Source organism: Vipera berus (assembly GCF_964194415.1).
Source record: "Vipera berus genome assembly, chromosome: W".
NCBI classification, from domain to species: domain Eukaryota; kingdom Metazoa; phylum Chordata; class Lepidosauria; order Squamata; family Viperidae; genus Vipera; species Vipera berus.
This window is the reverse complement of record NC_138210.1, coordinates 74873242-74942744: the sequence shown is the minus strand read 5'-3', so window position 1 is coordinate 74942744 and position 69503 is coordinate 74873242. Positions and strand designations below refer to the sequence as shown.

The window sequence follows — 69503 nt, the reverse complement described above, 5'->3', positions numbered from 1 at the left end:
GGCTCTTGCAAAGCCCCAGGAGGCAAAACCTGGGGTGGTGGTGCAAAAGAGGCTCCGAGAATGGGGAAAAAGGAAGGAGTGGCACTCTGCACACGCACAGGGGCTACCCTTCCGGCACAACTCGCCCACTCCCGACCTGGCCGCGCCCAGGAGCTTGGGAACTACATTTCCCAGAATCCTCCAGCTGGCAGCGGCCACCGTGACCCCGCCCCAAGCAAGAAGTGCAGAAATGAGGGAAAGCCCTCTGTACGTGCTCAGAGGCCCTCTCGCCACGATGTCAGGGGCTCTGACCTGGGGGACGGGCCCGCCTGGCCAGAGGGGCTGGCCCCCTGCTGGTGCAACAAGGAACTGAGGACGATGAAGCGGTACTTCTTCCAGTTGCAAGCTTTGGGGTCCGGAATTGGGGTGCAGCTGCTCGACTCGGCGGGCGAGGCTGGGTGGCCCACCGGGAAGAGATCCCCGGCGCCCGGCGACCCGACGGGACTCGATTCCTCCTCGGCAGGGCGGAAGGATGCAGGCAGCGGGGCCCCTTCGGTGGTGGCTCCTCGGGAAAAGTGGGGTGCGATGGAGCCCCGTTGCGGTGCGGGGTCGTCTTCCAGTGGCCGGCACATTTGGCGGAGCGCCTGGGGGTCCAGAGTGGGGAGGAGGAAGGTCACCCGGTCATAACTGCGGGGATCACACAGATAAGAGTTGGGGGGGGCTCAGAGATCCTCTCCATCCCCCCCCAAAAAAGCTACAGGTAATCCTCGCCTTACGACCACAATTCAGCCCCAAATTTCCATTGTTAAGCGAGACATTTATGAGAAAGTGAATTCTGCCCCGTTTTACGGCCTTCCTTGCCACCATTGTTAAGTGAAACACTGCAGCCGATAAGGACATTAAGTCAACCCGGCTCCCTTTGCGCACTGGAAGGGGATCACGGGACCGTCATAAATGCGAGCCGCTTGCCCAGCGTCCGAAGTTTGATCGGAGAGGCTGCAACGGCTGTGAAGGGTGGAAAAACAGTCGTCATTCGTTTTTCCCCAGTGCCGTTGAAACCTTGGCCGCTAAACGAGCGGGTCGTAAGTCGGGGACCGCCTGGATTCCGAGCACAACCGGAGCAAAGCCGTGAGTCGGAGAGGAAAGTTATGCTCAGAGACTCTCTTGCCAGAAACCCCGGATTGAGGCCCACTTCCGAGAAGGAATGGGGAAGGGTCCTGGGACCCCCAATCTTCCCCTTGTTCTCAATTCGAATTCTCCCTTTACACCTTCTTTGGTCCCTTTCTTCGCCGTTTCAAAGTGGGAAGCAGAGATGACGATCTAACCCACTTTCCCTCAATCTCGGCTACTTTAAAGTGGCCGAGATTGAGAGAAACTGCTTAAAATCTCTCGCCGGGAATCCCAGGCTGGCTGGGAACTCTGGGAATTGTAGTCCCCACGCATCCCGAGGGCTCCAGATTGGGGACAACTGCATCCCTCAAAGCCGGCGAAGGCGAGGCAATTCTCCGGAGGGGGGGGGAGAAAGCTTTTTTGCTTTGTTTTAGCAAAGAATTCAATCATTTTGTTCCATTTTTAAAAGAAAAACAATGCTGGACCTGCTTCCACCCTGCGACGAGATCTGTAACACCATCCATCATCCACGTCTGCCTATCCCAGGTCCTTGGTAAGGACTCGAGAGGTAGACACAAATGCCAAGTCCAGTCTGAACATTTGGCTGACTGTGCGATGATCAATAATAATAATAATAAAGTTGGAAGGGACCTTGGAGGTCATCTAGTCCAACCCCCTGCTCAGGCAGGAAACTCTAGTCTACACCATTTCGGACAAAGGGCTGTCCAGTCTCTTCTTGAAAACGTCCAGTGTTCAATTCCTGATTTTCCTCCCCTTCCCCAGTGTTAAGAGGAGCCCCACCCCTCCCTCTAAATCCCCCCCCCCTCCCCGTACCTGGCTTGGAGGAAGCGGTGACAGCTCTGGACTACATGTTCCATCTGCAAGTAGGAGGCGGCTACCAGCACCGCGGGCGCCGTGCCTGGGCTGAGCAGGAGGCGGGAGGTGTACATAAAATCCAGGAGGGCTTGGAAGCCCACCGGCTCAATGGAGCTGGGCAGGGTCAGGACGCTGACTTCGTGGCCTCCGTGGCCCAAGAAGACGGAATAAAAAAAGCCACTGTCGAAAACAGAGGAACAGCGAAGGACTCAGGATAGGGACCGTCCAGAGCGGACTACGAATCCCAGAGGCCTCACCCTTGCTTGGGGTGGGACCTTTCCTCTTGCTAGAGTTGCCTACTACACAACCTCAGTCCCCTGCCGTGTTTCTCAACCTTGAGTGCTTTAAGGCTGGTGGACCTCAACTCCCAGAATTCCCCAGCCAGTTTAAAATTTGTGGACTTCAACTCCCAGAATTCCCCAGCCAGTTTAAGACTGGTGGACTTTAATCCCAAGAATTCCTCACCCACTTTAATACTTCAACTCTCAGAATCCCTTAGTCACTTTAAAACTGGTGGACTTTAATTCCCAGAATTCCTCAGCCACTTTAAGGCTTGTGGATTTCAACTCCCAGAATTCCCCAACCACTAATACTGGTGGACTTCAACTCCCAGAATTCCCTAGCCACTTTAAAACTGATAATAATAATGATAATAATAATGATGATTAAGATGATAATGATCATCATAATGATAATATAATAATGATGATAATGATAATGATGATGTTGACGACGACAACAACAAGAACAACAGAGTTGGAAGGGACCTTGGAGGTCATCTAGTCCAACCCCTGATCAGGCGGGAAACCCTACAGCATTTCAGACTAAATAATAATAATAATAATAATAATAATAATAATAATAATAATAATAATAATAATAATAATAATAATAATAATAATAATAATTTATTTTATTTATTTATTTTATCAAATTTGTATACCGCCCTTCTCCCGAAGGACTCAGGGCGGTGAACATTATAATAATAATAATAATAATAATAATAATAATAATAATAATAATAATAATAATAATAATAATAATAGAGTTGGAAGGTACCTCGGAGGTCATCTAGTCCAACCCCTGCTCAGGCGGGAAACCCTACACCATTTCAGACTAATAATAATAATAATAATAATAATAATAATAATAATAATAATAATAATAATAATAATAATAGAGTTGGAAGGGACCTCGGAGGTCATCTAGTCCAACCCCTGCTCAGGCGGGAAACCCTACACCATTTCAGACTAATAATAATAATAATAATAATAATAATAATAATAATAATAATAATAATAATAATAATAATAATAAAAGTTGGAAGGGACCTCGGAGGTCATCTAGTCGAACCCCCTGCTCAGGCAAACCCTACCCCGTTTCAGACCAAGGGCTGTCCAGTCTCTTCTTAAAAACCTCACCTGAGACCCTACCACACCTTCTCCGGACACACAGGCCAACCTCCCTTGCGCCCACCTGTCGGGGGACTCTCACCTGCAAGCGGTCAGCACAGCCTTATGGGCTTGCAAGGGGCAGCCGCCCACCCTTAAGGTGACGTCTGTCAGGATCTGCCGCTTGCGCAGCTCGTTCAGGTTGCTCAGGACATCGCTGGAGTGGCGGGTGAATTCGCGCACGTAGCTGGCGGGGCTGGGCCCAGCCATGGTCCCTGTGGGGCGGGAAGAGAGAAATGGTTACGACACTCAGACTGTGGTTTGCAACCTTGTTCACCGGAAGATGGATGGACTTCAATTCCCAGAATTCCCCTCTCTCTCTTTTTTCCCCCCACTTTGCTGAAAACCCCAAAAAATGAGATAAATGTCGTATTCATGCCGAATTCCGGTAAATCTTTGCCGGCTGGGGAATTCTGGGAAGCGTGGCCCGCCCATCTTCAAGTGGCTAAGACAGAGAACTGCCGTCAGTCAATCAATCAAGTCAACCAATCCGAATAGAGCTGGAAGGGTCCTTGGAGGTCTTCTAGTCCAACCCCCTGGTTGAGCAAGAGACCTACCAGTAGCTGACTTACTACCTTGGTAACCTACAAACTTAGGTTAACCTGGCCATCCCCCCGATCTAATGCCCTCCAGATGGGCTAGGTAGGACTACAACTCCCATGGGCCACGCTGGCTAGGGAATTCTGGGAGTTGAAGTCCACCCATTTTCAAGCACAGTAGGTTGAAAAAAAAATACGGCTTTAAAGATGGGGAATGTTACTCCGGGGTACTGCAGAACAGTTGCACGTTGACAAAGAAATCTGGCACAAGGCCAGATCTTTACTTGCCAGGTCCCCCAACCCCCCCCCGTTTTACTGGAACACCCCCCCAAAAAAAAGAAATTCCTTCTTCCTTCATCCTAAATCCATTTCGCTTTCCAATCCTTTGGAAAGTCAACGTTGCAGACGGGAAAGGATCTGCACACCAAATGTTTAGGGGTCTTTTCGAAGCCCCCCTCAGCTACAGGAACGGGGTGCCGGCAGACAACCTAGCCAGGTTGGACCTTGAAGTCTGCAGGGACCCCCAGATCAAGCCGGGATATTTTTTTTTCTCTCCCCCCAGCCTTGATGAAGGACGGGCGCGAGAAACTTGGTTGGAGGCAGGATAACAGAGTCGGAAGGGGCCTCGGAGGTCATCTAGTCCAACCCCCTGCTCAAGCAGGAGACCCCAAGCCATTTCAGACAAGGGGCTTTTCCAGTCTCTTCTTAAAAACCTCAAGATTAGAGAGATATGGATGGATGGATAGATAGATAGATAGATAGATAGATAGATAGATAGATAGATAGATAGATAGATAGATAGATAGATAGATAAGAGAGAATAGATAGATATAGATAGATACAGATAGATAGATAGAGGTAAATAGAAGCAATAGAGATAGAGAGAAATAGAGAGAGAGAGAGATGGAGAAAGAGATAATAGAGATAGACAGACAGACAGACAGATAGATAAGATAGATTGATCAGAGAGATAGACATAGGGAGAGATAGATAGATAGATAGATAGATAGATAGATAGATAGATAGATAGATAGATAGATAGATAGATAGATAGATAGACAGACAGATAATGTAGATAGAGATAGGGAAATAGAGATAGACAGACAGACATATAGAGCGAGCTAGCTGGCCAGACAGAGAAAGAAAGAAAGAAAGAAAGAAAGAAAGAAAGAAAGAAAGAAAGAAAGAAAGAAAGAAAGAAAGAAAGAAAGAAAGAAATATGTATGTCTGTGTGTTTGTGTGTGTGTGTGTGAGAGAGAGAAAGAGAGAGAGAGAGAGAGAGAGAGAGAGAGAGAATATATCAGAGGGCTGGAAGGGAACTCTAGAGGTCCTCTAGTCTAGTCCAGCCCGCTGCTCAAGGAGGAGACCCTGGCCTATCCCATTCCAGACAAATGCTTGTCCAGCCTCTTCTTAAAAACCTCCAGTGATGGAGCACCCGCAGCCTCTGGTGGCCAGCTGTTCCCCTGGCTAATTGTTTCTCTCTGGTCAAGAAATTTCTCCTTAGTCCTACCTCGGATCGCTCTTTGATGACCCCCGCTCTCTGGGTCCCCCCTTGAGCTGCGCCCACACGGCTCTTCAGCCGCCGTAGCTTTCTCCCAGCCAGTGGAACAAACCAACCCCACCCCGCCGGTAGACCATGGCTTAAGCTGCCAAACCAGGTTGGCTACCAAGCCGCCAGGCAACTGAGCCACTGCAGCTGCTTCCCCAGCCCCCGATACTCACCCCTGTCCTGCAGGGATGACGGGCGTCTGTCCCTGCCAGCGGGTATGGGAGGGGGGGGCTGTGAGCTGCGGGGGGGGCAGAAATCCAGCTGGACCCCCCCCAGTCCCTACTTGAGCCGCAGCCTTCTGAGAACCAGCCTCAAAGCCCGCTGGCTCCAGCGGGGTCTTTTATAACATTGGTGGAGGGGGGGGGGATGAAATAGGAAGGAAACTGACCGGGTGATGGTCAGCCTCAAGAAGAACAGGGTGGGGGGAGAGGGTTACAAAGAGGAGGGGGTTTATTTATAGACCTTTCAGGAAGAGGAACCTGGAAGTTGCTCAGAGAGCAGGAAACGTTGGCTGTGCACCATGGGTGGGGGTCTGTGCCCCCCCTCCCCAAGATTAGAGCTTGCCTCGTCCCCACCCCATCCCCACCCCACCCCTCAATTCTTCTCTTGCCATTTGCTGGGATATTGTTCTATTCCTGGCTTCCCTTGCACTGTGGGGCCTGGGGGAAGCAGGCGGGTGGGTGGGGTGCAAGGCTGCGATTGTGTGTCTGTGTGTTTGTGTGCACGCGTGTGAGATGTGTAGGGGAGGAAGCACCTGCAGGCATGAGAGCATTTCCTAGCGGGCAGCTTCCTGGTTGTTTGGCCGGGAGTTTTGGGGGCAGGGAAGGTGGCGGCTGCCACCGGATCCCCCGTTATCCGTTACTAATTTGGACCTGGAATCGATGAGGTCATTGGGAAAATGGGGGGGAGGGGTCCCCCCTCTGGACATTGTCCACCTTTTCTCTCGTTTTTGCTCAACATCGCCCAGTTTCGAGATGGGTGGGCCTCAATTCCCAACATTCCCCAGCCAGCCTGCTTTAAGATGGACTACAACTCCCAGAATTCCCCCAAGACAGCCATACTTTAAGAAGAGTGCTTGAAAACGGGTGGGCTTCAATTCCCAGAATTCCCCAACCATCCCGCTTTAAGGATTACAACTCCCAGAATCCCCCCAGACAGCCATACTTTAAGATGGACTACAACTCCCAAAATCCCCTAGGCAACCATACTTTAAGATGGACAACTCCCAGAATCCCCTAGGCAACCATGCTTTAAGATGGACTACAACTCCCAGAATCCCCTAGGCAACCATACTTTAAGAAGACAACTTCAACTCCCAGAATTCCCCAGCCAGCAATATTTCAAGATGGGTGGACTTCAATTCCCAGAATCCCCTAGGCAGCCATACTTTAAGATGGACTTCGAGGCCCAGAATTCCTCGGGCAGCCTGCTTTAATAGGTGGGTTCCAGCTGCCAGGATTGCCCAGGCAAGATGATTTAAGACGGGTGGACTCCAACTCCCAGAATCCCCTAGATTAGAAGCATCCAGCGGCCACGGATCATTTAAAGGAACAGGGCTTTGGTGAGGGAGGGAACCCCCATTTTTAAAAGCTGATCAGGTTTCTGCACCCCACGCAAAGCGGGGACCCCCTCCACGCCTTCCCTGAGCTTGGTGCCCCATTCGATCAGTGTGGAATCCAAATCATAGAAGGTTAAGAAAATTAAGAATTAAAAATGAAAAGTAAGAATTAAAAAATAATTTTTAAAAAATTAGGATTTAAGTCTTAAAAGGGGGTCCCTCTTTCTTGTCAGTTCTTACCAACTTATTTCTGATTTTCGCCGAAACGGTGAGTTCTAGTATAGAATCGAGAATAGAATAGAAGCTGGAAGGGACCTTGGAGGTCCTCTAGTCCAGCCCCCCTGCTCAAGCAGGAGAACCTATATACCATCTCAGACAAGGGACTGTCCAGTCTTTTCTTAAAAACCTCCAGGGGTTGCTTGGGGCTTTGTGTGTGCACCCAGCCTGTATTAAGCGCAAATGACAGTTTAATGCACTGTGTGAAGCCAACCAATGGTGGCTTGTTCCATAAACTCCAGTTAAGCGATCCTGGCTTATCCTCCCAGGGAAACACTGTTACCTTGTGAGTTTGCTGTCAACTGGCACACACCCAGTGGGATTTTCACACGGTTGGGACTAAAACATCTAAGAGCAGAGCCTCACCCTGCAGGCGTTGGTGAATTCTGCCGGGAATAAGCTAGATTTTCCGGGAAGAAACAAACAAGTATCGACAAGCCAGGTGTAGATTCAGCTGTCAACATCGGCGAAAGAGGACAGCAGGAAAGAAAACACTCGAAAAGAGAAGAGCAAAGGCTCAAACTCTCCTTAAACTTATTCTTATTTTCTTAAAATAAGACAAATCCAGGCTCTGCCCAGCAATTTTAACCAACAATGGTGGTTAGTGGTTGCAGTTTTGTTTTGTTTTTTATGTCCGTGCCAGGGAGGGGGCCCTGAGGTTCCAAAAAGCTGCACACCCAGCAAAAAAGGACAGCAGGAAACTCAACCGGTTGGAATGCCGCCCGCCAGCGGTTTTAAGGAAGGCGAGTGGCTTTGAAGGCGTCCCAGAGCCGGGAGGGAATGTCGGCAGACGGCGCCCTGATTTTAACTACGGTTTGAGTATTTTTTTTTCCTCCAACGGCAGAAGAAAACAACCCCGGTGCGATGAGTTGGCAATTGTGGGGTTGTGGGCCCAAACCGGAGAGCCGATTACAGAATGCCAGAATCGGAAGGGAGCTTGGAGATCTTCTAGTCCAACCCTCTGCTCAAGCAGGAAACCATTTACAAGGAGTGTCCAACCTCGACCACTTTAAGACTTGTGGACCTCAACTCCCAGAATTCCCCCTGTGGACTTCAACTCCCAGGATTCTCCCAGTGGACTTCAACTCCCAGGATTCCCCCCGTGGACTTCAACTCCCAGGATTCTCCCAGAGGACTTCAACTCCCAGGATTCCCCCAGTGGACTTCAACTCCCAGGATTCCCCCCGTGGACTTCAACTCCCAGGATTCCCCCCGTGGACTTCAACTCCCAGGATTCCCCCAGTGGACTTCAACTCCCAGGATTCCCCCAGTGGACTTCAACTCCCAGGATTCCCCCCAGTGGACTTCAACTCCCAGGATTCCCCCCCGTGGACTTCAACTCCCAGGATTCCCCCAGTGGACTTCAACTCCCAGGATTCCCCCAGTGGACTTCAACTCCCAGGATTCCCCCAGTGGACTTCAACTTCCAGAATTCCCCCGTGGACTTCAACTCCCAGGATTCCCCCAGTGGACTTCAACTTCCAGAATTCCCCCGTGGACTTCAACTCCCAGGATTCCCCCCGTGGACTTCAACTCCCAGGATTCCCCCAGTGGACTTCAACTCCCAGGATTCCCCCCAGTGGACTTCAACTCCCAGGATTCCCCCCTGTGGACTTCAACTCCCAGGATTCCCCCCCCCAGTGGACTTCAACTCCCAGGATTCCCCCCGTGGACTTCAACTCCCAGGATTCCCCCAGTGGACTTCAACTCCCAGGATTCCCCCAGTGGACTTCAACTCCCAGGATTCCCCCAGTGGACTTCAACTCCCAGGATACCCCCAGTGGACTTCAACTCCCAGAATTCCCCCAGTGGACTTCAACTCCCAGGATACCCCCAGTGGACTTCAACTCCCAGAATTCCCCCAGTGGACTTCAACTCCCAGAATTCCCCAATGGGCTTCAACTGCCAGGATTCCCCCAGTGGACTTCAACTCCCAGAATAGCTGGCTGGGGAATTCTGGGAGTTGAAGTCCACAAGTCTTAAAGTGACCTGAGGTTGATATTTACAAGTAGTGTCTGACTTGTAACTATTCATTTAGCGACCGTTCAAAGTCCCTGAAAAAAGTGACCTGTGACGCTTTTGGCATGGCTCCCTGGTCACCTGATGAAAATTCAGACACTTGGCCACTGACTCATACTTACGACAGCGGCAGAGTCCTGGGGCGGGGGTGTCCCACGTACCTGCCTGAGGCATTCTGGGAGTTGAAGTCCACCAGTCACCAAAGGGTCAAGTTTGGGGACACCCCCCCCTGCTCTAACCACTGCACCCCGCTGCCAACCTCACGAACGGGCGAGGGTCTGCGAAAAAAGCTGAGCTGCTGCCAGGAGCGATAAAACAGCCGCCGAAGCGATAAGGCTGGCAATGCGCCATGCGCAGCCCTCCATGTGCCCCGATGGAGGAGGAGCAGAGCGTACGCAGTAGTCCGGGGGGGGGCCCTTTAAATCTCCCGGTGGTCTTCTGGAACTCTGCACATGCCCCGATTCCAAGCCAAAGGCCCGAATCTTAGAATGAGAGAACTGGAAAGGGCCTGGGAGGTCTTCTAGTCCAACCCAGGGGACCCCATGTACAGGTAGTGCTCGAGTCGCAACGGCTCACTCAGCGACCGTTCAGAGTTACGACGTGACTTACGGGCCGTTTTCCAGCCTTGCGACCTTTCCTGCATCCTCCTGGTCAGGGGATCAAAATTCAGACGCTTGGCAACGGACTCGTACTTGTGGCGGTCGCCGTGTCCTGAGGGGGGGGCGGGGAGTCACGCAATCCCCCTCTGCGACCTTCGGAGGAGCAAAGTCAACGGGGAAGCCAGATCCGCTTCACGACCGTGTCGCTTAGGGCAGCGTTTCCCAACCTTAGGAACTTGAAGATGCGTGGACTTCAACTCCCAGAATTCCCCAGCTGGCTGGGGAATTCTGGGAGTTGAAGTCCACGCATCTTCAAGTTCCTAAGGTTGGGAAACGCTGGCTTAGGGTATAACTGCCACGATTCACTTAACCAGCTCGTAACAGAACGCCCCCTCCCGCTTGCAAAATTGCCGGGGGGGGGGGGGATTTGGAGGAGCCAAACTTCCAGACACACAAATGACACACAGACACACTCACACCTCCGGCAAGCAGCAGCCTGCCGGGGGATGAACCAGGCGGCTGGCACACCCTGTCCTGTCTCAGCCGGGCAAGTCTGCCCGGTGCCCCCTCTCCCAGGCCCTCCCTCGGCCCCCCCTTCTCAGCCCCCCCCAGATGGGCGGGACTACATTTCCCAGGATGCTGAGCCAGCCCAGGCAAAGGGTGCGGCCCTTGCAAAAATCCAAGGGGGTCCTGAGAAGCTACTTCTTCCCCTCCCCCTGGCATCTCTGCCCATGGAGGCTGGGGAGCATGGGCACCGGAGTCTCAGCTGGTGCCTTCCCTGCAGGAGATTGCAGCGCCTCCCCCCGCCACTCTGCTCATAGAGGCTGGGGAGCATGGGCACTGGAGTCTCAGCTGGTGCCTTCCCTGCAGGAGATTGCAGCGCCTCCCCCCCGCCAATCTGCCCATGGAGGCTGGGGAGCATGGGCACTGGAGTCCCAGCTGGTGCCTTCCCTGCAGGAGATTGTAGCTCCCCCCTCGCCACTCTGCCCATGGAGGCTGGGGAGCATGGGCACTGGAGTCTCAGCTGGTGCCTTCCCTGCAGGAGATTGCAGCACCTCCCCCCCCGCCACTCTGCCCATGGAGGCTGGGGAGCATGGGCACCGGAGTCTCAGCTGGTGCCTTCCCTGCAGGAGATTCCAGTGCCTCCCCCCCCGCCACTCTGCCCATGGAGGCTGGGGAGCATGGGCACCGGAGTCTCAGCTGGTGCCTTCCCTGCAGGAGATTGCAGCACCTCCCCCCCCCGCCACTCTGCCCATGGAGGCTGGGGAGCATGGGCACTGGAGTCTCAGCTGGTGCCTTCCCTGCAGGAGATTGCAGCACCTCCCCCCCGCCACTCTGCCCATGGAGGCTGGGGAGCATGGGCACCGGAGTCTCAGCTGGTGCCTTCCCTGCAGGAGATTCCAGTGCCTCCCCCCCCACCACTCTGCCCATGGAGGCTGCGGAGCATGGGCACCGGAGTCCCAGCTGGTGCCTTCCCTGCAGGAGATTGTAGCCCGTCTTTACCCATGCAGGTTGGGAAGCATGGGCACTGAAGTGCCACCTGGTGCCTTCCCTGCAGATTGTAGCCGCCCCCCCTCCATCTCTGATCATGCAGGCTGGCGAGCATGGGCATTGGAGTCCCACCGCCGCTCTGGACAGGATGGACAGATGGGACTCCGATGGGACTCTCCCTTCTCTGCCCTTGCAAGAAGCCCCAAAAATCCAAGGGGGGGTCCCCGAAAAAGCTGCTTCTTCCCCCAACCTTTTGCAGGAGATTGCAAAAAAAACCAAAACCAACAACCCCCCCCCCCACATTGTCTCTACCCGGGCAGGCTGCGGAGCATGGGCACTGGAGTCCCACCTGCGCGGGCCGGCAGGTGGGAGGAGGCTGAGCTCTTTCCCCCCCCCACACACACACATACCCCCCCATTCATGCCCGCCTCCCACCGGAAGTGGCAGGAATTCCCAGGCTCCACGTGACGCTGTGGAATGCGGTGACGTCACCCGGGGGGGGCTTCCACGAAAAAAAGAAAAAGGAAAAGGAAAAAAAAAAGAAAAGGGGGAAAAAAAAAGAAGAAAAAGTTTCCTTGCCGCGTCCGGAGCGGAGAAAGTTGCGGAGAAAGTTTTCTCGGCGCGGGCGGGGGAGACGCCGGGATCAGGTGAGGAGGGGGCAAAGAGGGGGGGGGCATTCAGGGGAGGGTCTGAGCGGGAGGGGGGGTTTAGGCTAAATTGGGGAGGGGGGGCTGCTCCTCTTGGGGTCTCCGCCTTACTCTAGCTGAGCCCCCCCCATCCGTCTTAAGCCCCCCCCATCCTGTCCTGAGGGCCCCCCGCCACTCCCCTGGCAGCGGGGGAGCACCGACCACCCCCGAGCACGTGCAGAGTGCTCGACCTCCTCCTCTTCCCCCCCTCCCCCCCCCGTTCCCCACTCCCGGGAGGGCTGCAGCTTGACCCAGCTATGTCGTACTCCGGAGCCCATGCGGCGCTGCCTGGCAGCCCAGCACGCTGTGCGAGGCATCTGGGCGGGCGACAGGTTGGGGAAGGAGCGGAGGCAGTCTGGAGCGGGGAGGGAGGAGGGGGGAGGGAGGCCGAGTGACGTCACGCGCAGACCGCCAAGCCCTGGTTAATTGCAACGTGGTTTGCTGCGGGTTTGGCCGCTTTAAGCAACTTTGAAGCCAGGTGGACTTCAACTCCCAGAATTCCCCCAGCCAGCACAGCTGGCTGGGGGAATTCTGGGAGTTGAAGTCCACCCAAAGTTCCAACTCGGATTTACCAAATTAATTCCTTTGCCAGGACCAAACACTTCCTCCACGGAGTTACAAGGTGGTTTGTCTATAATGTGGAGGGAACCGCCGAGCTTCTATTGACTAAGCCACAATTGCTGGCTTCTTGAGAGTACTTAAAAAGCCAGGAACGGTACTTTGTCAAATCACAATTTCAGGAAACCGGAGGAGGCTACAACGTGTGAATCAGTTTTGTGGACTATTTTAATTTTGGGGTGGTTTTTTTTCCCCCAGATGGCACTGGGGGTGCAGGAAAGGGGAGGGGGACAACCCCCAGGTTTTCCAAGCCTTTGCCTGAACGGGCGGGATGAGGGTTAACGGTGCCTGCAGCTTACTCCCCTGTAACGGATTCCCACGTGGCCTCGTGGCTTCCTGAATCTCTAGGGCAGTGTGTGATACTGAAATGGGAGGAATTGGGGAGTCAACAGGATTGGAATTGTGGTTTGTTTCGTCACTGCAAAAGCTTGGCATGTTAGTCCTGCAAGATCCTTGCCACTGTGCTTTTAGAAAGGTCCTAATCATGGTTTGAAAATGGCTTGCCAAGAGGTAAAACATGAGCATATGGTTTGTTTAGAGTTTTGTGGCTTACTGTTTATACCTTTCTTCCTTCCTTTCCATTCATCTATCATCTCTCTCTTTTATCTTTTTATTTATATTTATATCTATCTGTACCTCTTGCCTCTCTCTCTCCCCCCAGCTATCTATCCATCCATCCCTCTATCATCTCTCTATTTCTGTCTGTCTATCATCTATTTATATTTATATCTATCTGTATTTCTCTCTCTTGCCTCTCTCTCTCTCTCTCTCTCTCTCTCTCTCTCTCTCTCTCTCTCTCTCTCTCTCTCTCTCTCTCTCTCTCATCTGTCTCACCAGGTATATCCACCTGTCCATCTCTCTGTCTACCATCTCTATTCCTTTACGTCTGTCTCTATCTATCTTATTTCTATCTCTATTTCTATCTATATCTATATCTATCTATTTCTGTTTGTCTATCAATATCTCTATATATATTTGTATATCTATCTATCTATCTATCTATCTATCTATCTATCTATCTATCTATCTATCTATCTATCTATCTATATCTATATCCATTTCTATCTATTTCTATCCATCCATCCATCCATCCATCCATCCATCCATCCATCCATCCATCCATCTATCTATCTATCTATCTATCTATCTATCTATCTATCTATCTATCTATCTATCTATCTATCTATCTATCTATCTATCTATCTATCTTATATCTATATCCATTTCTATCTATTTCTATCTATCTATCCATCTATCTATGCATCTATCTATTTCTATTTCTATTTGTCTGTCTGTCTGTCTGTCTATCTATCTATATCTATTTCTATCTATCTATCTATCTATCTATCTATCTATCTATCTATCTATCTATCTATCTATCTATCTCCATCTATGTATTTCTATTTCTATTTCTATTTCTATTTGTCTGTCTATCTATTTCTATTTCTATTTATCTATCTATATCTATCTATCCATCTATCTATGCATCTATCTGTCTACCTACCTATCTATCCATTCATCTGTCCATTTATCATCTCTTTATATTTATATGAATCTATCTGTCTACCTCTTTCTCACCTCTCTCTCTCTCTCTCTCTCTCTCTTTTTCAATTCAGGTTCAGCTGAAACTTTTAATTAATTCGAAATAAAAGGGGAAAAAAAATTTTTAAGGCTCGGCCAGGAAAGACAAGGTTGTTCTATTCAATTCCAGTTTTGACTCCCAATGTTTTTGCTCTGCCCTCCCCGCCCCCCCATCCCCCAAGCCAGCTTCCCTCGCCATGTCCGGCCCCACCTGGCTGCCCCCGAAGCAAGTGGGGGTCCTGGCCCAGCCGGATGTCACCGTATCCGCGCCGGCCGTCTGCAGAGTCCAGAAGAGCTTTGCCTCCGTCCCGGCAACTCCCAAACCCGCCCACCGGACTCCGGAGACCAACGGGGCAATGGGCTCAGCGGGGGGCCTTTCCCGGGACCTGCCCCCTCCACCAGGTAATCGTGGGACCCATGACTCTTTGGGGAAGGGTCTTCTGCACAAACAAGGGGACCCTCTATGCACAGCTTGGGCCCCTTGAAGTCGGAGGGACTACAACGCCCAGAGTTCCCAGAGTTGAAGCCCCACCCCTTCTCAAGTTGAGGAGGTTGAGAGACGCTGCCGACGGGGGGGCGGGGGGGTAAATTCTGGGAGTTGAAGTCCATCCCGCTTCGATTGGCCTCGGTTGGGCTAATTTGCCGCTTGTGCTCCCTCTCCGCTGGCTTGCGTTCCAAAATGCTCCTCACACCCCTGTGAGGTAGGCCCTTGATGCTCCTTTCTCAGGGAGAGGCTGGGTTGGAAGCAACAGACCCCGCCCCCCCCACAAATAGCCGAGAATGGATCTTCTCCCCCCCCCCCCACACTGAACTGCCAGCTGGTAGCTGTGGGAAGTGCCCGTCAAAGGAGGCAAAACCTTTCAGTCATCCCAGGCAGGAATTGGATAGATGGATGGATGGGCCTAAAGGAGTTCTCTCCGTTATAGGGATCATGTCTGTCAAGCAACCGGTCGTAAGTGGAGGACAAGATGGCAAAAGGTCCTTTGACTACCTTTCCCAGCAGACTTTGCTCCTGGGTGGGCAGGCAGGCCAGCAGGCCTGGGAGTTATAGTTGAAGACACCTAGAGGAGCCAGCTTCCTCTCCTCTGCCCGGTCCTGAGTTTGAATCTCTGTCCTGCTTCTTCCTCTACTCCAGGTCCCGCCTCCCTTCCCCAGGACTCTTCTGCGGACTCCCCCTACTCCTCCGTAAGCGAGAGAGGGTCCCGGGGATCCTGGGAGAGCGCTACACCTCCCAGCTACACCCTGCAGGTAAGAAGAGACCGGGGTTGACCCCGCCTGCCCAGGGGAGGAGGTACGGGCGACGGAGGCCGAGGGGCTGTTTGTTCCCCACCCGCTGCCCTCTGGAGAACGCAGCTCCCAGGAGCCTTTGCCGGCGCCTAGTGGAATCCTGGGAGTTGTAGTTCAACTAGCTGGAACTACGACTCCCAGGGTTGTAGTAGGCGCTGGGAAGGATCCCGGAAGCCGCGTTTAATCCAGAAGGCCCCCTACTGGCACTTTCTCTTTCCGTTAAGCACTGGCTCCCTTCTGCAAAAAGCCTGGCAGGCCGAGGTTCAACAGGCGCAGTCTTTGGGGTGGGGGTGGCGCAGAGTGTGGCAAAGGTGGGGAGTCACCCCATTACAGAAGCCCAGATCGGTTGGGCACGGCTCGGATGGCTTCCTCAGTCAGGGAGACACCCCTCCCCAAAGATTCTCTTTTCCCCCAGCAGGGAGAATCCCCGGAGCAGGTGCGGGGTCTTCACCCCACCAACATCGATGTCCAGATAGATTCGCTCACCAGCATGTTGGCCGACATGGAGAGCACCCAGCAGCGCCGGGGCGAACGGGCGGTGAGGAAGCTGGGAGGGGGGGTGGCAACTGGAGGACAAGACGGGGTGCTTCTGTGTGTGTGTGTGTGTGTGTGTGTGCCCCAAATTCTCTACCTGGACCCTGACGGTGTTACCCCTTTATTGTAGAACGCGGAATCTGTGCCGTATCCAGCTCTGCAGCCTGGCGCCCCCAAGCTCAGCCCGGCTTCGGCTACCTACAAGCCCACCCTCGCGGGGGGCTTCACAGCCCCTAAGCCTGATGCCAAGGCCCTGCCCTATGGAGGCCCACCAGCCTCGGGATCCCCTTACCCAGCCTTCCCGGTGCTGCCCTGCCAGTACAGCTCGCCCGGCTTGGGGGATGCCTATGGATACCACCATGCCCCTTCGGTGCCCAAGCCGTACCCCCAGCTGATGCCCGCCTCGTACGCCACGGCATCCTCCTCAGCCGGGCCCCCCTTCAGCATCCAGGTGAAGGTGGCCAAGCCGGTGGTGGGTTACAACCAGCCCAGGCGCAGGGCTGAGCCGGCCTACGGACCCCCGTCCCCCCAGCTGGGATACGGGGTGAAGCCTCCTCCGCAGTATGCCTCGGAGCCGGGATCCCGGGCCCGTCCCCACGAGGCTGAGCCTTGGTATCCGGAGCCTCCCTCCTATGGCCAGCGGCCGGGCGAGGGGGAATTCTATGCCAGCCCTGCGGGGCAGGCCAGGTTGGAGGCGCCAGTGGGACAGTTCCAGTCTGGATTGGCGAAAGCCGGGAAGGAAGAGTTGACAGCATCCCAAGTTCCTGCCGGCAGTGGGGGGCTGAGGATTCCCCATCAGGTAACTCGAGGCGCTGGGGATGATGGGGAAGGAGAAGGCAGGGTAGGGGTCTTTCTGGGGAAGGGGCTTCCATCCTGTAACGGAATGCAATCCGGATTCCCAGGAGGGATGGGGTTCAATTCTAGAGTTCAGCGAGTTTGTGTGTGAGAATGAGGGTGAAGACAGCCCCTCCTCAACAGTTCCCGGAGTCTGGGTTTTTTTGCGGCAAGTACAAAACGATCAAAACGGAGCACCAAATTTCTGATTCCAAGTGAGACAGTCGTTAAATGAGTTTTGCCCCTTTTTGCAACCTTTCTTGCCACCGTTCTTAAATGAATCCCTGCAGTTGTTAAGTGAGCAACACAGTTGCTAAGCGAAACTGGCTTCTCCCACTGACTTTGCTCATCAGAAAGTCGCAAAAGGGGAAATGTCGCGATCCCGGAACGCTGCAACCGTCATAAATAAGAGTCGGTTGCCCAGTGTCTGAATTTTGATCACGTGACCCTAGGGATGTTGCAACGCTTGTAAGTGTGAAAAACAGTCCTAAGTTGCTTTTTTCCAGTGCTGTTGTAACCTTGAACGGTCACTAAACGAATTGTTGTAAGTTGAGGACTCGCTATCCATGAGGCATTGTTGCTTCAATTCTCGAGGAATTTAGAATAGAATAGAATAGAATAGAATAGAATAGAATAGAATAGAATAATAAAATACAGAACAGAATAGAATATAAAATACAGAACAGAGTAGAATAATAAAATACAGAATAGAATAGAATAGAATAATAGAATAGAATAGAATAGAATAGAATAGAATAGAAGAATAGAATAGAATAGAATAATAGAATAGAATAGAATAGAATAGAATAATAGAATCAAATAGAATAGAATAGAATAGAATAGAATAGAAGAATAGAATAGAATAGAATAGAATAGAATAATAAAATACAGAATAGAATAGAATAGAATAGAAGAATAGAATAGAATAGAATAGAATCAAATAGAATCAAATAGAATAGAATAGAATAGAATAGAATAGAATAGAATAGAATAGAATAGAATAGAATAGAATAGAATAGAATAGAATAGAATAGAATAATAGAATAGAATAGAATAGAAGAATAGAATAGAATAGAATAGAATCAAATAGAATCAAATAGAATAGAATAGAATAGAATAGAATAGAATAGAATAGAATAGAATAGAATAGAATAGAATAGAATAGAATAGAATAATAGAATAGAATAGAATAGAATAGAATAGAAGAATAGAATAGCATAGAATAATAGAATAGAATAGAATAGAATAGAATAGAATAGAATAATAGAATAGAATAGAATAGAATAGAATAGAATAGAATTAGAATAGAATAGAATAGAAGAATAGAATAGCATAGAATAATAGAATAGAATAGAATAGAATAGAATAGAATAGAATAGAATAGAATAGAATAGAATAGAATAGAAGAATAGAATAGAATAGAATAACAGAATCAAATAGAATAGAATAGAATAGAATAGAATAGAATAGAATAGAATAGAATAGAATAGAATAGAATAGAATAGAATAGAATAGAATAATAGAATAGAATAGAATAGAATAGAATAGAATAATAGAATAGAATAGAATAATAGAATCAAATAGAATAGAATAGAATAGAATAGAATAGAATAGAATAATAGAATAGAATAGAATAGAATAGAATAGAATAGAATAATAGAATAGAATAGAATAGAATAGAATAGAATAGAATAGAATAGAATAGAATAGAATAGAAGAATAGAATAGCATAGAAGAATAGAATAGAATAGAATAGAATAGAATAGAATAGAATAATAGAATAGAATAATAGAATAGAATAGAAGAATAGAATCAAATAGAATAGAATAGAAGAATAGAATAGCATAGAAGAATAGAATAGAATAGAATAGAATAGAATAGAATAGAATAGAATAGAATAGAATAGAATAGAATAGAATAGAATAGAATAATAGAATAGAATAATAGAATAGAATAGAATAGAATAGAATAGAATAGAATAGAATAGAATAGAATAATAGAATAGAATAATAGAATAGAATAGAATAGAATAGAATAGAATAGAATAGAATAGAATAGAATAGAATAGAATAATAGAATAGAATAGAATAGAAGAATAGAATAGAAGAGAATAGAATCAAATAGAATAATAGAATAGAATAGAATAGAATAGAATAGAATAGAATAGAATAGAATAGAATAGAATAGAATAGAATAGAATAATAGAATAGAATAGAATAGAATAGAATAGAAGAATAGAATAGCATAGAATAATAGAATAGAATAGAATAGAATAGAATAGAATAGAATAATAGAATAGAATAGAATAGAATAGAATAGAATAGAATTAGAATAGAATAGAATAGAATAGAAGAATAGAATAGCATAGAATAATAGAATAGAATAGAATAGAATAGAATAGAATAGAATAGAATAGAATAGAAGAATAGAATAGAATAGAATAACAGAATCAAATAGAATAGAATAGAATAGAATAGAATAGAATAGAATAGAATAGAATAGAATAGAATAGAATAGAAGAATAGAATAGAATAGAATAGAATAGAATAGAATAGAATAATAGAATAGAATAGAATAATAGAATCAAATAGAATAGAATAGAATAGAATAGAATAGAATAGAATAATAGAATAGAATAGAATAGAATAGAATAGAATAGAATAGAATAATAGAATAGAATAGAATAGAATAGAATAGAATAGAATAGAATAGAATAGAATAGAAGAATAGAATAGCATAGAAGAATAGAATAGAATAGAATAGAATAGAATAGAATAGAATAGAATAATAGAATAGAATAATAGAATAGAATAGAAGAATAGAATCAAATAGAATAGAATAGAAGAATAGAATAGCATAGAAGAATAATAGCGTAGCGTAATAGAATAGTAGCGTAATAGAATAATAGAATAGAATAATAGAATAGAATAGAATAGAATAGAATAGAATAGAATAATAGAATAGAATAATAGAATAGAATAGAATAGAATAATAGAATCAAATAGAATAGAATAGAATAGAATAGAATAGAATAGAATAGAATAGAATAGAATAGAATAGAATAGAATAGAAGAATAGAATAGAATAGAATAGAATAGAATAGAATAATAGAATAGAATAGAATAATAGAATCAAATAGAATAGAATAGAATAGAATAGAATAGAATAGAATAGAATAGAATAGAATAGAATAGAATAATAGAATAGAATAGAATAGAATAGAATAGAATAGAATAGAATAGAATAGAATAGAATAGAATAGAATAATAGAATAGAATAGAATAATAGAATAGAATAGAATAGAATAGAATAGAATAGAAGAATAGAATAGCATAGAAGAATAGAATAGAATAGAATAGAATAGAATAGAATAGAATAGAATAGAATAGAATAGAATAGAATAATAGAATAGAATAATAGAATAGAATAGAATAGAATAGAATAGAATAGAATAGAATAGAATAGAATAGAATAATAGAATAGAATAGAATAGAATAATAGAATCAAATAGAATAGAATAGAATAGAATAGAATAGAATAGAATAGAATAATAGAATCAAATAGAATAGAATAGAATAGAATAGAATAGAATAGAAGAATAGAATAGAATAGAATAGAATAGAATAGAATAGAATAGAATAGAATAATAGAATCAAATAGAATAGAATAGAATAGAATAGAATAGAATAGAATAGAATAGAATAGAATAGAATAATAGAATAGAATAGAATAGAATAGAATAGAATAATAGAATAGAATAGAATAGAATAGAATAGAATAGAAGAATAGAATAGAATAGAATAGAATAGAATAGAATAGAATAGAATAGAATAGAATAATAGAATAGAATAGAATAATAGAATCAAATAGAATAGAATAGAATAGAATAGAATAGAATAGAATAATAGAATAGAATAGAATAGAATAGAATAATAGAATAGAATAGAATAGAATAGAATAATAGAATAGAATAGAATAGAATAGAATAGAATAGAATAGAAGAATAGAATAGCATAGAATAATAGAATAGAATAGAATAGAATAGAATAGAATAATAGAATAGAATAGAATAGAATAATAGAATAGAATAGAATAGAATAGAATAGAATAGAATAGAATAGAAGAATAGAATAGAATAGAATAATAGAATCAAATAGAATAGAATAGAATAGAATAGAATAGAATAGAATAGAATAGAAGAATAGAATAGAATAGAATAGAATAGAATAGAATAGAATAGAATAATAGAATAGAATAGAATAATAGAATCAAATAGAATAGAATAGAATAGAATAGAATAGAATAGAATAGAATAGAATAGAATAATAGAATAGAATAGAATAGAATAGAATAGAATAGAATAGAATAGAATAATAGAATAGAATAGAATAGAAGAATAGAATAGAATAGAATAGAATAGAATAGAATAGAATAGAATAGAATAGAATAGAATAGAATAGAATAGAATAGAATAGAAGAATAGAATAGCATAGAAGAATAGAATAGAATAGAATAGAATAGAATAGAATAATAGAATAGAATAATAGAATAGAATAGAAGAATAGAATCAAATAGAATAGAATAGAAGAATAGAATAGCATAGAAGAATAGAATAGAATAGAATAGAATAGAATAGAATAGAATAGAATAGAATAGAATAGAATAATAGAATAGAATAATAGAATAGAATAGAATAGAATAGAATAGAATAGAATAGAATAGAATAATAGAATAGAATAGAATAGAATAATAGAATCAAATAGAATAGAATAGAATAGAATAGAATAGAATAGAATAGAATAGAATAGAATAGAATAGTAGAATCAAATAGAATAGAATAGAATAGAATAGAATAGAATAGAAGAATAGAATAGAATAGAATAGAATAGAATAGAATAGAATAGAATAGAATAGAATAATAGAATAGAATAGAATAATAGAATCAAATAGAATAGAATAGAATAGAATAGAATAGAATAGAATAGAATAGAATAATAGAATAGAATAGAATAGAATAGAATAATAGAATAGAATAGAATAGAATAGAATAGAATAGAATAGAAGAATAGAATAGCATAGAAGAATAGAATAGAATAGAATAGAATAGAATAGAATAGAATAGAATAGAATAGAATAGAATAGAATAGAATAGAATAATAGAATAGAATAATAGAATAGAATAGAATAGAATAGAATAGAATAGAATAGAATAGAATAATAGAATAGAATAGAATAGAATAATAGAATCAAATAGAATAGAATAGAATAGAATAGAATAGAATAGAATAGAATAGAATAGAATAATAGAATCAAATAGAATAGAACAGAATAGAATAGAATAGAATAGAATAGAAGAATAGAATAGAATAGAATAGAATAGAATAGAATAGAATAGAATAATAGAATCAAATAGAATAGAATAGAATAGAATAGAATAGAATAGAATAGAATAGAATAGAATAGAATAATAGAATAGAATAGAATAGAATAGAATAGAATAGAATAGAATAGAATAGAATAATAGAATAGAATAGAATAGAATAGAATAGAATAGAAGAATAGAATAGAATAGAATAGAATAGAATAGAATAGAATAATAGAATAGAATAGAATAATAGAATCAAATAGAATAGAATAGAATAGAATAGAATAGAATAGAATAGAATAGAATAATAGAATAGAATAGAATAGAATAGAATAGAATAATAGAATAGAATAGAATAGAATAGAATAATAGAATAGAATAGAATAGAATAGAATAGAATAGAATAGAATAGAATAGAATAGAAGAATAGAATAGCATAGAATAATAGAATAGAATAGAATAGAATAGAATAGAATAGAATAGAATAGAATAATAGAATAGAATAGAATAGAATAATAGAATAGAATAGAATAGAATAGAATAGAATAGAATAGAATAGAATAGAATAGAATAGAATAATAGAATAGAATAGAATAATAGAATAGAATAGAATAGAATAATAGAATAGAATAGAATAGAATAGAATAGAATAGAATAGAATAGAATAGAATAGAATAGAATAGAATAGAATAGAATAATAGAATAGAATAGAATAGAATAGAATAGAATAGAATAATAGAATAGAATAGAATAGAATAGAATAATAGAATAGAATAGAATAGAATAGAATAGAATAGAATAGAAGAATAGAATAGCATAGAATAATAGAATAGAATAGAATAGAATAGAATAGAATAGAATAGAATAGAATAGAATAGAATAGAATAGAATAATAGAATAGAAGAATAGAATAGAATAGAATAGAATAGAATAGAATAATAGAATAGAATAGAATAGAATAATAGAATCAAATAGAATAGAATAGAATAGAATAGAATAGAATAGAATAGAATAGAATAGAATAGAATAGAATAGAATAGAATAGAAACCAGACTAGACTAGACTAGACTAGACTAGACTATTGGAGTTGGAAGGGACCTTGAAGGTCTTCTAGTCCAACCCCCTGCTCAGGCTGGAAACACTCTATACCATTTGTAGGCAGAGAACTGGATTGCCTTCTTCTGATACTCAGGAACCTTCCCTGCACCCCCATTTTTTTTTCACGTTCAACTCCAGGGCGTGTGTGTGTGTGTGTGTGTGTGTGTTTGTGTGTTTGTGTGTGTTTAGGGACCTCCCTTCTCCAGTCTCCCCTTTCTTTCTGCGCAGCCCCCCTCCTGCCGCCCGGAAGAGGAGCTGGATCGGCTGACCAAGAAACTGATTTACGACTTGAAGCATCCTCCCACGGCCGAGTACTTCGGTGGGTTTTTTTCCCCTCTGAGTTTTGTTTTGTTTTTGTACTGGAGCCTCCCCACGCAAGAGCAGTCTATCTTGGAAAGCTGCTGCTGGGCAGAATAGCAACGCAGAAACTCCCCTGGGCTGGTTTTAAGATTAAACTGGGTCTTTTGTTCTCAGAATTGGGGATGGGGAGGGGGGGAGCACTGGGTCTTGCTGTGCCTGGAATTTCTGGGACTTTTTGTTTTTGTTGTCTTCTTTCGATGGTTTTTTTTTTAAAAAAAAATCGAGCAATCGGTTGTTTTCGAACCCTGGACCCTTGCAGGCCGCTGCGCCCAGTGCGGGGAGAACGTGGTGGGAGACGGGACGGGCTGCGTGGCCATGGACCAGGTCTTCCACGTCGAGTGCTTCATCTGTGCTACTTGCCACTGCCGCCTGCGGGGGCAGCCGTTCTACGCCATCGACCGCCGGTCGTACTGTGAATCCTGCTATATTGTGAGTGAGGGGTTCGAAAGAGTCTCCGGGCCCCACATTTGGGTTCTCCCACTCTGCTTTTCCAACGTCCCGCCTTGATGAGTGTGGACTTCAACTCCCAGAATTCCCCAGCCAGCCCGGGGGGGGGGATTCTGGGAGTGGAAGTCCACCGGTCTGCAAGGCCCTAAGTTTGAAAAACATGGCTCTCTGAAGTTCGCCTCTGGGAGTTGGGCGCCCTCTGGTGTCATAATGGGAGAATGCAGCGTCACATTGCCAGGGTGGTCAAACCATTTTGTGCCCCAACAGGGCAAGAGAATTTAGAGGACTCAAGCAAGCGAGCCAAGCTGCGGGTGCCAAAAGGACTGCAGAATTCTGCAATCTGGGCTAGGTTTCAGAAGGATGGCTCTAACCTTTAGGACGTGGGCGCCCTCTGGTGTCCTAATCTGAAAAGGCAGCTTCATGTTGCTGGGATGGCCATATGACCTCGTGTCCCCCAAAAGGGAGGGGAATATAGATGACTCAAGCAAGCGAGCCCAGTCATGGGGGCCTACAATCTGCCAATCAAGTCTCGAAGAGTTGAACCAGTGATTAAAAAAATTGGCAAGAGAGAGGAGATGGTTCTTTTTAATATATTTATACATACATACATACATACATTCATACATACATACATACATACATACGTGTATGTATGTATGTAAGAGAGAGAGATAAACACTGACGCCCGCCCTCTGGCCAGGTGACTCTGGAGAAATGTTCCATGTGTTCCAAGCCCATCATGGACCGGATCCTGCGGGCTATGGGTAAAGCTTATCACCCTCAGTGCTTCACCTGTGTGGTTTGCCACCGCTGCCTGGACGGGATCCCTTTCACCGTGGACGCCACCAGCCAGATCCACTGCATTGAAGATTTCCATCGGTGAGATTGCGGGGGAGGGAGGTCATCTAGTCCAACCCCCTGCTCAGGCAGGACACCCCTAGACCATTTCAACTCCCATCCTCCCTACTACGGATAGTCCTCGACTTAACGATCGTGGTTGAGCCCAAAATTTCTGTGGCTAAGTGTAAAATTTGTTGAGTTTCGTCCCAATTGTGGACCTTTTTTTTTGCCGCCGTTGTTAAGTAAATCACTGCAGTTAGTAACACAAGTCATTAAATGAATCCCGACTTCTTTCGTTGGCTTCGCTGGTCGGAAAAATCGCAAAAGGGGATCACGTGACCCTTGGACTCTGCGACCGTCGTAAATAGGAGTTGGTGGCCCAGCATCTGAATTTTGATCACGTGAACACGGGGGAGGGGGGGAACACTGTGATGGTCGTTAAGTGTGAAAAATGGTCATCGGTCCCTTTTTGTGGTCCATAAATGAACCATTGTGAGTCGAGGACTACCTACACAGAGGCCATACTACAAGTCCTATCCTCCCCAGCTGGCAAGGCAGGAGAGGCGGGGATCCCGAGGCCCCAAAATCTGGGCAAGATGGCAGGGCCAATGTCATTCTGATTCCTGCCCCCCCCAGGAAATATGCTCCCCCAACGTTTTGTGTGTGCTGTACTGCAAGTCCCATCCTCCCCAGCCAGCAAGGCAGGACAAGTGGGGATCCTGGGCCCCCCAAAATCTGGGCAAGAGGGCAGGGCCAACGTCATCCTGATTCCTGCCCCCTCCCCCAAAGAAATTTACTCCCCCAACATTTTGTGTGTGCTGTACTACAAGTCCCATCTGGGCCAGCTTCATGTCTCCTCCTATTTCCCCCCCCCCAGGAAATTTGCCCCCCGCTGTTCCGTTTGCGGAGAGGCCATCATGCCCGAACCGGGCCAGGAGGAGACGGTGCGGATCGTGGCCCTGGACCGCAGCTTCCACATCGGCTGCTACAAGTGCGAGGTGAGCAATGGCGGAGGGGGCCGGGGGGAGCCAGACTGGAGGGGGTCGCAGCGCTGGAGGCGATAGAGAAAAGATTGGTAGAAGGTCTCCCGTCTAAGCAGAGGGTTGGACTAGATGACCTCTGAGGTTCTTTGAAGCCCTAGGATTCTATGATCAATCTATATCTATCTGTTTATCTATCTATCTATCTATCTATCTATCTATCTATCTATCTATCTATCTATCTATCATCTATCTTTATCATCTATCTCATCTATTATCTTTATCATGTATCTATAATCAATCATCTATTTATATCTATTATCTCTCTTTATCATGTATCTCTCTATCTATATCTTATCATGTCTATCATCTATCAATCATCTCTCTCTATTATCTCTATCATGTATCTTGTCTGTCTGTCTCTATTATCTATCTATCTATCTATCTTTATCATCTATCTCATCTATTATCCCTATCATGTATATTATCAATCATCTATTTATATCTATTATCTCTCTTTGTCTGTCTGTCTGTCTATTATCCTTATCATGTGTCTATCATCTATCAATCATCTATCTCTATTATCTCTATCATGTATCTTGTCTGTCTGTCTCTATTATCTATCTATCTATCTATCTATCTATCTATCTATCTATCTATCTTTATCATTTATCTCATCTATTATCCCTATCATGTATATTATCAATCATCTATATCTATTATCTCTCTTTATCTGTCTGTCTGTCTGTCTGTCTGTCTGTCTGTCTGTCTGTCTGTCTGTCTGTCTATCTATCTATCTATCTATCTATCTATCTATCTATCTATCTAACTATCCATCCATCCATCAATTCTGTCTATCTATCATCTATCTATCTATCTATCTATCTATCTATCTATCTATCTATCTATCTATCTATCTATCTATCTATCTATCTATCCATCCATCCATCCATCTATCTATCTATATCATCTATATCATCTATTATCCCTATCATGTATATTATCAATCATCTATATCTATTATCTCTCTTTGTCTGTCTGTCTGTCTGTCTGTCTGTCTGTCTGTCTGTCTGTCTATCTATCTATCTATCTATCTATCTATCTATCTATCTATCTATCTATCTATCTATTATCCTTATCATGTGTCTATCATCTATCAATCATCTCTCTCTATTCTGTCACTCTGGGAGGGAAGGCAGGACCACCGCTGGCATCCTGGAGAAGCACCCTTAATGGTTGCATCCGGTTTTCCTTTCCCTCTTCCCCCCCCCACCAGGATTGTGGTCTGCTCCTCTCTTCCGAAGGGGAGGGGCGTGGCTGCTACCCCCTGGACAGCCATATTCTCTGCAAGAACTGCAGCACGCGGCGGATCCAAGACCTCTCCTCCGACGTCACCACCGACTGCTGACGGGGGCGGTGATCCCCAACCTCTTTCCCCCGGGTGGGTGGGGGGCTTCGTGGGCTGCTGGACTTTGCACCCCCTTTCTGGGTGCAAAGAGCTCGCTGCTCTTTCGCAGCGTTTGTCAGCTTGGGCGCCTTGAAGATCGGCGGACTTCAACTCCCAGAATTCCCCAGCCAGCTTAGCTGGCTGGGGAATTCTGGGAGTTGAAGTCCGCCGATCTTCAAAGCGCCGTACTTGACAAGCGCTCATCTGCATTGCCTTTTTCTTGTCATTTTAGCAGCTTCTCAAATTGGGGAGGGGGTTTAGAAAGTTACCGTAGCCCCTCGGCTCAGCAAGGACCCCCAAAATAGATTTCCGTCCATCCTCCAGACTACAACGCCCATCATCCTGACCAGGCTGAGTTTCAAGGGTGGAACCTCCTCTGTTCCCAAACGTACTTGAACGGACTCCTGCACCCATAAGGCTTGAAGACTCCCCCACCCATAAGCTGGTCTTATCTGAATAAATTGGGGCTGGGGGCTATTTCCTCTCTCTTTCCTTCCCCCCCCACTCCTCCTATGAGCACAAATCTTCCCCTGTTGAACTTTTGCCTGTCCCCTGTTACGAAGCAAAAGATTTTTTTAAAATGATCCTTTTTAGTTTTTCAAAATAGATGTCTCGAGTTTCTTCCTGTCCAGCCCGCCTTATTATTTTTATTTTTAATCAATAATAATATTGGGCCGCGGGTGTATTTTGAACATTGAATTAAAGAGATGCCCCTTTTCATTCTTCGTTTGCTGTCTCATTCACGGGGCGCGGAGTTATATTTGGGGGGGATTGGATCTGCTTCGGTTTCTCTATGGCACTTTTAAGACATCTGGACTTCAACTCCCAGAATTCCCCAGCCAACATGGCTGACTGAGGAATTCTGGGAGACGAAGTCCAGACGTCTGATAGATAACTAAGGTTGAAAAAACACTGGGGACTCTATAAGGAGACGCCCCCAAAATTACCATCTGACCTTAATCAAATCACCTTTGGTTAATTTTGGATTAGAACTCCCGTTGTCTCTAACCACGATGCTAACAAAACATTGTGGACTAGTAACTTGGTAGGGAGGAGGAGGTGGAGTCTTAATTTTTATTTTTTAAGTTGTAAAATAAAATCCGGAGTCTCCTACCACTTCTTCGGACTCAAGAGATTTTATTAAAAAGCAGAAACTAAATGTGACCTTCTTGTTTTAAATTAGATATGCTAATTTTTGGGGTGGGGGAGGAGGAATCACTAGTCATTTATTTTAGGTAAATACAGCATTAAATGCTGGGTTTTTGGGAAAAGAGGTGTGCTTTGTCATGGTTACCTGGGGAATTCTGGGAGTCGAAGTCCAGGTGTGACAGCTGAAGAATTCTGGGGGTGGAAGTCCAGGCGTGATGCCTGAGGAATTCTGGGAATCGAAGTCCAGGCGTGACGGCTGAGGAATGCTGGGAGTTGAAGTCCAGGCATGATGCCTGAGAAATTCTGGGAATCAAAGTCCAGGCGTGACAGCTGAGGAATTCTGGGAGTTGAAGTCCAGGCATGCTGCCTGGGGACTTTGGAAATTAAAGTCCACAAATGTTAGCTGGGAATTCTGGGACATGAAGTCCAATTCTGCTGACTGAGGAATTCTGGGAGTCCGAAGCCTGTGAATCCTGGCTGGGAATTGAAGTCCAGAGATCTTAAAAGTTGCTAAGGCTGAGAAATCCTGGTTTTCTGATCTTGGCATAGGTGCCATTCTTCCTCCTCCTCCTCCTCCTCCTCCTCCTCCTGAATCGGCCTGGGGCGCGCTCACGATCCCTGCCCGCCCTGGACGAGCCTTTGCAAGGCCTCTTGGCTAAACTCCATGCAGTGCCAGTCGAAGGATTCGGTGGTGTCCTCGGCTCCGAGGCGCAGGTACAAATTCTTTGCCCGCTGGTTCCCCTCCATGGTGCTAAATTTCATCCCGGTGCAGCCAGCGGCAAGAGCCACCTGCCGGACCGGAAAAAAAAAGGCATGATGAAGTTACAAGCGATCAGATCCGTATCCGGCACTGGCTAAACCAACGCCCTGTTTCCCATGGTGCATCCGTGCAATAAGGAAATTGGCCTCTCCCACCCTCTTCTCCGGCTGGTAGACTGCCCCTGAAGCTGCAGGCTCTGCGAGCCTTATTCTGACCCGACGGGACAGGTAGTCCTCGACTTACGACGAATCACTCAGTGACCAAAGTCCTGCAGGTAGTCCTCGCTTAGAGCCACAGCGGAGCCCAAAAGTTCTGTTGCTAAGCGGGCCGGTTGTGAAGCGAGATTTTGCCCTGTTTTACGACCTTCCCCGCCACCGTTGTTAAGTGAATCGCAGCAGTCGTTAAGTGTGTCACCACGGCTGTGAAGTGAACTCCCGTTGACTTTGCTTGTCCGAGGCTCGCAAAAGGGGATCAGGTGACACGGCGACCGTCATAAATGCGAGCCACTGGCCAAGCGTCTGAATTTTGATCCTGGGGAGGCTGCAACGGTCGTTAAGTGTGGAAAAACGGTCCTGAGTCAACTTTTTCCAGTGGTGGTGTAACTTTGAACGGTCACTACATGAACCGTCGTAAGTCGAGGACTGCCTGTAGCCGCCTTTCCAGAGAAAGGGATGACAATTCCTCATTTGGGGAAGTCCGGAAAAGACACAGACCGGCCACAATGCCAACATTCGGAACTTACTTCCGCAACTTTGATCAGCAACTGCTTTCCGATTCCTTTGTCTGGGGAGAAGAAACCGGAGGGGAGTCAATGTGTTGCCCCCGTCGTTCCATGCCAATTATATTTAATAATAATAATGATAATAATAATAATAATAATAATAACAACAACAGCAGCAGCAGCAGCAGCAACCATATTATTGGGGAACATTGGAGTTTGCTTAGACTGAAACTCCGTTTTAATATTTTTCAAACTTGCCAACTTTAAGACAGCTGGACTTCAACTCCCAGAATCCCCCAGCCAGCCATGCTTTAAGATGAGGGACTTCAACTCCCAGAATCCCCTAGCCAGCCATGCTTTAAGATGAGGGACTTCAACTCCCAGAATTCCCCAGCCAGCCATGTTTTAAGATGGGAGACTTCAACTCCCAGAATTCCCCAGCCAGCATGAATCTCCACCTGGCAGAGCATAAAACTGCTACTAACCCAATAGGCAAAACCGGCTTTTAAAAGATGCCTGGCACTTATTTTGCTTATTGATTAAATTTATACGCCACCCATCTCACCACGAAGTGACTCTGGGCGAGTTCAAGCCGATACTTTTACCTACCGCGAAATTCCGGCACCACGTATAGATTTTCCAGATATATCTTCTTCCCGTGGTTGACACAATATGCCTTATAGTACAAGGCGTAGCCGATGGGGCGTCCTGCGTGGGGAGTAAAAATGATCATTTACGCACTTATCGTGTGGCACGTTTACATCACATTTCGGTTAAAAACACAAAGAGTTAAAATACAAAATGTGAAATATTTTGGGAGTAAAATAATGCAACTGGCTCGCATCAGAAGCTGACATTCTGCATTCGTGTGTGTCTGTGTGTGTGTGTGTGTGTGTGTGTGTGTGTGTGTGTGTGTGTAAAAACAGGTACAAGTGGTCCTCGATTTACGATAATTGAGCCCAAAAATTCTGTTGCTAAGCAAGACAGTTGTTAAGTCAAGGACTAACTAAGAGTGCAAAAACTTTGAACACAAGTGACCCTCGGTGTGTAATCACACTCCATTCTGGTAGCTGTTCTTGGGTCACACAATATTTCATTTTACCTCACAATAAATACGGAAGGATGAATCCGTGTAATGAAGAGGAGCTTAAGATGGTACTTCCGGTTTTTGTGCTGTAGCGCACGGCCGCCGGATTGCGGAGCTCCACACCCCACAGCTGATTTCGTCCTGCCGGGGGACCCTAAATGGGTCTGAAGTCACCCCAGAGAGGTGGTGAAGAAAGAGGGGTGCCCCAATGATTACGAAATAACAGTGGTCCTTCCGTTCAATCCGGGGGAAGCCCTCTAACCCAACAGGACAGAGGCTAGCCAGCACACCAGCGACTAGCCCAAGTTGCTTGCAGTCGAAGTCAGAGAGCACGAATCAGAACAACGGTGAACAGCGTGCTTGGAACTGGTGAGAGTATCGATATTCTCTCCTCTACTCTGTAACTAAGTCCTTGGGAAAGACCCCCAAAATAAGAAAACCTCCGAAAGTGAAGGGAGGGGACTACCCCCCCCCCACACACACACAGATGGAAGCGGTGAATTAACCTTTAAGGGGGAAAGAAATATACTGAAATCAAATTTAAAATACTACAGTCTGGATAAATTTAGAAACTAAAAAAACCCTGCTAAGATTATACTCTAAACTAAAGCATGGGTGTCAAACTCGCCACGTCATGTGACGTGTCGCAACGTATCGCAACTTTTTTTGCATTGCCGGAGCTGGAGTGGGCACGGCCATATGATGTAAACAGCCCAACGGCAGTTTGAGACTCCTGCTCTAAAGGGTTTTGATGAAACTATAAATAATAATAATAATAATTTCTTGACTGAAAAAGCTGGAAAACAACTACTGACACTAGTGGAGAATTAGAACATAGAACATTAGCAACACTGACTCAGAAATTGGCAAGTTGCCTAGAAACAAAGAATAATCTGCTCCCTTGAACTTTAATAATCTTTAAGAAGACAGCGGGCTGGGAACAAAGAAAAGAATACATACTGGGCCAGCCAAAGGATTAAAAAGTGTCTGAAGGAAAAGAAATACTCTGTTGTGTAAACTCAAGAATTGTTTACAGAAAAAGAAAAACGTTGACTCTTGGCTAATCCTTTAGGGGGGAATTTACAGGAAGGATTCAAGGTGGCTAAATATACTAAACTGCAATTTTGACTGGTTGACAATTGATTCCTGAATGAAAGAACTGTTATAAATTACGGATTTTACTGGTGCCTTGACAATTGGAAATACAGTGGATTATAAAAACTATATATAAAGATAAGAACTATACAAAATTGGGCTGTTTGGATTCTGAGTTTGGCTGGTTTGACATGTAGAGACTACGGCACTGATGAAGGATTATTTGAAAGGGGGAGACAACATGGTGGATATTGCATACTTATCAAAAAATGACAGAAAACCACATTTAATACTTACTCCTGAAAGACCTAGCTTGGAATATCAAAGACCTCCAGAAGCAACATTTCAAGACAAGACAAATACTTTCCAGGAGGAAATGGTATGTAATGCTACGACAGATACAAATGACAATCACTTTAAACCACGAGGAGATCAAAACCAACTTTGACGACATAAATGAGCACATTTCTAATCTAAACCCACAATAAAAAAAAAACACTCAGAAAATGATGGTAAAGAATGAACAAACAAATCAATAACAGAATGTAAACTAGAAGAAAATGACTTAATCAGCGAAGCTACAAATGAAGAGAAGTATAATTTAACACAAACAGGAAAAAAACTACAAGACTGGGACATAACAACAAAACGAAAAAGATACTTTATTGATCAGAACGTCAAAATAATCCTGAGGATAAGAAAGAAGACTTAACAAAATGGAGTATAGAGCTGCCAGGAGAACCATCAGAGTTTGGGAGACAAAAAGCATATATTTTACGCATTCTGTCTTCTCCACTGCCAAGAACACTCACAAGCATACAAGAATTTCCTGGCAAGTGGAATATATCAATTTGGAAAGCTATCTGGCAAACGAAGAAGGCCGGAAACAGATTCAGGAGTTTTGACTCACCCTACCAGATGGAGAATTACATGAGCAAATGCTTGTTTGAATACAGTTAAAATAACAGATAACTTTGGATATAAAGGCGTCTTATAATAAGAGTGATAAGAGATATAAGTAATATAGTATTTTCTATAATATATAAAATGTTAAAATATTGGGATGATATGTGGATGAAAAGTTTGAAATTCAAAGGTAAATTAAGTTGCAGAGAATTAAGATTAAGGAATGACTGAAATATTGAGGGGAAATTAAGCTTAAATAAGAACTTTGAAAATAGGATATATTAGTGATTTAACAAATTAACTTTTACAAATATAAGTGAAATATCAACTGATCAGAAAAGATATTATAGGTAGACGGCATAAGGTAGATAAGCAGTGTAGTATTTTTTAACACATGAAATACGAAAACATTGGGATGCTGTATCTAAACGGAAAATCTGGATATTTAGATGATAAATACTGAGAAAATTATGACTGATAAGAATTGTTTGAATTTGTCTGAAATGGTATAGGGTTTCCTGCCTGAGCGGGGGGTTGGACTAGATGACCTCCAAGGTCCCTTCCAAATTATTATTATTATTATTATTATTATTATTATTATTATTATTATTATTATTATTGTTATTGTTATTGTTATTATTATTATTATTAAATTAAGCTTAAATAAGAACTGTGAAAATAGGATAGATGGTGAACTAATAAGATGATTTTTATAAAAACATCACAAGTTGATAAACAAAATGTCATATACGGAGGTTATTATTTGTACAAACGTGAAAAAAATGTTTATATTTAACCATTTAGGCACTGAAAATATTAACAATTATATTTTTTTAAGGTTGAAGAAGGACAATACTCTTGGGAGAAGGGAAGATCAAAGAAATATACTGTTAATTAATATACTAACTATGGAAGCACAAAAATCAATTATTATTGATTGTTAATTAACTACCATTGATTGTTGTTGTTTGTTAAAAAAAATTATGAACCAAGACAACACGCTGTAAACTAGGCACTAAGGATGGTGATTGTAAAAAAAAATATCAATAAAACATTTCTTTAAAAAAAAAGATAAGCTTAAGATGGATGCATTGACGAGTTTTAAGTCTTTAAAGTTTGACAAGTCTTTTGGGGGGGATATTAGTGGATATTACCTTGTTTTGAGGGGTTTTCTGGGGGCAATTCAGCCATCAGACAGTTGAAGAAGGGATCTGGGCCAAACCCGTCTGCTTTCAGATCTGGGACGAGGAGGAGAAGGAAGGAAGGAAGGAAGGAAGGAAGGAAGGAAGGAAGGAGGAAGAGGTGATGGAAGAAGAGATGGAGAAGGAGAAATAGGGGAAGGGCAAGGAAGAAACGAGAGGGTGGAGGAGGAGGAAGAATGGAGGAAGAAAGGAGGAAGAGAAAGGAAGAGAAAGCGCAAGAAGAAGAGATGGAGGAGGAGAATTTGGAGGAAGAAGGGAGACGGAGGAGAAGGGAGAAGAGGAAGAGAATTAGGAGGGGGAGGAGGAGGAGAGGCGTAAGGACAGGAAGAGATGGGTAAAGAGGAGAAGGAAGGAAGGAAGAAGAACGAAGGAAGGAGGAGGAGGAGGAGGTGGCAGAAGAAGAGACGGAGGAGGAGGAGGAGAATTAGGAGGGGGATGAGAAGGGAGGAGGAAGAGGAGAAAGAAAGGAAGGAAAAAAGGAGGGATAGAGGAGGAAGAGGGGGAGGAGGAGAGGGGGAGGAAGGGGAAAGGAAAGAAGAAAGGAGGAAAATTAGGAGGAAGAGGAGGAAGAAGAAGAAGGAGGAGGAGGAGGAGGAGGAGGAGGAGGAAGAGAAAAAAATGCTGATTCAGAATTCCGCCTTCTTTGCCCAAGGAAAGCCCTCCTCAACCCAATCCGGGCTCTTCTCCTCCTTCCCCCCAGCTTCCTTCCTTCCTTCCTTCCTTCCTTCCTTCCTTCCTTTCCTTCCTTCCTTCCTTCCTTCCTTCCTTCCTTCCTTCCTTCCTTCCTTCCTTCTCCACAGCTGGGCTACGGTGCCCGTCGCTCTCGGTGGCCAGGTGACCTCCCCCCCTGCCCAGGTGCTCTGCCCACATTCCTGCTGCCACCCACACACCCACCCGCCAGCCGGGCAGCGTCCGCCCTGCCCTCCACCCTCTCCCCAAATTCCAGAAAAGTTGCTCACCAGCCGCCAGCCTCTCCCGCCTGGCATTCCTGGGAAGGGGGTGGTGGGTGGAGGGCACCTGGCATTACACACACACACACACACACACACACCAAAAGTCTCGAAATCCTTACCTTCGGCGCTGATTGTGACCTCGTGCAATAAATTGTGATAGTCAGCAATGTCCTGGGGGGGGCAGAATAAATAGAGGGACTGTTATGGGGGACCCCCAAATCCCAACCTTCTCCAGATCCACTGAGCAGGGGGTTGGACTAGATGACCTCCAAGGTCCCTTCCAGCTATTATTATTATTATTATTATTATTATTATTATTATTATTATTATTATTATTATTATTATTATTATTATTGTCATCATCATCATCATCATCATCATCATCATCATTATTATTATTATTATTATTATTATTATTATTATTATTATTTGTCTGAAATGGTCTCCTGCCTCAGCAGGGGGTTGGACTAGATGACCTCCAAGGTTCCTTCCAACAGCATCTCATCATCATCATCATCATTATTCACAAACGTAGCAGAGAGGTTTGAGGGAACATACCATAAGGCGGTCCTCGAGTTACGACTTGGTTCAGTGACCATCGGGAAGGTACAAGCGCATTAAAAAAAAAGTGACTTTGGGCCGGTTTTCAAAGCTGCAGCAGCCTCTCCCCCCCCACCCCACCCACCCCGGTCACGACTCAAATTTATGACGGTCGCAGTGTCCCGGGGGGGGGGGGGCTGACGGGATCCTCTTTTGCGACCTTCTGACGAGCAAAGTCAGCGTAGCGGGAGGAGGAGACGGATTCACTTAAGGACCGTGAGGCTCCCTTAGACCGCTGCGGAGATTGACTTAACAACCGCCGTGGCCGGGAAGGTCATAAAAGGGGGCAAAACTCACTTAACGACTGTCTGATTTAGACCACGGGGATTTTGGGCTCCCGGGGTGGCCGTAAGTCCGAGGACTTCTTTGAAAAGTTGGGCAAGAAGCAGAAGCGGGATTTGTCTCCCCTTCTTTGATCTGGCTGGGATCCCTCAGCAGGACCAGGGGGAAGAGGGGAAAAATGGGGTTCCTTGCACAGTGTTTGAGTAATAAAAAGTGAACAACTCGGCACCCCACAATCGCCCCCCCCCCAGACGGGAGAGAGAAAGGGGGCTCCTGGGGTGCTAATTCCGAATTTATTTTTCCTCGTTCCCGGTTGCCGGAAAAGCTCCGCCAGAGGCCGCCTTGCTCTTTGGGGCTCCTGTGGGTTGGATCCCCCTCTTTTGGGGTTTTTTTTGGGGGGGGGTTTCTTTTGCTGGAAGGGTTCAGGTGCCAAAGCCCTTGGCGAGCTAAGCCCCTTCCTCCGGCAAAACCTTCAGCCAATTCAGAAGGCATTTTGCTGCCTCTTCCCTCCCTCCCTCCCTCCCTCCCTTCTTCCCTCCCTCCCTTCCTTCCATCCTTCCTACCTACTCTTTCCTTCCTTGCTTGCTTCTTCTTTCTTTCCTTCCTACTCCTTTCTTCTTCCCTTCCCTTCCTTCTTTCCATCCTTCCTTTCCTTCCATCCTTCCTTCCTTCCTTTCCTTCCTTCTTCCCTTCCCATCCTTCCTTTCTTCCTTTCTTTCCTTCCTTCCTTCCATCCTTCCTTTCTTTCCTTCCTTCCATCCTTCCTTCCTCTTTCCCTCCTTCTTTCCTTCCCCTTCCTTCCTTCCTTCTTTCCTTTCTTTCTTTCCTTCCTTCCTTCCTTCCTTTCCTTCCTTTCCTTCCTTTTTCCCCTCCCATCCTTCCTTCCTTCCTTCCTTTCTTTCCTTCCTTCCATCCTTCCTTCTTCCCTTCCCCTCCCTTCCTCCCTCCCTTCCTTCCTCCCTTCCTTCCTTCCTTCCTTCCTTCCTTCCTTCCTTCCTTCCTTCCTTCCTTCCTTCCTTCCTTCCTTCCTTCCTTCCCAGACAAACAGCGGGCCAATCTCTGCTGGAAGAATTGCTGACCGTCTGGATTTCGCCCTTTCCTCACCTTGATGAAGCTCAGGAGCTGCTCACAGTCGCTGCTGCCGGCCGGCCGGATGAGACACGCCATCGCTTAGTCCGGGGCGCTGCTGCAAAGTGCCCCCCCTTCCCCGGGCAACAGGACGGGCCACCTTTCTCTCCTCCTGGCCTGCCCTGCCCTGTGGGCAGCTGCAGAGGGCCGGGCAGGGCCGGGTGCCAATCATGCGGGGAAGGGGGGGGCATCGCCCTTTCCCCCCTGCAGGTGTGGCTAGAAGTTGCCGGGACGGTCGATGGATTTATTGATTAGCTTTTGATCTTGCCTGGAGGACTTTTATGACCGGCGCGTCATACAGGTGAAGGTGAAAAAACTCAGAATTAATGTTAAAAGGGATAAAAAGGTACCGAACAGACAGGATACGGGTGGGATACAAGGAATCCTTGTCTTACGACTACAGTTCAGCCCCAAACTTCTGGGCCAATGGTGCCCACAGGGGGAAAAAAATATGACAATAAAGGTTACCTAATCTAATCCTAATCTCCGTGGGTTAGGACGCTGAGCTTGTCGATCAGAAGGTCGGCAGTTTGGCGGGTCGAATCCCGAGCGCCGCGTAACGGAGTGAGCGCCTGTTACTCGTCCCAGCTTCTGCCAACCTAGCAGTTTGAAAGCACGTAAAAATGCAAGTAGGAAAATAGGGACCACTCCGGTGGGAAGGTCACAGCGTTCCGTGCGCCTTTGGCGTCTAGTCATGCCGGCCACATGACCACGGAGACGTCCTCGGACAAGCGCTGGCTCTTTGGCTTGGAAACGGAGTCGGAAACGACTAGCACGCATGTGCGGGGGAACCTTTACCTTTACCTCAATCTAATCCAAGCGAGAAAGTTGTTCGGTGGGCTTTTTTTTCCTCCCGTTTTGCGACTTTTCTCACCACCGCGCTTAAGCGAATCCCTGTGCTGGTTGTTAAGTGAGTAACGCGGTCGCTAAGCGAATCCGGATTCCCCCGTGGACTTTGTTTCTCGAAGCTCGGCGCAAAAAGGGGAAATCACGTGACCCCGGGGGAATGCTGCGACCGTCGTAAAGATGAGTCAGTTGCTGAGCCTCTGAATTTTGATACCCTGGACCCACGGAGGGAGGCTGCGACGGTCACGGCAAAAAAACGGTCCCGGGTCGCTTTTTTCGGTGCCATTGTAACTTTGAACTGTCGCCGAATGAACCGTTGTAAAGCGAGGACTGCTTGCTGTAGCGACCTAGCCTATTAGCCTGTTTTTTACACCTGACCGTACACAGAGAGCAATTTCGGAAAGATAGCAACTTGGACCCCTGCATGCCTTGACGTGTGTGTGTGTGTGTGTGTGTGTGTGTTATAAATTCACAAGCTAATAGCTTCTGAGCATGGACGGTGTGCCTGCATTGAGGTCTTCTCCTAAGTTGGCTGGGCTGAGGCCCCTTCGGAAGCGAGTGACAAGGTGCAAGGGGTTGGTGAGACCCAGTTTGTTTTAGTGGTTAAGATGGTGGGCTGGAAACAGGGAGACTGGGAATTCTAGTTCTGCCTTAAGCATGAAACTAGCCGGGTGACTTTGGGCCAATTACTAGGAGAAGGAGAATTCTAGTCCTGTCTTAGGCCTGAAAGCAGATGGGTGATTTTGGGCCAATCACCAGGAGGCAGGGAGTTCTAGTCCTGCCTTAGGCCTCAAAGTTGTCTGGGTGACTTGGGCCAATCACCAGGAGGCAGGGAGTTCTAGTCCTGCCTTAGGCCTCAAAGATGTCTGGGTGACTTGGGCCAATCACCAGGAGGCAGGGAGTTCTAGTCCTGCCTTAGGCCTCAAAGATGTCTGGGTGACTTGGGCCAATCACCAGGAGGCAGGGAGTTCTAGTCCTGCCTTAGGCCTCAAAGATGTCTGGGTGACTTGGGCCAATCACCAGGAGGCAGGGAGTTCTAGTCCCGCCTTAGGCCTGAAAGATGTCTGGGTGACTTGGGCCAATCACCAGGAGGCAGGGAGTTCTAGTCCCGCCTTAGGCCTGAAAGATGTCTGGGTGACTTGGGCCAATCACCAGGAGGCAGGGAGTTCTAGTCCCGCCTTAGGCCTGAAAGATGTCTGGGTGACTTGGGCCAATCACCAGGAGGCAGGGAGTTCTAGTCCCGCCTTAGGCCTCAAAGATGTCTGGGTGACTTGGGCCAATCACCAGGAGGCAGGGAGTTCTAGTCCCGCTTTAGGCCTGAAAGATGTCTGGGTGAATTGAGCCAATCGCCCTCTCTCCAGCCAGCCCACCTCACAGGATTGTTGTCACGGTTGGGGGGGAAAAAAAGACGAAGGATATTCTGAAAGTTTGTCAGCCGGGGAATCCTGGGAGTTGAAGTCCATACGTCTTCAACTCCCCACCGTTGAGAAACGCCGGACTTAAAAATTCACCCAGGGCTCTGGGTGTGAACTCTGCCACACAAACGTTTCAAAAATGGCAATCTCATCTACAGGTTGCACCCAGCGACCCGGCCCGGCGTGCCTGTTGCAATGTGCCGCAGTTTATCCCTTATCTTCCCCCTTGGCCGAGTTCCCTCAACCCGCTCATTAACCTGAGTTTACAACCCCTAATAGCCACTCATCAATCAGCCAAATTGCCCCACCCCCCTCGCGATTACTAAATGCAATTTACGCTTCCAGCAAAAATTATTGCCATATAGATCGGAGGGAAGATTTCAGCCAAATGTGCACCTTCCAGAGATCTGGGATCCCTGATTTCCCAACCGATCAGATTACAGGGGATCCGCCTTCGAACTCAGAGCCGGGGGATCAAGGTCTCCTGGAAGGAGGGAAATGCTTTTGACCTACACCCCCCCAAAATAGTTATCCTTGTGGTAGATTCCACCTGAAGAAATATACCAGGTAATCATTGTTCGTTTAGTGACCGTTTGAAGTTACGACATGAAAAAAGCGACTGAGGACCCTTTTTCACACTTAACGACCGTCACAGCCTCCCCCGTGGTCACGGGATGAAAATTCAGACGCTGGGCAACTGACTCGTATTTACGACGGTCGCAGCGTCCCAAGGGGGTCACACGATTCCCCCTTTTGCGACCTTCTGAGAAGCAGGGTCGATGGGGATTCGCTTAGCGACCGTGTTGCTCACTTATCAACTGCCGTGATTCACTTAACAATTGTGGCGAGAGAGGCCTCAAAACTCAGTTAACAGCTGTTCTCACATAGCAACAGACGTTTGGGGCTGAATGGTGGTCATAAAATGAGGAGTCCCCGTAGATTAGTAGGCGATCCCACCCACCCCATATTCACTCCTTTCTATCCAATTTAATATTAGTTTTAAGGTTTTAACTTAGAAATGTATCACGAGTCACTTATAAAGTCACAACGGCACTGAAAAAGTGACTTACAATCAGTCTTCACACTTGCGACGGTTGCGGCATCCCTGCAGTGACATACAACAGAACAGAACAGAATAGAATAATGATAGAATAGAATAACATAAGTTGCCAAGTTTGAAGACCCCTGGTACAGGGTCTCCTGCCTGAGCAGGGGGTTGGACTAGATGACCTCCAAGGTCCCTTCCAACTCTACTCTGAATGTTTGATTGATTGTTTGATTGATTGATTGATTGATTGAAATGGCATGGGGTCTCCTGCCTGATCAGGGGGTTGGACTAGAAGACCTCCGAGGTCCCTTCCAGCTCTATTCTGATTGATTGATTGATTGATTGATTGAAATGGCATGGGGTCTCCTGCCTGAGCAGGGGGTTGGACTAGAACAGGGGTAGGCAACCTCGGCTCTTTTATGACTCATGGACTTCAATTCCCAGAATTCCTGAGTCAGCTATGCTGACTCAGGAATTCTGGGAGTTGAAGTCCATGAGTCATAAAAGAGCCGAGGTTGCCTACCCCTGGACTAGAAGATCTCCGAGATCCCTTCCAGCTCTATTCTGATTGATTGATTGATTGATTGATTGAAATGGCATGGGGTCTCCTGCCTGAGCAGGGGGTTGGACTAGATGACCTCCGAGGTCCCTTCCAGCTCTGCAACTCACTTATCCCCATTTACCTTCCTGCATTCCAGAGACAAGCCGAGGCGGCTCTGCCCTCCTTCCAAACTTGACTTCCTTCCTTCCTTCCTTCCAAACCGGTTCGAGCCAGCCGAGACAGCCTCACCCTCACGCCCCTCCCCCCCCCGCTTAATCAACTGGATGGAAAGAGGGGAAAGGAGCGATTGGAGGGGGGGGCGGGGTGAGGCGTGCGCGCGCAGGCGCGTCCCCGGGAGACTGCCTCTACCTGGATCGGTGTTACCTCCACCTCGGCCCGTGGAAGGCGGAGTGGACTTCAGCTCCCAGAATCCTCCACCCTGGCTTTGACAGCCGAGGCATCCTGGGAGTTGAAGTCCACGCACCTGGAGGAGGGCCGCCAAGGCTGTTTAAAACCCTAGCCTAGTTCGTTCCACCCCCACCCCAACCCCGTTTCCCCCTTTTATCTCCCTCCTTTTCGGGGGGGGGGGCTCCGCCTCGCCCAGGTTCCCTCTTGCACGATAGACTGCTCCTGCCCAGGAAGGCTCGCTTGGCAAACGCCATCCAAGTTGCCCAGTTGCAAAGAACCTTCGATGGGGCGGGGGGAGGGCGTTCCCCAGAGCCGAAGAGAAAGAAGGGATGGGTTTGTGGGGGGCTCCGCTTGGGGATGATGGGAATTGTAGTCCTGCCCAAGCGCGCCGCCGCTTCCAAGTCCTGGAACTGGGTGGGGGGCTTTTTCAGCGGCGACGCAGAAGCGACTCGGCTCGAAGAGGCGTGCGCGTGAGAACGCGTTGCAGGCGGCAGCGCCACAGGTAAAGAGCTCTTCTGCCATTTGCGCCCGGGCCGGGTGCCCGCTGCCAAGATGGCCCCGGCGGCCTCCCCTCGCGAGAACGCGCCCCCTCCCCGCCCTCCTCCCGTCCGCGGGCTCGAGCCGGGGAATCCCCACCGCGTGTACTCCTTTGCAGCCGGGCAGTTCGCGGGCAGAGCGCGGCGGGAACCGGACCGAGGCTGGGAGCCGAGTCGGTAAACACCCGGAGGAGGAGGAGGAGGAGGAAGAGGGGGGGGGGCAGAGTGTCCGTATTCTGGGGAGGGGGCGTCCTTCCCCTCCCCACGCCGGAGGAGCGGCTGGGGCTTTCCCCGCTTCGGCCGCTGCTGACTCAACCCGGGGCTTCCGCTCGGGCTGAAGGTGAAAGCGAGCGAGCGCGGGGGGGCGGGGGGGGAAAGAAAGGGAAAGGATGGAACGTTGGGGCCCGCCGCGTTCGGATTTGGAACCTTGGCGCTTGTCGGTGGAACGTCGGCTCGCTTTCTCTTTCTTTTTTTTTTCCCACGCTCCCCCGGCCTCCTCCTTCGACCCGCGCGTGCACCCCCCCACCCTCCCAGCAAAGAAAAAACCAAAAAAAAAGCGCAGTCCAACGACCCGGATCCAAAGCGAGGTGGGGCGGATGGGGGCAGGAAAAAAAAATCCCAGCCCGGCTTGCAAAGTTGTTCTCCCTCTCTCTCTCCCCCCCCCTCCAGCTCTCCTGACGCAACCGACGCCCCTTCCCCTTATCGCTGGGGTGGAGGGGGGGGAAAAGAAAGATGTGGGGGGGGGATGCTGCTCGGTTGATCTTTCCTGCTTTCTCCCCCCCCCTCCTCCTCTTTCCCCTCCGCCTCTTCTCCGGCAAGATACTTAAATCGTTGCTAATAAGACCCCCCCACACACACACACACACACAATAGTTTCACTTGGAATTGTAGAGAGTTTCAAAGCGGGGGAGGGGAGAGGAGAGAATGCAAGGAGGGGGGATAAATAAGGAGGAGAATGCAAGGGGGGTAAATTGGAGGGGAGAAAGGGGGAGAAGATGCAAGGAGGGGGGATAAATAAGGGAGGGGAGAATGCAAGGGGGGTAAATTAGAGGGAGGGGAGAATGGAACGGGGTATAAATTGGAGGGGAGAAAGGGGGAGAAGATGCAAGGAGAGGGGATAAATAAGGGGGAGAATGCAAGAAGGGGGATAAATAAGGGGGAGGGTTGAAAGGGGGGAGAGAATGCAAGGAGGGGGGGATAAATAAGGGGGGAGAATGCAAGGGGGTGTAAATTGGAGGGTAGAAAGGGGGGAGAAGATGCAAGGAGGGGGGATAACTAAGGGGGAGAATGCAAGGGGGGGTAAATTAGAGGGAGGGTTGAAACGGGGGAGAGAATGCAAGGAGGGGGGATAAATAAGGAGGAGAATGCAAGGGGGGTAAATTGGAGGGGAGAAAGGGGGAGAAGATGCAAGGAGGGGATAAATAAGGGAGGGGAGAATGCAAGGGGGGGTAAATTAGAGGGAGGGTTGAAAGGGGGGAGAGAATGCAAGGAGGGGGGATAAATAGGGGAGAATGCAAGGGGGGGGTAAATTGGAGGGGAGAAAGGGGGAGAAGATGCAAGGAGGGGATAAATAAGGGGGAGAATGCAAGGGGGGGTAAATTAGAGGGAGGGTTGAAAGGGGGGAGAGAATGCAAGGAGGGGGGATAAATAAGGGGGAGAATGCAAGGGGGTAAATTAGAGGGAGGGTTGAAAGGGGGGAGAGAATGCAAGGAGGGGGGATAAATAAGGGGGGAGAATGCAAGGGGGTAAATTAGAGGGCGGAGAGAATGGAAGGGGGGTATAAATTGGAGGGGAGAAAGGGGGGGAGATGCAAGGAGGGGGGGAGGATAAATTGGAGGGGCTGCTGGAGGATGGCAGCGAAGGGTCTCTATCCCCTTTCAGAGAGTTTAAAAGCGCTTCCTGGACTTTGGGAGTCGGGAGGGAGAGACGTTGCGATGGATGTTGGTCGTGCGGTTAAACCGGAGCAGATACTCCGGTTTTAAACCGAAGTAGAACCGGTGCAAGCCCAGCGCTGGCTTAAATCTTCCCGGGGCAATTGGCTTCTCTTTCTCTCTCTCTCGCCCCACTCCACCCCCGTCGCCGGAAACATCCTCCGAATGGTACAGTCCGCCCCGTTTTTGGCTTCGGTGGGAAGGAACCAAAAGAAGGGAGCGGAGGGGGAGGAATTTAGGCATCCTAAAAGGAGGGTTCGCGTGATTTTCTTTCCCCACGTACAAAGCGAGACACATCGTGTTTAAGATGCAAAAAAAAAATATTTCTGAACGAATTAAGCCCGGGGAGGCCTTTACTCATTTCCCTTCCCCTCTTTACGCAATGGTATAGCCTCGCTGCCCTTCTTCTCCTCCTCCTCCTCCCCTTTCTGCAAAAAACCATGCGAAAGAAAGACGATTAACCTTTTTTGATTCATGCAAAATTTGCTAATCCAGCCGGCGCCAAGACGATGGCTACTTCCGGGAGGCTTGTTGGGGGGCGGGGAACCCATTTCCGTTTCCTAAAAGAAAAAGAAAAAGCAATGCATTACCTGTTTTGCAAAGTTGGTTGGGGGGTTTCACAGGGGTGCATTTTCTGCAAGGCTAATAAAATAGGATTTTTTTCGGGGGGGGTGTCCCCTGTGCTCGCTGAACTTTGGTGGTTTTCTTGCAGACATCTCATGACCAAACTAAGTAACGCCATCAGTGCAACATGGGATTCAATGGATAAATCAATACAGGGCTATTGGATGCAGCAAAATTGGGAATATGCAGAGTCTGAAGCCTCTTAAAGTCTTTTTCACAAGCTTGGCCCCCTTTAAGACAAGTGGACTTCAACTCCCAGAATTCCCTAGCCAGCAGAGCTCGTTGGGGAATTCTGGGATTTGAAGTCCACCGAATCTTAGGAACATTGCCCTAAACCAGGGGTTTTCAAACTTGGCCCTTTGATGACTTGTGGACTTCAAGTCCCAGAATTCCTCAGCCAGCATGCCTGGCTGAGGAATTCTGGGACTTGAAGTCCACAAGTCATCAAAGGAACATAGTTCCCTCATGCTGGCTGAGGAATTCTGGGAGTTGAAGTCCACAAGTCATCAAAGGGACATAGTTCCCTCACGCTGGCTGAGGAATTCTGGGAGTTGAAGTCCACAAGTCATCAAAGGGCCATAGTTCCCTCACTCTGGCTGAGGAATTCTGGGAGTTGAAGTCCAGAAGTCATCAAAGGGCCATAGTTCCCTCGCGCTGGCTGAGGAATTCTGGGAGTTGAAGTCCAGAAGTCATCAAAGGGCCAAGTTTGAAGACCCCTGCCCTAAAAAAAACATGACTGTACGTCACGATTGTGCAAACCGCTAAAAAGCAAGCAAGGAAATTAAAGGCACAGTGTAAAAAAATAATAATGAAATAAAGCAAAATAGTTAATTTAATACATACTGATAGCGTGTACCAGGTATCCCAGCCGGATGTGTTTAAAAAGCCAATAAAACACACCCATTTTGGATGCCTTTTTCCTTTTTGTTTTTTTAAACACCGCCTGCCGGACAAAGATTAATTCGGATTGCTTCATGCCAAATCACCTCGATGCATTTTTTTTCTCCCTTGTTGATTTTTGCCCTAATTTGTATTTGACCTGCTCTCTACTAAATTTCATGCACAATTTCCTGGTGTACTCAAGCCACTTTTAATCCGTTCTCAAGATATCCCAAATTCTTGCTTCCTGTATCAAACTAGCTAGGCAGAATTGCGTCTTTTCTAAAATTACTTTTTGAATCTTTTTTTTTTAAAGGTTAAAAATATATATATAAGGAACTGCTTCCTAGGCTGTTCCAGGACTTATTTATCATTTGCAATCGAGCCCCAATTTTTTTGTTGCCAAGGGAAAGAAGTTGTTCCGTGAGTTTGGACCCCGTTTTACGACCTTTGGGGCCCCCGTTAAGCGAAACTGGATGGTCGTTAAGTCAGTAACCCATTTGTTAAGTGAAATCCGCTTCTCCATTGACTTTGCTTGTCCGAAGGTCGCAAAAGGGGGAATCACATCACACACACACACACACACACACACGGGACACGGCCACTGTCATAAGTACGAGCCACGTGCCCGAATTTTGGTCACGTGACCGTGGGGGGGGATGCCGGAACAGTCGTAAGTGTGAAAAACGGTCGTAACCTTTTTCAGTGGTGCTGAAACTTTGGTCGCTAAATGAAGCTGTGTTCCCTCTGCTTTCTGGGTCTATCAACATTGATCTCTGACACATATTTATTTTAGATTAATAATCCTAGTTGCATCATACAATCCGCCCATCATTTTCCGCAAATCTTGCATTTTTTTTTTCTTCAGCCAGCTGCGTTGTTCAAGCTTTGATTTGTTCTTACTTGTAAGGAGAAAAGGGATGGTGGTGAAATTCATGAGAGAAAGTGGACGTTATGCACGGATTTACACCGCAATCGCAGCTAGCCAGAGTTTAGCTTGGCGTTCTCTCTAAACAGACCATCCCGGCTTATGGCAGTGAAATAGAACAGTCTTTCCTAAATGCCGTAAGCTAGAATGGCGATCTTTTCTGGTGGGTTTTTAATTATACAGATAGTCCTCAGTTTACGACAGTGTTTAGTGACCATTCAAAGTTGCAACAGGACAGAGAAAAAGGACGTGCAGTCGTTTTTCACACTTACGACCGTCGCAGCTCAGGCGATCAAAATTCGGATGGCTTGGCAACTGACTCGTGTTTATGACGGTCGCAGTATGTCCCGGGGTCGCGTGATCCCCTTTGGAGACCTTCAGCCAAGCCAAATGGGGAAGCCAGGTTTACTTAACGACCGGGTTACTAAGCTAAGAACTTCAGTGATTCATTTAATGGCCGTGGCAAGAAGGGTGGAGCAAAACTCACCAACTGTCTCACATAAGAACTGGAAATTGTGGGCTCAGCTGTGGACGTAAGTCGGCGACTATCTGAGATAGTCCTCGACATACGATAACTTATTTAGTGACCGTTCAAAGTTTACAAGGGCACCGAAAGAAATGACTAACGGCCGTTTTTCACACTTACGACCGTCGAAGCGTCCACCGTGGTCACGTGATCAAAATTCAGATGCTTGGTGACGGACTCGCATTGACAATGGCCGCTGCGTCCCTGGGGTCACGTGATCTTCCTTTTGCGACTCGTATTTATGACGGTTGCAGCATCCCTGGGGGAGGGGTGTGTCACGTGATCCCGCCTTTTGCGACCTCTTATTCACTTAACAACTGGGTCACTATCTTAACAACTGCCTTGATTTGCTTAGCAACCGAGGGAGGAAAACTCACTTAACAGTTGTCTCACTTAGCAACAGAAAATTAGGGCTCCCTTGTGGTCGTAAGTTGAAGTAAGATGATTTAAAAAAAAAAAATTGTTAGCGGCTTTGCAACTTGATCGGGCTCCCAAAATTTTAATAATCATATTGATAAGTGATGATGATAATGATGATGATGGTGATATTGGAATGGACCTGGGAGGTCATCTAGTCCAACCCCCTGCTCAGTGGATCTGGAGAAGGTTGGGATTTGGGGGTCCCCTATAACAGTCCGTCTATTTATTTTTCCCCCCCCCCCGGACATTGCTGACAATAATAATAATAATAATAATAATAATAATAATAATAATAATAATAATTCATAATTAATAATAATAATAATAAAAGTTGGAAGGGACCTTGGAGGTCATCTAGTCCAACCCCCTGCTCAGGCAGGAAACCCTAGACCATTTCAGACAAATGGCTGTCCAGTCTCTTCTTAAAAACCTCCAGTGTTGGAGCGTTCACAGCTTTTGGAGGCAGGTAGTTCTACTGGTGAATTGTTCTTTGTGGCAGTTCCCAGAATTCTTTGGCCTCCCTTCCGCCATCTTGCACAGCAGGGAATCCTGGGGATTGTAGTCCTGCCACAGCTGTCCCCCCCCCACTCCTCCAGGAAGTAAACACACACCAGATCGAAATATACCCTAACCCTAACCGGCTGCTTTGGATGGGGTAAAAGGGTTGGAAATTGCTTCAATCCCTTCTTATTTTCCCCTTTCCTCCCACCTCAGTTTCCCCGTTGTCAAGGAAAACAAACATGGAGCAAGTTGTGGAGGAAGACGCCAACCCGTCCCTGAGCCCACCTCTCAGCCAAGGCACCTTTCATCAAATGTGGACCTTCGAAATGGCCAACCAGTTTTGGGTGAGTGTGCTGTGCTGGCTGGGGAATTCTGGGAGTTGAAGTCCACCCCAAGTTTGAAAAACACGGATTGACCCAATCAATTTGTTCTCCCGAGTTGACACCGCAAGCTGGACCAAACCTGGCTTCCAAGGTGGCTTGTCTAGCCACCCCGCACGTGGCTCGGCTTAAGCCATGATTTGTGGCTTCTTGGGTATCGAAACGCCAGGAACTGTGGCCGGCTTGTCAAATCCACAGCAGCCTAAAATCGACAACGTGACATTCATTTTGTGGGGTCCTTTGATGACATCCGGGGGGGGAGGGGGGCATACCTATCGTCCAAATGATAATCGATTTATATGTTTTAGGAGTTGAAGGAGACGAACCCCACTCAGCAAGCCTATCTCGAGGAAGCTGGCAGCTCTGCGGATCAAACCAACTTTGGCTTGTCGGCCCCACCGGCTTGCTCTCCGTTGAGTGATCTGGCTGAAGGCTATCCAGAGGGAGACGTCTTGTCCATCCAGGCCTTAGCCGACTTCTTGGGGGACCCCCAGCTCCTGCGCTCCCCCCCCCAAGATTATGGGGCTGGGGAGAGCTTCCCCATCCCCCCAACCCAGGATTATCCGGGACAATTCGGCTTCGATCTGGAATTTGAGCAGTCGGGCACCGCCAAGTCAGTCACTTACACCGTACGGAGTGGGACCAGGTTATGAGTTAAATTCTGGGGTGGGGGTCTTTCCTTCCCCACCATCTCCCCCCTCCAAAAAAAACCCGGATCCTCTTGTCTCGATCAGGGGGGGGACCCGGGGGGGGGGTTAGGTCAAAAAAATCAAAATGGCGGCCGCTGCCGTGTCAGTCCACTCCCCCCACCCCCGCTATGGACAGGTGAGGTCAACGGACTCTAGATTCCGCCTTTCCTGGCTGGCAATCCCGGTTTGCCGCCGATCCTGGTTTGCTAAAAAGAGCAAGGGGTGTGTGGGACTGTCTTTGGATCTGATTTTTTTTTTTAAAAAAGGGGGGGCGGGGATTGGGAGGTTTGGAAGCACCTGGCTTCTTGAGATGTGGGGTTCTGAGTGCGAAGTCTGCCACTGTGGTGCTGCAGGTGGATAGAAGGGGCTGGCACACAAAGGAGGTCCCCGACTTACGACAGGGTCACTTCGAGTTCCAGTAATTGCTGCCTCCCTCAGATGCAACTGACAGGCATCTGAGGCTAATAATAATAATAATAATAAATAATAAATAATATAATGATGATGATGATGATGCAAAAGGCAGCCTTACTAGGAACTGCTTCCATCTTGCAACGATATCTATAATACCATCAAACATCCACATCTGCCTATCCCAGGTCCATGGTAAGGACTCGATAGGTAGATAAAAATGCCAAATCCAGTCTGAACATCTGGCTGACTGTGCGATGATCAATAATAATAATAATAATAATAATAATATAATAATAATAATAATAATAATAATAATAATAATAATAATAATAATAAAGTTGGAAGGGACCCTGGAGGTCATCTAGTCCAGCCCTCTGCTCAGGCAGGAAACCTTATAACATTTCAGACAAAGGGCTGCCCAGTCTCCTCTTCACAACCTCCAGTGTTTAAAACTTCTGGAGGCAGGTGGTTCCACTGGTTATCTGTTCTAACTGATTAATTGTTCTAACCGTTTGCTGTGTCCCACAATGACGCAACCCCAACTTAAAACAACATTTTTGTTGAAAATTACCCTTCGCTCCCAATTCCCAGCAAAACAAAAAACACCATGCTCCCCAAGGAGAGTAATGGATTTACTTAATGACCAGCTTGGTTGCTTAGCAACAGCCGCAAAATGGATTTGCCGGTCCTTGATAAGCTGCTTATCGATGTCCCGACTTAACGATTGTTGGGGTCAAGGACGGTTGTAAGTCAAGGACTTACTGGATTGGGAGGGTAAGAATCTGGAGCACTGGTGCTCTCGCCTTTCAGCCTCTTGCGAGCCAGACACCCATTTCATGTAGTCCTTGCTTTACGACCGTTTGTTTTAATGACCTTTCGAAGTTACAACGGAGCCAAAAACAGCGCGTTATGACCATTTTTCACACTTAACGGCTGTTGCAGCCTCCCCGTGGTCACGTGATCAAAATTCAGATGCGCGACCACTGACTCGTATTTATGACGGTCGCAGCATCCTCTGTGTGTGTGTGTGTGAGAGAGAGAGAGAGAGAGAGAGACGCGGTCTCCTTTTGTGACCTTCTGAAAAGCAAAGTCAAGGGGGAAGCCAAATTCCCTTAGCGACGGTGTTACTCACTTAACATCTGCAGTGATTCGCTTAACAACCATAGCGAGGAAGGTCTTAAAATGGGGGACACCTGACCTAACAACTGTCTTGCTTAGTAGCGGACGTTTGGGGTACTCTCTTGGTCGTACGCTTGAGGACCTCCTGTACTAACTTCACAACTGCAGGGGTCCCCGGAGAAAGGCCATAAAATGGGACGAAACCCAACTGCTGTCCTGCTTAATGGCGGGAATTTACGGCTCCCGTTGTAAGCCGAGGACTGCCTGACTTTTCTTACTGCTGCCCCAAGGAAGCCCCCTTCCCCTTTTTCCTTTCTGAGGCTGTGGGGTGATGCCATGAGGATCACACCCCCCCCACTTATATGCCCCTCCTTCCCCTCCCTCAAGAAGTGTTTCAAACCCACAGATATTTGGGTGGGTGGGCTTGAACACAGATAAGGAGCTGCTTGTCAGAAGACCCCCACCCATAGATTGTTTTTTTTAAAAAAAACTGATTTTGCTTTAAGTTAGTCCACAGTTTCCAGCTGCTGGGGCCACCCCTGGGAGACACCCCCACCCCCAATCATGAATACAGGTAGCCTCCAACTCGCAGTTCATTTTTGATCCCCAGGGGTCAAAATTCAGACTCTCGGGTGAATTGACTCGTGTTTACGACGGTCGCAGGGTCCCTGGTGTGTGTGTGTGTGTGTGTGTGTGTGAGAGAGAGAGAGAGACGTGATTCCCCTTTTGGCCACCTGACGCACAAAAAAAACACAACGGGGAAGCCCACTTCATTTAATGACCATACGGCTGGCTTAACAGTTGCCGCGATTCGCTTAAGGACAGCACCCCCGCCCCCCAAAAAAGTTGTAAGATGGGGCAAAACTCGCAACACATGTCTCCCTGGGCAACATGGCTTCGTTGTGGGTCGTAAGCTGATGACCACCAGTATCCCCTTGAGTTGGATTTTAGGCTGCTGTGGAACTCCCCCCCCAAAAAAAAACAACAGGTCGGCGATGGGGCGCGTGAAACGTCCTTGGGGTGCGTTTTGCAGCGACCATCAGCAGCTGGGAGGAGGTCTTCCCCTTTCCCCTCTCATCCCTCCCTCCCCAATTTGTACCCCGTAGGATTGCAGCTTGGGGAACCCTGTGCGCCCGAACCCCCAAATTTTAACTTACCGCATAGCTGGCACCCCAGTTCTGGTCGCTGTGTGTGTGTCTTCAGCACGTTGACCTGCTTCTGTGGGGACTGGTCACTTTCTGGATTCCTAGATGGGAATGACCACCACCCCCTTTTCCATTTTTAACCTGCCCACCCAATGGCTGGGCTTTGAAGAACGGGGGGGGTCTCGACGGAGACCACCCCCATCTTCCTTCCGTCTCCCTCTGCTCTGTGCACAACGTTGCCCGTCCTGGACATGTCAGGGCATGTCTTTCTGCTGGCTTTTGGCAAAGGACTGCCCCAGATTCCTTACAGGGGGGATAAAGACCCCCACCCCATTTCCGGCATGTGGCGAGAGACCCCTCCCCACACCCAGCAGCCCCCAATTGCCTTCTCTTGCAATGAAGGCAGAAAAGGCCAAATGCCAGCCACTGAGTTGGAAGATTTGGGGAAGGGGCTTGCTCGGGGGGAGGGGTGTAGTGGAAATCATGGTGCCCTCGCCTCCGTCCCACCAACAATTGGTTGCAATTCAGGGCAGGCATTTTTTGGGGGTGGGCAGTGAGTTAATATAGGGCAGGGGTCTTCAAGCTCGGCCCTTTGATGACTGGTACACTTCAACTCCCAGAATTCCTCAGCCAGAATGGGGGAAACTATGGCCCCTTCATGACTTGTGGACTTCAACTCCCAGAATTCCTCAGCCAGCATGGGGGAACTATGACCCTTTGATGACTGGTGAACTTCAACTCCCAGAATTCCTCAGCCAGCGTGAGGGAACTATGACCCTTTGATGACTGGTGGACTTCAACTCCCAGAATTCTTCATCCAGCGTGAGGGAACTATGACCCTTTGATGACTTGTGGACTTCAACTCCCAGGATTCCTCAGCCAGCATGGGGGAACTATGGCCCCTTCATGACTGGCGGACTTCAACTCCCAGAATTCCTCAGCCAGCGTGAAGCAACTATGACCCCCTTTATGACTTCTGGACTTCAACTCCCAGAATTCCTCAGCCAGGCATGTTGGCTGAGGAATTCTGGGAGTTGAAGTCCACAAAGATCCATGGAAGAACAACTTAAGGCCCGTTGGGAGGGATGCAGGGAGGTCTATATATTTAATATATTAATTAATTTAATAAATAGGACAGGCCTCGACTTCACACCCACAATTGAGCCCAAAATCTCAGTTGCTAAGTGAGACATTTGTTACGTGACGCCCTACTTTACGACCTGCCTTGCCACAGTTGTTGACCCAATCACTGTGGGTGTTAAGTTAGTAACCCGGCTGTTCAGCAAATCCGGCTTTTCCCCCACTGACTTTGCTTGTCGGAAGGTCGCAAAAGGGGATCAGGTGATGCCCCCGGGAGGCCGCAACCATCATAAATACGAGTCAGTTTCCAACTGTCTGAAATTTTGGATCAGGTAACCCAACAGTTGTGACAAACGGGTCATAAGTCCCTTTTTTCAATGCCGTTATAACGTTGAACGGCCCCTAAACCGGCCGTGGTGAGTCGGGGCTGTGTATTAATTAGTTCCGGGAATTCTTTCTCACTTTTTCTCTCCTCTCCTCTCCTCTAATCCCAAATTTCTCTCCTCCGTCCAGTTCTCTCCGCAGCTCAACAAACTGTTTTGCCAAATTGGCAAAACTTGCAAAGTGTTGATTCGGACGTCCGAGGCACCTCCGCCGGGCTCCGTGGTCCGGGCCATGGCCGTCTACAAGAGATCCGAACACATGTCTGAGGTGGTCAGGCGCTGCCCCCATCATGAGCGGCACCCAGAGCACAACGACGGTGAGCGAAGGGCCCGGGGGGGGGGAAAGGGGGAGGGGGGTCTTCTGGGACAGGTGGGGTGGGGGTGGGCAGGCTGTGATGCACGGCGCTCAAAACCTGGGGAGAGATTGCACTCCGCACACGATAAAAGACCTGTCCATCTGCATGCAGGTCTTTAAACGGGTGCAGAGTACCTGTTCCGCGATCTTGTCCTCTAATCCAGGGGTCCCCAACCTCTGGTCTGTGGAGCGGTACTGGGCCGCGGCCCGCCAGCGTCCGGTCCGCACAAACAAGCAAAGCCCCATCCGCGGGATGCAGGCACCACACAAAACCACGGCCCCTCTGGTCCGTGGGGACCAAAAAACCTCTCTCCACTGAACCGGTCCCTGGTGCCCCAAAGTTTTGGGGACCTCTGCGTCTGTTGTTGTGTTGTTAGCTGTGAAGTCGTGTCCGACCCATCGCGACCCCATGGACAACGTTCCTCCAGGCCTTCCTGTCCTCTACCATCTTCTGGAGTCCCTTTAAGCTCACGCCTACTGCTTCAGTGACTCCATCCAGCCACCTCCTTCTCTGTCGTCCCCTTCTTCTCTTGCCCTCCACCTTTCCCAGCATTAGGCTCTTCTCCAGTGAGTCCTTCCTTCTCATTAGGTGGCCAAAGGATTTGAGTTTCCGCTTCAGGATCTGGCCTTCTAAAGAGCAGTCAGGGTTGATCTCCTCTAGGACTGACCGATTTGATCGCCTTGCAGTCCGAGGGACTCGCCGGAGTCTTCTCCAGCACCAGAGTTCAAAGGCCTCAATTCTTTGGCGCTCGGCCTTTCTTACGGTCCAACTTTCACTGCCATACATTGCAACTGGGAAGACCATGGCCTTGACTATACGCACTTTTGTTGACAGGGTGACGTCTCTGCTTTTTAGTGTGCTGTCTAGATTTGCCATGGCTTTCCTCCCAAGGAGCAAGCGTCTTTTAATTTCTTGGCTACAGTCCCCATCTGCAGTGATCTTGGAGCCCAGGAAAATAAAATCTGTCACTACCTCCATTTCTTCCCCATCTATTGGCCAGGAATTGAGAGGGCCGGATGCCATGATCTTGGTTTTCTTAATGTTAAGTTTCAACCCAAGTTTTGCACTCTCCTTCTTCCTCTGCGTCTAGTCCTCAGCTTAACAGCCACTGTTCAAAGTTAACCACAGTGGCTTAGCTGAACGACGGCCGTGGTGCGCTTAACCATCGTGGCAAAAAAAAAAGAGGTTGTAAAACGGGGCACAACTCACAGGACGCAGGCCTCGCTTAGCCGCCGAGATTTTGGCTTCCCTTGTGTTGTGTTGTGCTGTAGATGAGTTGGGTTTTGTTTTTGTTTTTCGAGGGACGGGGCTCGTTAATTGCGGGAGGGGGGAACCTCCCTCCTCCGACGTGAAACTCCTGCGGCTCTAAGCTCCCCCATTTTCTCCCCGCCGCACCCCGATTTCTGCTTTTGCACAGGCACGATCCCCCGCGATCATCTCATCCGGGTCGAAGGAAACCCACTGGCCCAGTATTCCACAGATCCGGGCACCAAGCGGCACAGCGTGCGGGTTCTTTATCAAAAGCCTCAGGTGATTGGGGGGGGGACGGCGGGCAAGGGGGAAGAGGCGATTTGGGGTCCAACCCTAACCCTCCCCGTCTTCTCTTTCTTCGTCTGATTGTCTACTGCTTTCGTTTTCGGCCTCCCGGACAGCTGGGACGCCCCCCCCTGAATCAAAAGGAAACATCAACAGAGCAGAAAAAAAAGTTTCCATCCCCCTCCCCCAAATTAGAACATCTGCGTATGTTCAGATGCTACACCTGGCTTAGTAGATTTCTCGGCCCTGCAGGTGGGGATGGCGTGCACCATCGTCCTGTACAATTACATGTGTAACAGTTCGTGCATGGGCGGTATGAACCGGCGTCCGATCCTGACCGTCTTGACTTTGGAGACCGAACAGTGAGTAACCGTCTTCCTCGCCTCGTCCTCTTCCCGCCCGGCTCGGTTGGGTTTCAGATGGGGAAATCGTGTTTAGAACTCAGAACCTACCTGTCGAAAGATGGATGGGATGAAATTGGGGCGCTGTTCAGCAACGAACCAGCTACCCTGTTTGTTTTAAATTTAAACCACGATCCAGGCCCGATTCTGGGTGGTTTTGCCCACCAAATCGTAGAATCGTGGCTCCGGAGGGGGACGTGGGAGGTCATCTAGTCCAAACCCCTGCTGTCCAGTGTAGGAATTCCCAGACTGAAATTTCAGGCGTTAAGTGGTGAGGGTTGTCAAATAGGTCACACCGTGACTCCACCCAATTTCATGAGCTTTTTGCGGCGGTCGTTAAAGAGAACGCTGCGTTGATTAAGAGGACCCCCCCCATGAGGTAATATTTTTTTTTGCCGGAAACAGGAAATAAATATAAGTTTCCAGAAACAACATTGCAAATTGTACTCGTAGTGATTGTGAGATGCTGCAAACAATCCTGAATGAAGGCCCCGAATGTTGCAGCTACGAATCCAGGTCATAAGCCCACTTTTCGGGATCCATCATAATACTTTGGACAGTCGCTAAGCAACCGTTCGTAATGCGAGGACTTGCTGCACATTAGAAGCTCGGTTGCTGTTGAAGGCACTGGGTAGTCTAGTCAGTAGAAATACCTCTGAAAGGATCATGGGTTGCGTAGTGTGTGCTAGAATTTGAACCCGCTGCTTATCTGAATGCTGCTGCGGAAACGACTATATAAAACGGGTGAAACTATCCAAAAATGCAATGGTGCCTTTGAATTAAAACGGTACCCACCATGTTTATTGAATGTTGTGACCCCACGGCAGTGATGGGGTCTCCGACTTGGCAGGTGGGGTAAAACGTTTCCCTCCATCCTCCAAAAATCTCCAAGGACCTCTCTTCTCTCCTGACAGGGGTGAGGTCCTGGGACGTCGATGTTTTGAGGTGCGGGTGTGCGCTTGTCCCGGACGAGACCGACGATCGGAGGAGCTCAGCTTCCAGCAGAAAGCAAAATCCCTGGAAAATAGGAAGAAAGGTAAATTTGAAGGACGGAGGAGGACGAGGACTGGCGGATAGTGGGAGCAGAGTCAGAGGAGGGGTTAGCCCAAAATCCCTACATAGCCGCAAACAGAGTGCAACCTCCTTTGAATTCTGCAGACCCATATCTAACTCTTAGCAGGCATCAACCGTTAGTTGAGAAGATTCCCGCGCATAGGCTTTCAGCAATAAAGCAGTTTAATCGAGAAGATTCCCGCGCACAGGCTTTCAGCAATAATAATAATAATAATAATTTTATTTGTATACCGCCCTTCTCCCGAAGGACTCAGGGCGGTGAACAGAGCAATAAATAGTAAAATACAGGAATACAAAAATTAAGAATGAATTAAACCAAAAGCCCAGTATTTCAGAACAATAAGTTAAAATACATTTAAAACATTAAAACAATAATAAAACCCAAAACCCATCAGGCCAGGCCGGCTTGTTCAAACAAGTAAGTCTTTAAATCCCGTCGGAAGGAGCGAAGGTCGGGCGCAGTTTAGTTAGAACATTCCTGCAGCAATAAAGCAATTTAATTGAGAAGATTCCCGCACATAGGCTTTCAGCAATAAAGCGGTTTAATGGAGAAGATTCCTGCTCATAGGCTTTCAGCAATAGAGCAGTTTAATCGAGAAGATTCCCGCGCACAGGCTTTCAGCAATAAAGTGGTTTAATCTGACCGATTGCAGTTAAGAACCTTTATAAGGTCTTATCTTGCGGCGATGAGGACGGCGAAGGCTAATTACTTCTCTGCCCTTATCGCGTCCACAGATAATCGCCCGGCCGCCCTGTTTAGGGTGACTCGCTCCCTTCTTAACCAGGAGGTGAGGGAGGATCCCTTGCAGGGGCAGGCCGAGGAGTTTAGTCATCATCTGACGGACAAAATCGCTCAGATCCCGGCCGGTTTGGACTCTGACTGGGCAGAGTCTGACGTGGAGGAATTGGACGGTCTTGAGCATGTTATCTGGACTGAGTTCGATCCTGTTTCCCCTGATGATGTGGACAGGATGATGAGGAGGCTGAGCTCCACCACCTGTTTGTTGGACCCGTGCCCCTCCTGGCTGGTTTATGTGGCTCGGGAGGAGACACGAGGCTGGTTCCAGGCAGTAATAACTGCTTCCTTGAATGAGGGTGTCTTCCCCGCCTCCCTGAAGGAGGCGGTGGTGAGACCCCTCCTCAAGAAGCCTGCCCTGGACCCAGCTGTTTTAAACAACTATCGTCCGGTCTCCAACCTCCGCTTTTTGGCGAAGGTTGTTGAGAGTGTGGTGGCCCATCAGCTTCCTCTGTTCCTGGATGAAACTGATTATCTGGACCCGTACCAATCGGGTTTCAGGCCTGGGCACAGCACGGAGACGGCATTGGTCGCGCTGGTGAATGATCTCTGGCGGGCTCGGGACAGGGGTTGTTCCTCTGTCCTAGTCCTATTAGACCTCTCAGCGGCTTTCGATACCATCGACCATGGTATCCTACTGCGGCGTCTCAGGGGGTTGGGAGTGGGAGGCACTGTTTTGCGGTGGTTCTCCTCCTATCTCCTGGGCCGCTCGCAGTCGGTGTTGACGGGAGGGCAGAGGTCCGCCCCGAGGCCTCTTGTTTGTGGACTCCCTCAGGGGTCGGTTCTCTCGCCCCTCCTGTTCAACATCTATATGAAGCCGCTGGGCGAGATCATTCGTGGTTTTGGGGTGGGGTATCATCAGTACGCTGATGATACCCAACTTTTTTTCTCCACCACAAACCAACCCAGCGATGCCCTCGCCGTGATGTCCCGTTGCCTGTAAGTGGTCCGGGTCTGGATGGGGAGAAACAGGCTTCGTCTCAATCCTGCCAAGACCGAGTGGCTGTGCATACCGGCATCTCGGGTCAACCAGACTATTCCATCTCTAACGATGGGGGGGTGAGGTGTTACCCCCCGTTGATAGGGCTCGCAACTTGGGCGTCCTCCTGGATTCGCAGCTCACTTTTGAAGACCATATAGGAGCCGTGACCAGGGGGGCTTTTGCCCAGGTTCGCCTGGTGCGCCAGTTGCGACCCTACCTGGACCGAGATGCCCTACGCTCGTGACCTCCCGTTTAGACTACTGCAACGCTCTCTACATGGGGCTGCCCTTGAGGACCACCCGGAGGCTTCAACTGGTGCAGAATGCAGCCACGCGAGTCGTGATGGGAGTTTCCCAATACTCCCATGTAACACCTCTACTCCGCGAGCTGCATTGGCTCCCGGTTGCCCTTCGGGTGAGATTCAAGGTGCTGGTGATGACCTATAAAGCCCTAAATGGCGAGGGTTCGGGATATTTGAGGGAACACCTGCTGCCAGCATCAAGCTCCCTTCGTCCAGTGCGCTCCCACAGGGAGGGTCTCCTCAGGGTGCCGCCAGTTAAAGACTGCCGGCGGGTAACACCCAGGGGTAGGGCCTTCTCAGTGGGTGCGCCTGCCCTGTGGAACCAGCTGCCTGCGGAGCTTAGGACTGCCCCCAACCTCCGTTCATTCCTCCGGGACCTGAAGACCTGGCTCTTCGAGCTCTCTGGCCCAGGCTGAGAATATTTTTAATTTTAATTTTAACTGGGTTTTAATTTTCTCAGGGTTCTATTTAATCTCTTTTAATTTGTTTTAACGTTTGTATTGACTGTTTTTTAAATGCCCTGTAAACCGCCCTGAGTCCTTCGGGAAAGGGCGGTATATGAATCTAAATAAATAAATAAATAAATAAATAAATAATGGAGAAGATTCCTGTGCATAGGCTTTCAGCAATAGAGCAGTTTAGTTAGAACATTCCTGCAGCAATAAAGCAATTTAATTGAGAAGATTCCCGCACATAGGCTTTCAGCAATAAAGCGGTTTAATGGAGAAGATTCCCGCGCATAGGCTTTCAGCAATAAAGCAATAAAACAGGGAGGGTCTGCTCAGGGTCCCGCCGGTAAGAGATTGCCGGCGGGTGACACCCAGGGATAGGGCCTTCTCAGTGGGGGCGCCTGCCCTCTGGAACCAGCTGCCGGTGGAGCTGAGGACTGCTCCCGACCTCCGATCATTCCGCCGGGGCCTGAAGACCTGGCTCTTTGAGCTCTCGGGCCCAGGCTGAGGAGATATTTATTTTAATTGGGGTTTTTAATAGTACAGGGTTGATTTAATATTTTTTAAATTGGGTTTTAACTTTTGTATGGTTGATTTTAATTCCCTGTAAACCGCCCTGAGTCCTCAGGGAAAGGGCGGTATATAAATGCAATAAAATAAAATAAATAAAATAAATAAATAATCGAGAAGATTCCCGCGAAATAGGCTTTCAGCAATAGAGCAGTTTAATCGAGAAGATTCCTGCACACAGGCTTTCAGCAATAAAGCATTTTAATTGAGAAGATTCCCACGCATAGCCTGTCATCAATAAAGCGGTTTAATGGAGAAGATTCCCCCTCATAGGCTTTCAGCAATAAAGCAGGCTGGGGAATTATCCAAGGAAATAAGTACACTGTCTCATGGAGAAGAATCTCTTTCTGCAGACCACTGTTAATCTGAGGAACTCCCCTCCACGGGATGTTGCAAAGATGTTCAGTTTTTATTTATTAAATGTATAGGTCTCTTTCCCCCCCCCTCCCCCTTCATTATCCGTAAGTTGTCTGATCGTGAAAATGAGAGGCGAGATGGAAGAGGGAAGTTGTGAAGAGCAGCCCCACAGTTAAATTCGGAGGTTTTGGGCGGGGGCGTCCTTGTGGTCTCCTTTCCTTGTCTGAAAGAGGGCGGGGCTTCAGCTGTGGGGGTTTTTCCCCCCCGCCTCATCCTTGTCTCTTGCTTCTCCAGCTCCTTTGCAAGGCCCGCGTCCTTGCACCGCCAGCAGGAGGCCAGTGCAAGACACGCCAGAGGAAGAGACGCCTGAATGCGAATCGGGGGGCACATCTGAACCCCAGGTTTACACGCTCACTGTGAGTAGTGCCTTGGGCCTGCCTTGGCGGTTTGGGGAGAGGGCTGAAGGGTGACCTCTGGCCCTTCAAGGGGCAGACGTTCCAGCTTTGGCGAGGAGGAGATAAAAGAGTCAGGGGTCCCAGGAACAGCTTGAACCCCGAGCCGACATCTGGAAAGGTCCATTTTGTTTGCAGATTCGCAACCCCAAACATTACTCCATGCTAAAAGAGCTGTTAGAAGGCTTGGAGTGCAAAGAAGCCTGCCAGAAAGAGAGCAAGGAGGGCTGCAAGTCCGGGAAAAGGTGGGTGACGGCCCCCCCCGCCCCAAATACGTAAAAGCTCTCGCTTCCCGCTTGTTGCCTCTTGGGTGAATCCCATCTTTGCGGCTTGGCTGGCTGACTTGAGCCCTCTTTTCTCTTCCCCAGCCTCCTGAAGGGCCGGAAACGAGGAGCCAAGTTGACTTCGCCCCATCAAAAGAAAGCTCGGGTGAAGGATGAGACCCCGGACTCCAATTAGTGGGGTGTCACATCACACACACACACACACACACACACACACACACACCCTACTCCCAAATCCTTTCATTATTATTATTTTTTTGTCCTGTTTATGCTTTCTTCTTCCTTCTCTGGCTCCTTTCCTTCTGGTTTTCGACTTCCAAGGTTGCTCCCGTTTCCCAATCCGACATCTTGCAAAGCCTCTGGGGTTTTGGGGGGGGGTGTCCCCTTCACCCCCCCATCTGCTACCGCTTGTTCCTCAATCTTAGCTGGGACACCCACCCACCCCCGGCTCCCAGCCTTCCTCCCCCTTCTCCAGCCCTTATGGGGGCCCCCACCTGGCCCTTCTCTAGAGAGGGTATGCGAGAGATTTTGGGGGGGTCCCCATATGTGGGGAAAAAAACACCCTCCCCCCCCAAAAGGTGTGGTCAGCTTTCCTCATTTCTCCATCCCCTAAACATTCGGCTGTTTTTAAATCCCTCCCTTTGCAATTTGGGTGTCCAAACGCCCCCTCCTCCAGATTTTCCGCCCCCCACCCCAACTGGTGGGGAGGGGGGGGCTTTCCTAAAGGGCCAGCTTTGGGGAGAGGGACGGTCACGGCTGGTCCTCGCCCCTCTCCTCAAATTGTCTTCCTTTCTCCACCACCCAAGATTGGCTAGTTAGTAGTTAGTTTTGCGAGCTGGGCGAGTTTTTCAACGTAGGACTTCAACTCCCAGAATTCCACAGCCGGCACTTTTGAAGAGGGGCACGCTGGGAGTGGAAGCTAGGGTGGGCGGGGGAATTCTGGGAGTTGTAGTCCTGATCCTTGCCAAGCTTGGGTCCAGTAGTTTTAACTTGTATAGTACATTATCCTCAAACACAGTATTAATTTTTTTTTGTAGATTAGTTTTTTTCTATCTCCTGTTTTTTATTATTATTATTATTATTATTATTACTTCCTTTGCACCCCCCTGAGACATCCCCCTGCCGACAAAAGTGCGTACAGTCAAGGCTATGGACTCCAGAAGACGGTAGAGAACAGGAAGGCCTGGAAGAACGTTGTCTGTGGGGTCGCGATGGGTCGGACACGACTTCGCAGCTGACAACAACAACAACGAGAAGATTTTTATATATGTATATATACTGGATCCATTCCTTTGTTTTGTCAGCCAACGTTTTCTAGGGGAATAAAGGCATTTTGCCTGTATTGTTTTTTCTTTAAAGTTGGAGAGATGTGGTCATTTGAACGATTTTTATTCTAAACCGGGGGTGGGGGGGGGACGGAGAGAGAGGAAAAAAACGGAACCGTCCAGCGACGTCTGATTGGACCGGACACATCGGTTCTGTTGGGCAGAATTCCCCAAAATCCTGTCTTTTCATCCACAGACACCCACCCCTCCCCTTCTAGGATCTTTGGGGGTGGGGGAAAGTGGGGTCTTGGGTGAGCGAGCTGGGTGGGTTTCTGGTAGACGTCTCACGACCCGACTAGGTAACGTCATCCGTGCTGGAAGGGAGGGGAATTTGCTCCGTTTATATGTGAAACGTTTGGAGGAAAACAGGCCAGATCAGAAAACAGTAAAAACTCTATGCTCCTTCCTCCCCCTTCTCCTTCCTCTTCCCCTTCCTCTTCCTCCTCCCTGTCCTCTTCCTCTTGCCCTCCTTTTGTTTCCTTCCTTCCTTCCTCCATCCTCTTCCTCCCCTTCTTTCCTCCTCCTCCTCCTCCTCCTGGTCCTCTTACTCCCCTCCTCTCTTTCCTTCATTCCTTCCTCCCCTCCTCTCTTTCTCCTTCCTTCCTTCCTTCCTTCCTTCCTTCCTTCCTTCCTTCCTTCCCTCCCTCCTTGCAAACCCCTGTCCCTTCTAGTTGACATTCCCTACGTCTGCCAGAAGACCACCCAGCTTGGCCACCACCAAGGACACCCCCCACCCACCCCAGTTCAACCCTGAGCTGGGAAGATTCTCTGCTTTAAAAGTCGGGAAAACATCCATAGGTTTGGGAGTCCCAAATGAAGCCACCCGTAATTTTGGCTCGCTCTTAGACTTTTTTTTTTTTAGACTGGGGTGTTTGTGTGAGGCAGGGGTCTTCAAAGTTGGCCCCTTTGATTGGGCATAATTATTTAATCTTTTTTAACTTTTGTATGTATATTTTGATATTTATTGCCCTGTACACCGCCCTGAGTCCTTCGGGAGAAGGGTGGTATAAAAATTTAATAAATAATAATAATAAATAACTTGTGGACTTCAACTCCCAGAATTCCTCAGCCAGGTAGGTACGCTGGCTGAGGAATTCTGGGAGTTGAAGCCCACAAGTCATCAAAGGGTCATTGTTCCCTCACGCTGGCTGAGGAATTCTGGGAGTTGAAGTCCAGTCATCAAAGGGCCATAGTTCCCTCAGGCTGGCTGAGGAATTCTGGGAGTTGAAGCCCACAAGTCATAAAAGGGTCATCGTTCCCTCAGGCTGGCTGAGGAATTCTGGGAGTTAAAGCCCACGAGTCATAAAGGGGTCATTGTTGCCTCACGCTGGCTAAGGAATTCTGGGAGTTGAAGTCCATGAGTCATCAAAGGGTCATAGTTCCCTCACGTTGGCTAAGGAATTCTGGGAGTTCAAGTCCACAAGTCCTAAAAGGGCCATAGTTTTGTTTGTTTTTTTAATTCCATTTATATCCCGCCCTTCTCCGAAGACTCAGGGCGGCTTACAAGCTTAGCAGTAGTTCCCTCGCGCTGGCTAAGGAATTCTGGGAGTTGAAGTCCACAAGTCCTAAAAGGGCCAAGTTTGAAGACCCCTGATTTAAGCTTTTCCCCTTCCCTTCGTGTTCTGGTCTTGAAATATTTATTGCTGCTATATTTTATTGCTCCTCTTCATCAAACAGCAATTTTTTCCCAGCCCAACTCTGACGCCCCTGTAAAGGAAGATGGGTAAAATGGTCTCTAAATAGTATACCTCCCCCCAACTTGGCAGAGTATTGTTCCAAGCTGAATTATGGGTAAAAGGCTACAGGTAGTCCTCAATTTATGACTGCAATTGGCACCGGAACCTCTGCCGCTAAACAACACAGTCATTAAGGGAATTGCACCTGCGGTTCACGACTTTTTTTGCACGGTCATTAAGCGAGTCCAGCTTGCCCCATTGACTTGGCTTGCTGCATCTGGTGTAAGTGCATACCTGTTTCCAAGCAGCTGAATGCTGATCACGTGACCGCAGGGAAGGTACAATGGTTGCAAGCCATTTTTTTTTCAGTGCTGTCCTAACTTTGAACGGCCATTAAAGAAAACGGTCGTAAGGTGAGGACCACCCGTAAAACATCTCCCTTTGGCTCGTTCTATTCAGCACAACACAACAGGTGTTGGAACTTCCATTGACCACTAGATGGCACTCCTCCATCCAGTTTATGACTCACCAGCTTCTTTCTATCTATGGGATTCAAACCCTCTGGTAAGATTTGAACTCATGGGCCGATTCTGAATTGCCTCCCGATGGCCAGGAGGGTTAAAAAATGCCATGCAGGATTCGAACTGAGGTGCGAGGGGAGAAGAGAACGGAGGGGGGGAAACACACAAAGCCTTCTACATGGAGGCATGACGTAGCACCCAAGTCCATTTGTCTTAAATGGTATAGGGTTTCCTGGCTGACCAGGGGGTTAGACTAGATGACCTCCAAGGTCCCTTCCAACTTTATTATTATTATCATTATTACCCATAGCTCTGGTCTTAAGGAAAGGTAGACTATAGGTAATCCTCGGTTTACGGCCACAATGGGGCCCCAAATTTACGTTGCTATGTGAGACATTTCTTAAGTGAGTTTTGCCCCATTTTACGATCTTCCCTGCCACCGTCGTTAAGTGAATCACCACAGTGGTTAATTTACTAACACGGTCATTAAGTGAATACGGCTTCCCCCGTTGACTTTGTTGGTCGGAAGATCGCAAAAAAGGGGACCATGTGACACACACCCCCGGACGCTGCAACTGTCATAAATATGAATCAGTTGCCCAAGTGTCTGAATTTTTGATCACGTGACCACGGGGAGGCTGCAGCGGTCGTTAAGCGTGGAAAAGGGTCCTAAGTCTCTTTTTTCAGCGCCGTTGTAACTATGAATGGTCACTAAATGAGCTGTTGCAAGTTGAGGATTACCCAGATTTTCCATTTTTAAGGCAGCCAAAATATAGTAGATTGGACTTTTTGACTTGACACCTTTAAGATGGGTGGATTTCCACTCCCAGAATTCCCTAGCCAGCTTAGTTTAGTCAAGGTACACCCATCTTAAAGCAGGCTGGCCGGGGAATTCTGGGAATAATAATAATAATAATAATAATAATAATAATAATAATAATAATAATAATAATAATAATAATAATAATAATAATAATAATAATAATAGTAATAAGAAGAAGAAGAAGAAGTTGGAAGGGACCTTGGAGGTAATCTAGTCCAACCCCCTGCTCAGGCAGGAAACCCTATACCATTTCAGACAAAGGGCTGTCCAGACTCTTCTTCAAAAACTTCCAGTGTTGGAGCATTCACCACTTCTGGAGGCAGGTTGTTCCACTGGTTAATTGTTCTAACTGTCAGGAAGTTTCTCCATCTTAAAGCAGGCTGGCTGGGGGATTCTGGGAGTTGAAGGCCACCCATCTTAAAGCAGGCTGGCTGGGGGATTCTGGGAGTTGAAGGCCACCCGTCTTAAAGCAGGCTGGCTGGGGGATTCTGGGAGTTGAAGGCCACCCGTCTTAAAGCAGGCTGGCTGGGGGATTCTGGGAGTTGAAGGCCACCCGTCTTAAAGCAGGCTGGCTGGGGGATTCTGGGAGTTGAAGGCCACCCGTCTTAAAGGAGGCTGGCTGGGGGATTCTGGGAGTTGAAGGCCACCCGTCTTAAAGCAGGCTGGCTGGGGGATTCTGGGAGTTGAAGTTCATGTCTCTTAAAAGAAGCCCTGGGAACTGAACAACCACACACACACTGAACTCACACACACACACAAAGAGAGAGAGAGAGAGAGTCCATGAAGCAGAATTTCCAGGCCACCATCAGCCTGGTGCAGACAAATCTCCAAAAAATGCCAGATCTTTGGCTGAGCCTGCCATGGGACTCTCAACTCTCAGCCATCTTCCTTGCTGTGGTGCTCTACCTGTTTTATTCCCACCTGGCTCCAGGAGAGGGCAGCCCTGCTTGGCAGAAAGATGGAAGTCGGGCCACTTCCCTTGAAAAGCAAAATAAAAGGGCCTCTGAAAAGGGGTGGGGGGGGCGGGATGCCAAACCCCCTCACGCTCCCCCTCTCCTTGACCTTCCCTCCCAACAAAACAGGGAGGGGGGGTCGTTTACCACCCCCACTCCCCAAAGAGAGGGGCTGAGCCACGTCTTGCAATTTCAAGTGTGGATGCAAAGTTGACAGCAATGCTGTGCTTTTTGCAGAGGGGCAACACACAGTTGTGGGTCTAGAGGAAGGGGGGGCAGTGTCTTCCTCCCCACCACCACCACCACCTTTCTCCCACATCAGGCCCTGCCAACTTTTTCCAGCAAAGGGGCCAAGAGCATCCCGGAACTGGCGTCCTCCTGTGACTTTGAGGGGGAAGCCCACCCAATTTCCAAGCACTGTCGGCTGGCAAAGGGGGCATTTTCCAGAGGGCGGCAGCGTTGAAGGCGGGGCAGGGGGCATTCAGAAGCCCTGGGGTCCCCCAGCCTTTGGCCAGGCCAGAATCTGGAGGATCAAAGCCCGGAGAGCAGAGAACATAGATGAACAGGATTGGAAGGGGACCCTAGAGGTCTTCTAGTCCAACCCTCTGTTCAAGTGTGCTATTTTGGGACAAATGGCTGTCCAAACTTTGCTTGAAAACCTAAAAATGATGTTAGATAGATAGATGATAGATAGATAGATAGATAGATAGATAGATAGATAGATAGATAGATAGATAGATGATAAAAGAAAGAAGAAAAGGAAGGAAGGAGAGGCAGAAAGAATGAGAAAAAAGAATGAAAAGGAAAGAGAAAGAGAAAAAGAAAAGGAAGGAAGAGGGAAAGCGAGAGAGGAAAAAGAAAAGGAGAGAGGGAATGAAAAAAACAGAAAGAAAGAAAGAAAGAAAGAAGAAGGGAGGGAGGGGGAAAGCGAGAGAGAGGAAAAAGAAGGAAAGAGAGAATGAAGAAAAAAACAAAAAGAAAGGAAGGAAGAGAAAGGAAGGAATAGGGAAAGCAAGAGAGAGGAAAAAGAAAAGGAGAGAGAATGAAGAAAGAAAGAAAGAAAGAAAGAAAGAAAGAAAGAAAGAAAGAAAGAAAGAAAGAAAGGAAGGAAGGAAGGAAGGAAGAAAGAAAGAAAGAAAGAAAGAAGAAAGAAAGAAAGAAAGAAGAAAGAAAGAAAGAAAGAAAGAAAGAAAGAAAGAAAGAAAGAAAGAAAGAAAGAAAGAAAGAAAGAACCAGAGGGATGGAAGGGGGCCTAGAGGTCTTCTAGTCCACCTTCTGCTACAACAAAAGACCCTGTAACATTCTGCACAACCGGTTGTCCAATCTTTGCTTGAAAATCTACAGTATATATATGCATACAGTATACAAGAGAGAATAAGGGGCCTTCAAACTGGGCCCTTTTGTGCCTTGTGGACTTCAACTCCCAGAATTCCTCAGCCAGGAATTCTGGGAGTTGAAGTCCACAAGTCATGAAAGGGCCCAGTTGGAAGGCCCCTGTAGCCTCTTTTGCACTCTCCAGAGCCAAAGACAAGGAAGCTCCAGTAACACGATCCGCTCCCTGCGTCCTCCTCACCAAAAAAACATCCCCCTCAAGTGACACCGTTGCAGAATCAAGAGACTCAAATCCCGGAATCGAAAGAAGTTTGTTTTATTTTGCAGGCAAAAGGTTCAGAACCGAAAGCAATGTCAATGTCTGAACACGTTTTCAGGGAACAAACACCGAGTAGACGTATATTGTCTCCAAAGTAGCAAAACACGGAAATGTAACTTATGAGCTCTGATTGGAAAATTATAATAATAGAGTTGGGAGGGACCTTGGAGGTCATCTAGTCCAACCCCCTGCTCAGGCAGGAAACCCTAGACCATTTCAGGCAAATGGCTGTCCAGTCTCTTCTTAAAAACCTCCAGTGTTGGAGCACTCACCGCTTCTGGAGGCAGGTTGTTCCACTGGTTAATTGTTCTCGCTGTCAGGAAGTTTCTCCTTAGTTCCAGGTTGCTTCTCTCTTTGGTTAGTTTCCATCCGTTGCTTCTTATCCTGCCTTCTGGTGCTTTGGAGAAGAGCTTGACTCCCTCTTCTTTGGGGCAGCCCCTGAGAGATTGGAAGACTGCTATCATGTCCCCCCTCGTCCTTCTCTTCGCTAAACTACACATACCCAATTCCAGCAACCGTTCCTTATGTGTTTTAGCCTCCAGTCCCCCAATCCTCTTTGTTGGTTGGTTGCATGAATTCTAGGCCCCCTTCTAGCTCCGCTTTGCGATGCTAAATTATAGCTAAATATTGTGCGACCTTGTCTCTGGCAGAGGTCACAGGTGTCTTGCTAAGCGTCTTTAAGTTTCTGGCCTTCCATTCGTGGTTTAGCTACAAGCCAGACATAGCTGGTTAGCTGTAACTGAACTTTGTGCTGGCCTAGAGTTGAACTTGTGGTTTGGCATCTTCCATTTCCTTCTTCTTCTTCTAACTGACACAGGCATTTTCTTCACGCCTCACTTTCATGTCCCACCTCACTTTTATGTCATGCAGCATTTTGATGTATTCTTTCTATCTTTCTTTATGGCCTGCCTCAACACGGCTGCTGCTCCTTGCTTGTGCAAGAGGGCGCCTGAGCATGCACAGATTCGTCTCCTCCTGAGGCTGCTGCAAAATGCAAATCCTTGCGATCGGTTCCATCTCCAGAAAGCGGGTGGCAGGGCCGGCTTCCTCGCCACATCCCGCTGTTCGCTCCGAGCAGAAAACCCTGGGTGAAGTCCTCGACGTACGACCGTTCCAAGTTACGACGGTGCTGGAAAAAAGGGACTTAGGCTAGGTTTTCGCGCCTAGGACCGTCTTGGCCTCATTGCGGGGGGAGGGGGGGTGTCACGTGACCCGCTTTTGCGACCTTCTGACCAGCAAAATCAGTGAGGGGGAGCCGGATTCACTTAACGACCGTGTGACTAATTTAACAACTGCAGGGGTTCACTTAAGGACAGGGCCAAGAAAGCTCGTAAAAATGGGGCAAAACTCGCTTAATAGCTGTGTAACCTAGCAGTGAAAATGTGGGGCTCACTTACAGTGGTAAGTCGAGGCCTACCTGAGGGGGTTGGACTAGATGACCTCCAAGGTCCCTTCCAACTTTATTATTATTATTAAATACAGGGTGTCCTGACTTACTTTCTTTCTTTCTTTCTGGAAGTTTTTAAGAAGAGACTGGACAGCCGTTTGTCTAAAATGCTATAGGGTTTCCTGCCTGAGCAGGGGGTTGGACTAGATGACCTCCAGGATCCCTTCCAACTTTATTATTATTATTGAATACAGGGTGCCCTGGCCTTCCTTCCTTCCTTCCTTCCTTCCTTCCTTCCTTCCTTCCTTCCTTCCTTCCTTCCTTCCTTCCCCCCCCCTCTCTCTCTCTTTCTCTCTCTCTTTCTCTCTCTCTCTCTCTCTCTCTCTCTC

The 69503-nt window shown here is 47.5% G+C and overlaps 4 protein-coding genes across 7 annotated transcripts in view; 2 read left to right on the top strand and 2 right to left on the bottom strand.

Moving 5' to 3' along the window:
* The window catches only part of LOC308676466 (B-cell CLL/lymphoma 6 member B protein-like), a gene marked incomplete at its 3' end in the record, with an annotated part of 9966 nt that extends 4230 nt beyond the window's left edge, over positions 1-5736 (bottom strand). The window contains exons 1-4 of the mRNA XM_081342280.1: positions 5678-5736; positions 3460-3631; positions 1924-2145; positions 274-666 (exon numbers count right to left, since the gene is read on the bottom strand). Coding sequence (XP_081198406.1) covers positions 274-666; positions 1924-2145; positions 3460-3626 — 782 coding nt within the window. The 5' untranslated portion in view covers positions 3627-3631; positions 5678-5736. The remainder of the gene's footprint in view (positions 1-273; positions 667-1923; positions 2146-3459; positions 3632-5677) is intronic.
* A 6112-nt stretch (positions 5737-11848) lies between these two features.
* Positions 11849-27590, top strand: LOC308676624 (thyroid receptor-interacting protein 6-like). Of its 2 annotated transcripts, none has more exons than XM_081342558.1 (10): positions 11849-12094; positions 14519-14734; positions 15468-15580; positions 16035-16157; positions 16284-16952; positions 23679-23769; positions 24070-24239; positions 24958-25136; positions 25975-26095; positions 27354-27590. In XM_081342558.1, the coding sequence occupies exons 2-10, from the start codon at positions 14530-14532 to the stop codon at positions 27483-27485; spliced, it is 1803 nt and encodes a 600-aa protein (XP_081198684.1). In that variant the 5' UTR covers positions 11849-12094; positions 14519-14529; the 3' UTR covers positions 27486-27590. The 2 variants fall into 2 exon arrangements, with proteins under 2 accessions (XP_081198684.1, XP_081198683.1); XM_081342557.1 differs by having other exon boundaries at positions 11985-12094; positions 14515-14734.
* Positions 27591-29231: 1641 nt separating this feature from the next.
* On the bottom strand, positions 29232-37574 carry LOC308676011 (thialysine N-epsilon-acetyltransferase-like). The gene is made up of 6 exons (XM_081341707.1): positions 37384-37574; positions 35517-35568; positions 34397-34480; positions 30764-30862; positions 30176-30216; positions 29232-29462 (listed from the first exon to the last, which is right to left on the bottom strand). The coding sequence occupies exons 1-6, from the start codon at positions 37444-37446 to the stop codon at positions 29283-29285; spliced, it is 519 nt and encodes a 172-aa protein (XP_081197833.1). The 5' UTR covers positions 37447-37574; the 3' UTR covers positions 29232-29282.
* Positions 37575-42302: 4728 nt separating this feature from the next.
* On the top strand, positions 42303-62136 carry LOC308676041 (cellular tumor antigen p53-like). Of its 3 annotated transcripts, none has more exons than XM_081341751.1 (10): positions 42303-42378; positions 48224-48354; positions 48699-49019; positions 53351-53537; positions 54994-55106; positions 55365-55474; positions 56428-56549; positions 60337-60458; positions 60633-60739; positions 60863-62136. In XM_081341751.1, the coding sequence occupies exons 2-10, from the start codon at positions 48250-48252 to the stop codon at positions 60951-60953; spliced, it is 1278 nt and encodes a 425-aa protein (XP_081197877.1). In that variant the 5' UTR covers positions 42303-42378; positions 48224-48249; the 3' UTR covers positions 60954-62136. The 3 variants fall into 3 exon arrangements, with proteins under 3 accessions (XP_081197877.1, XP_081197879.1, XP_081197878.1); XM_081341752.1 differs by having other exon boundaries at positions 42355-42541; XM_081341753.1 differs by lacking the exon at positions 60633-60739.
* The last annotated feature ends 7367 nt before the right edge of the window (positions 62137-69503 follow it).

What these genes read in the sequence shown, in the direction of transcription:
- LOC308676011 (XM_081341707.1), bottom strand. Translation starts at nt 37,446, where the DNA reads ATGGCGTGTCTCATCCGGCCGGCCGGCAGCAGCGACTGTGAGCAGCTC. An exon ending in AGCTCCTGAGCTTCATCAAG is followed by an intron (nt 35,569 to 37,383) that starts GTGAGGAAAGGG and finishes TGCCCCCCCCAG; the next exon opens with GACATTGCTGACTATCACAA. An exon ending in CGTGGTGCCGGAATTTCGCG is followed by an intron (nt 30,217 to 30,763) that starts GTAGGTAAAAGT and finishes TCTTCTCCCCAG; the next exon opens with ACAAAGGAATCGGAAAGCAG.
- LOC308676041 (XM_081341751.1), top strand. Translation starts at nt 48,250, where the DNA reads ATGGAGCAAGTTGTGGAGGAAGACGCCAACCCGTCCCTGAGCCCACCT. An exon ending in CCAAGTCAGTCACTTACACC is followed by an intron (nt 49,020 to 53,350) that starts GTACGGAGTGGG and finishes TCCTCCGTCCAG; the next exon opens with TTCTCTCCGCAGCTCAACAA. An exon ending in GGCTGCAAGTCCGGGAAAAG is followed by an intron (nt 60,740 to 60,862) that starts GTGGGTGACGGC and finishes TCTCTTCCCCAG; the next exon opens with CCTCCTGAAGGGCCGGAAAC.
- LOC308676624 (XM_081342558.1), top strand. Translation starts at nt 14,530, where the DNA reads ATGTCCGGCCCCACCTGGCTGCCCCCGAAGCAAGTGGGGGTCCTGGCC. An exon ending in AGCGCCGGGGCGAACGGGCG is followed by an intron (nt 16,158 to 16,283) that starts GTGAGGAAGCTG and finishes CCTTTATTGTAG; the next exon opens with AACGCGGAATCTGTGCCGTA. An exon ending in TCGGCTGCTACAAGTGCGAG is followed by an intron (nt 26,096 to 27,353) that starts GTGAGCAATGGC and finishes CCCCCCCACCAG; the next exon opens with GATTGTGGTCTGCTCCTCTC.